The sequence below is a fragment of the Bos javanicus genome, chromosome 10 (assembly GCF_032452875.1).
Source record: "Bos javanicus breed banteng chromosome 10, ARS-OSU_banteng_1.0, whole genome shotgun sequence".
Taxonomy (NCBI): domain Eukaryota; kingdom Metazoa; phylum Chordata; class Mammalia; order Artiodactyla; family Bovidae; genus Bos; species Bos javanicus.
This window is the reverse complement of record NC_083877.1, coordinates 85679719-85750129: the sequence shown is the minus strand read 5'-3', so window position 1 is coordinate 85750129 and position 70411 is coordinate 85679719. Positions and strand designations below refer to the sequence as shown.

Genomic DNA, 70411 nt, shown 5'->3' with positions numbered 1-70411 from the left:
AAGAGCAGACCATGGCTCTTCCTGCTCGCTCGAGTTCAATCCAGGCCCTGCCCAGGAGTGAAAGGAGTTAGCCTTCAAGTAGATGGACCAGCTTAAACGAGGCCAGGCCTTTAATAAATTAAAGTGACAGGAACATTAGAAGATCTGCCCAAGATGCTATTAAGACACAGGAAAAGGAGAAACAACATAGTTCATCCAGAAGCAACGATGAGAGAAAGAAACTGGTTTGTTTGTATTCCTGCGGCTTGCTTAATAAGCAATTGATACATGTAAACAGAGAAATTAATGAGAAAACAGTCTTATTGCCAGAGTATGGGTCTGGCACATTAGAGATGGCCCTTCGTTTGAATCTGAGTAGACTTGGGTCTGCTTTGACCAATAGCATAAGGCAGAAAGGACTCTATAATGGTTCCAAGTCCTTTAAAGAGGACTGGCAGCTCCTGCCTTGGTCTCTTGGAACCCTGAGCTGCCATGTGAGAAGTCCAACTATGATGAGGTCACCATGTTGGAAGGAAGCCCAAGCCAGTAATATAGACGTGTAGGGAGGAGGCAGGGGGGGATCAATCAGCCTCCAATTGTTCCAACTCCCGGGCAGTACAGTCATCTCGAATGAAGCCTCAGACCCCCTAGAGAACAGACAGATTGGGACTTCCCTGGTGGTTCAGTGGCTGGGAGTCCGCCTTTCAATTCCGGGGAAGTGGCTTTGATTCCTGCTTGAGGAACTGGAATCCTACATGCCGCAGGGCAACTTAGTCCGTGAGCTGCAACTGCTGAGCTGGCACGCTCCAGAGTCCCTGCTCCACAGCAGGAGAAGCCTGTGCACTGCAACAAAGACCCAGCACATCCAAACAAATAAATAATGAAATTGTTTCCCACTAAAAAAATCAAAAATAGAGAGGAGAAGCTGTACCCGCTGTACCCTAATTGATTTCCTCATTGTTGAATTATGAAATAAAATAATAACAGAGTGTTTGGAGGCAGTTGTCATGCAGCAGTGGAGGCTTCATGGAAATACAGAAATGTCATGAGACAGTGTTTTGGGAAAGTATTCTAGACCAGGAGGTCACAGAAGGCCTCTCGTGGAGGTGACCTTTATGGTGAAGTTATGGTCATGTGACGATTACTCCAAAGCAGGACAAGAGTCCTTCAAACATAAAATACAGCTGATGCTAAAGCCTGGAAGGAATCCCAATGTGTCTGGAGCCTGAAGGGCAAGGGAGGAAGGGCCGTGAGATGTGATGTTAGAGGTAGGCAGATCGTGAAGGGCTTTGCAGGGTAAGGAGTTTGAATTTTGTTATAATGTGGATGGAAACCATTGCAGGGGTTCAAGCAAGGAAACAAAGTGATAATCCGCACATTTTTTTTAGAGCTCACTCTGCCTTCCGTGTAGAGAATGGACCCTACGGGCATGAGACCAGAGGTACAAATACCACTGAGAAGGCCAGAAGAGAGTTCGATCTTAATTATGCGTGTGAGGTGGTTACCCTGATCAATCATTCATTCCTGAACATTTTTTGAGTCTACTAGGACCAGGCATTTTGTAATGGATACATGTGTAAAGGGGCAAAATATATTAGCACATGAAAGTCTTTCCAGTTCAGTTCAGTCGCTCAGTCGTGTCCGACTCTTTGCGACCCCATGGACAGCAGAATGCCAGGCCTCCCTTTCCATCACCAGCTCCTGGAGTTTACTCAAACTCATGTCCATTGAGTCCATGATGCCATTCAACCATCTCATTCTCTGTTGTCCCCTTCTCCTCCTGCCTTCAATATTTCCCAGCATCAGGCTCTTTTCAAATGAGTCAGCTCAAGTGGCCAAAGTATTGGAGTTTCAGCTTCAGCATCAGTCCTTCCAATGAATATTCAGGACTGATTTCCTTTAGGATGGGCTTGTTGGATCTCCTTGCAGTCCAAGGAACTCTCAAGAGTCCTCTCCAACACCACAGTTCAAAAGCATCAATTCTTTGGTGCTCAGCTTTCTTTATAGTCCAACCCTCACATCCATACATGACTACTGGAAAAACCATAGCTTTGACTAGATGGACCTTTGCTGGCCAAGTAATGTCTCTGCTTTTTCATAAGCTGCCTAGGATGGACAGGGAGGCCTGGCGTGCTGCAGTCCATGGAGTTGCAAAGAGTCAGACATGACTGAGCAACTGAACTAACTGACTAACTGACTAGGTTGGTCATAGTTTTTCTTCCAAGGAGCAAGCGTCTTTTAATTTCATGGCTGCAGTCACCATCTGCAGTGATTTGGAGCCCAAGAAGATAAAGTCTCTCACTGTTTCCACTGTTCCCCATCTATTAGCCATGAAGTGATGGGACCAGATGCCATGATCTTAGTTTTCTGAATGTTGACTTTTAAGCTTTTTCACTCTCCTCTTTCACTTTCATCAAGAGGCTCTTTAGTTCCTCTTTGCTTTCTGCCATAAGGGTGGTGTCCTCTGCATATCTGAGGTGACTGATATTTCTCATGGCAATCTTGATTTCAGCATGTGCTTCATCCAGCACTTCTCATGATGTACTCTGCATATAGGTTAAATATGTAGGGTGACAATATACAGCCTTGAAGTACTCCTTTCCCAATTTGGAACCAGCCTGTTGTTCCACGTCCAGTTCTAACTGTTGCTTCTTGACCTGCGTACAGATTTCTCAGGTGGCAGGTCAGGTGGTCTGGTATTCCAGTCTCTTGAAGAAATTTCCACAGTTTGTTGTGATCCACACAGTCAAAGGCTTTGGCATAGTCAATAAAGAAGAAGTAGATGTTTTTCTGGTATTCTCTTGCTTTTTCGATGATCCAACAGATGTTGACAATTTGATCTCTGGTTCCTCTGGCTTTTCTAAATCCAGCTTAAACATCTGGAAGTTCACAGTTCACGTATTGTTGAAGCCTGACTTGGAGAATTCTGAGCAGTACTTTGCTAGTGTGTTAGATGAGTGCAATTGTGCGGTAGTTTGAGCATTTTTTGGCAATGTCTTTCTTTGGGATTGGAATGAAAACTGACCTTTTCCAGTCCTGTGGCCACTGCAGACTTTTCCAAATTTGCTAGCATATTGAGTGCAGCACTTTCACAGCATCATCTTTTAGGATTTGAAATAGCTCAACTGGAATTCCATCACCTCCACTAGCTTTGTTCACAGTGATGCTTCCTAAAGCCCACTTGACTTTGCATTCCAGGATGTCTGGCTCTAGGTCAGTGATGACACCATTGTGATTATCTGGGTTGTGAAGATCTTTTTTGTATAGTTCTTCTGTGTATTCTTGCCACCTCTTCTTAATATCTTCTGCTTCTGTTAGGTCCGTACCATTTCTGTCCTTTATTGAGCCCATTTTTGCATGAAAATTTCCCTTGATATCTCTAATTTTCTTGAAGAAATCACTACTCTTTCCCATTCTTTTGTTTTCCTCTATTTCTTTGCATTGATCACTGAGGAAGACTTTCTTATCTCTCCTTGCTATTCTTTGGAACTTGCATTCAGATGGGTATATCTTTCCTTTTCTCCTTTGCTTTTCGCTTCTCTTCTTTTCATAGCTATTTGTAAGGCCTCCTCAGACAGCCATTTTGCATTTCATTTTCTTGGGGATGGTCTTGATCCCTGTCTCCTATACAATGTCACGAACCTCTGTCCATAGTTACTCCAGGCGCTCTGTCTGTCAGATCTAATCCCTTGAATCTATTTCTCACTTCCATTGTATAGCCACAAGGGATTTGATTTAGGTCATACCTGAATGGTCTAGTGGTTTTCCCTACTTTCTTCAATTTAAGTCTGAATTTGGCAATAAGGAGTTCGTGATCTGAGCCACAGTCAGCTCCCAGTCTTGTTTTTGCTGACTGTATAGGGCTTCTCTACCTTTGGCTGCAAAGAATATAATCAATCTGATTTCAGTATTGACCATCTGGTGATGTCCATGTGTAGAGTCTTCTCTTGTGTTACTGGAAGAGGGTGTTTGCCACGACCAGTGCATTCTCTTGGTAAAACTCTATTAGTCTTTGCCCTGCTTCATTCTGTACTCCAAGGCCAAATTTGCCCATTACTCCAAGTATTTCTTGACTTCCTACTTTTGCATCCCAGTCCCCTATAATGAAAAGGACATCTTTTTGGGGTGTTAGTTCTAGAAAGTCTTGTAGGTCTTCATAGAACTGTTAAACTTCAGCTTCTTCAGCATTATTGGTCAGGGCATAGACTTGGATTACTGTGATATTGAATGGTTTGCCTTGGAAATGAAGAGAGATCATTCTGTTGTTTTTGAGATTGCATCCAAGTACTGCATTTTGGACTCTTTTGTTGACTCTTTTGGAGAAATGGCTACTCCATCTCTTCTAAGGGATTCTTGCCCACAGTAGTAGATATAATGGTCATCTGAGTTAAATTCACCCATTCCAGTCCATTTTAGTTCACTGATTCCTAAGATGTTGATGTTCACTCTTGCCGTCTCCTGTTTGACCACTTCCAATTTGCCTTGATTCGTGGACCTAACATTCCAGGTTCCCATGCAATACTGCTCTTTACAGCATCAGACTTTACTTCCATCACCAGTCACATCCGCAACTGGGTGTTTTTGCTTTGGCTCCATCTCTTCATTCTTTTGGGAGTTAGTTCTCCACTGATCTCCAGTAGCAATTTGGGCACCTACTGACCTGGGGAGTTCATCTTTCAGTGTCCTATCTTTTTGCCTTTTCATACCATTCATGGGGTTCTCAAGGCAAGAATACTGAAGTGGTTTGCCATTCCCTTCTCCAGTGGAGCACATTTTGTCAGAACTCTCCACCATGACCCGTCTGTCTTGGGTGGCCCTACATGGCATGGCTTATAGTTTCATTGAGTTAGACAAGGCTGTGGTCCATGTGATCAAATTGGTCAGTTTCCTGTGATTGTGGTTTTCAGTCTTTCTGTCCTCTGAAGGAGAAGGATAAGAGGCTTATGGAAGCTTCCTGATGGGAGAGACTGACGGAGGGGGAAACTGGGTCTTGTTCTGATGGGCGGGGCCATGGTCAGTAAATCTTTAATCCAATTTTCTGTCAAAGGGCTGGGCTGTGTTCCTTTCCTGTTATTTGAGGGAGGCCAAACTATGGTTTGATTAAAGAATTGATGCTTTTGAACTGTGGTGTTGGAGAAGACTCTTGAGAGTCCCTTGGACTTCAAGGAGATCCAACCAGTCCATTCTGAAGGCGATCAGCCCTGGGATTTCTTTGGAGGGAATGATGCTAAAGCTGAAACTCCAGTACTTTGGCCACCTCATGTGAAGAGTTGACTCATTGGAAAAGACTCTGATGTTGGGAGGGATTGAGGGCAGAAGGAGAAGGGGATGACAGAGAATGAGATGGCTGGATGGCATCACTGACTTGATGGATGTGAGTTTGAGTGAACTCCGGGAGTTGGTGATGGACAGGGAGGCCTGGCGTGCTGCGATTCATGCGGTTGCAAAGAGTTGGACACGACTGAGCGACTGAACTGAACTGAACTGAACTAATGAAGATAATGGCGACCTCCTTCAAAAGGTCCCATGCATGCACTGCTACACTCAGTGCCCCCAACCCTGCAGCAGGCCATCATCAGCCCATGCTTCTGCCAGAGCCTCCTGAACACTCACAGGCAAGTCTGGATTAGTCTCTTGTGGGGTCACGGTTCCTTTCCCCTGGGTCCTGGTGTGCACAAGGTTCTGCTTGTGTCCTCACAGAGTCTGTTTCCCAGTCCTGTGTAAGTGCTGGTGGTCTATGGTGGTTAATGGCGACCTCCTCCAAGAGGGCATATGCCATACCCAAGTCTATTGCACCCAGAGCCCCTGCCCCCGCAGCAGTCCACTGCTGCCCCGTACCTCCTCAGGAGACACTCAGACACAGTTCTGTCTCAGTCTCTGTGGGGTCTCTGGATCCTGGTGTGCGCAAGGTATGTTTGAGCCCTCTGAGCATCTGTGGCAGGTACGGGGTTTGATTCTAAATGTGATTTCACCCCTCCCACCGTCTTGCTGGGGCTTCTCCTTTGCCCTTGAACATGGGGTATCTCCTCAAAGTCACTCCAGCACCACACAGCTGTCACTCCAGCACCTACTATCTTGCTGGGGCTTCTCTGCCCTTGAACGTGGAATGTCTCCTTAAATTGTACTTTGATGGGGGGAAAGGGAAATAACCAACTTTAGAAACGCCTCTTCATTTCCGTCTCACCCAAGGTGAGGAAATTGGGAGAGACAGCTCTGCTCCATGGTGTCATTCAGGGGTTGAGGCTCACTCCTGTCATGCACTGGCCATCTTCCAGAGCCTCAGATTTTATATCTTCTTTCATGACGTGTTTATTCAAAATTTTTCTTCTTCTTCACTGTTGTTTTCCTCTTCCCATTGGCAAGAAGACATAATCTCTTGTTATATATGGCTATAAAATCAACATAACGAAGCCAGAAAAGATGGATACTGTATTATTTCCCAAGGTGAGCTGACTGTTCATCTTGCTGGGGCTTCTCCTTTGCCCTTGGATGTGGGGTATCTCCTCACAGCCTTTCCAGTTTCCCACTTACTCAAGAAAACCCCATTCTGGAAGAAAGAAGGATAAAGAGAGAGGTCTTAGTTAGAAAGGCTAAGTTGTCTACCTGAGAACCAAGAGAGAGAAGACACGATGGGAGAGGGAAATAAAAGACATCAGGGTCAGAGCTAGAGAAGGAGCTTGGTGTTCTGTTTGGAGCTTATGATAATAAGTATGGGGTATGAAGGAAGTGACTTGGGAAATGCTGCAACACTACTTTGCTAATGTTGAAGGCCCTAATTTTTTGTTTTGCTTTGGTTTCTTAGCTCTGTGGCTTGTGGCATCACAGTTCCCCCACCAGGAATTGAAACTGAGCCCCTGGCAGTGGAAGCACAGAGTCCTGACCACTGTCCTGCCAAGGAATTCCCAAAGATGCTAGTGTTCTTTTCCTTAAAATTTATTTATTTACTTATTTATGTTTGGCTGCACTGGGTCTTCATTGCTTCTTCTAGTTGTAGTGAGCGGGGGCTACTCCCTAGTTACAGTGAGCAGGGGCTACTCCCTAGTTGTAGTGAGCAGGGGCTACTCCCTAGTTACAGTGAGCAGGGGCTACTCCCTAGTTGTAGTGGGCAGGGGCTACTCCCTAGTTACAGTGAGCAGGGGCTACTCCCTAGTTGTAGTGGGCAGGGGCTACTCCCTAGTTACAGTGAGCAGGGGCTACTCCCTAGTTGTAGTGGGCAGGGGCTACTCCCTAGTTACAGTGAGCAGGGGCTACTCCCTAGTTGTAGTGGGCAGGGGCTACTCCCTAGTTACAGTGAGCAGGGGCTACTCCCTAGTTGTAGTGGGCAGGGGCTACTCCCTAGTTACAGTGAGCAGGGGCTACTCCCTAGTTGTAGTGGGCAGGGGCTACTCCCTAGTTACAGTGAGCAGGGGCTACTCCCTAGTTGTAGTGGGCAGGGGCTACTCCCTAGTTACAGTGAGCAGGGGCTACTCCCTAGTTGCAGTGAGCAGGGGCTACTCCCTAGTTGCAGTGAGCAGGGGCTACTCCCTAGTTGCAGTGGGCAGGGCTCTCACTGCAGTGGCTTCTATTGTTGCAGAACACAGGCTGTATGCATATGAGCTTCGGTAGTTGCAGCGCACAGGCTTGGTTGCCCTTCCACATGTGGAATCTTCCTGGACCAGGGACCTAACCTATGTCCCCTGCATTGGCAGGCAGATTCTTAAACACTGGACCACCAGGAATGTCCAGCCCTAATGTCTTAGGGCAAAGCAGAGCCCAGTGAAAAACCTGGATTAGCTGGGTTGTACAGAGATATATATAGGACTTCTTATATATACAGATATCTATATAGATACATAGGGCTACATATTTCTATATATATAGATATATATATATAGGGCCAGGGCTTCTATATATATATATATATATATATAATAGAAAAATATAGAAGCCCTGGCCCTATATATATATCTATATCTATATCTAGATATCTATAGATATAGATATCTAGGGCCAGGGCTTCCCAGGTGGCACTAGTGGTAAAGAACTCCCCACCAATGCAGGAGACGTAAGAGACGCAGGTTTGATCCCTGGATTGGGAAGGTCACTTGGAGGAAGGCGTGGCAACCCACTCCAGTATTCTTGCCTGGAAAATCCATGGACAGAGGAGCCTGGCAGGCTACAGTGCATTGATTTACAAAGAGTCGGACACAACTGAAGCGACTTAGCGCATGCATACACACACATACAGAGATAGCTAAGACATTTTCCCTGACCCTAAAAAGAGAGTCAAAGGAATTAGATATGCACAGATGATCACAATAGAAGGGGAAAAGTTCATGTAGATTCAGCAAATGCAGATGGATTGCTATTAAAGAAGTCTGAACCAATTTACACATGGGGAAAATCAGGGTCAGCTTCGCAAAGGCAGTGACATTGAGGAATAGGCCAGACTGAGTGTGAGGAGATGGCTGGGGAACCCATTAACAGGTTGGAGAAAACCCATTAACAAAGATCCAGGGTAGAAAAGCCAGGGGTTTTCAAGTGGTTCAGTGTAGCTGATGTGATGCCTAAGGTACCAGCAGATGGAAAAGGCAGGAAGGGAAAGGTGGGCTGGACCCCAGACTCCATCCTAGGGAATTAGGACTTTGCAAAGCAGTGGGAGGCACTGAAATGCTTTAAGCATGAGTGTGGCATGATCTTGACATTCAAAGTTGAAAGAAAACTTAGAAATAATCCATTTCTGTCTCCTTATCTTGCAAATGAAGAAGCTGAGACCCAAGGATCAAACTGGATGTCCTGCATTGCAAACAGATTCTTTACCCTCTGAGCCACCAGGGAAGCCCAAAAGCTGAGGACCAGGTGTGTCCAAAGCTATGGAAGTTAAGTGAGCCAGAATTTCATGACTGACCAGCGACTGTAATGGATTTGAATCCAGATCCGAATCCAGAACCTGTGCTCTCTACCCCTCACCATATCATCTCGTCTCAGGATGGAGAACAGAGGAGAGGAGGCGGGGAAGCAAACGGTGTCTGCTCCAAATCTGAGAAACAGGCCAGACATCTATGAGGTGGGCCCACAGAACAGGCCCCTCCGCACACTCTGATGGGAAACCAAGGCTCCAGACAGGGCGGTGACAGGACAGGGCCGTGGTGTGGAAAGATGATTCTGTCAGCACCGGAGCCCAGCAGCTGTTTTTTCTAGAGAAAGCTGAACCTCCCCTTTCCTGAGGGGAGCCTGGAGCTCCCCTCCCGGCCCCTCACCGCCCACCCAACATTTGCTGTGACTGAGGCAGATGAGAACCTGGTCCCTGCTAGCTGTCTGTGGGCCCCACCTCACAGGCCATGGTGCTCCAGGCAAACAAGATGGTGTGTTTCTAGTTCCTGAGGTAACTTTGTTACCATAGAAACCACCAGGCAGGGAGGAGGGTGAGGGCTTCCCCACAGAGCTGGGCGCCCCCGCCTCCACCACCTCCATTTCTCTCACTCGAGAGAGTGTCACCTGGATGACAGGCAGAAGGTCCAGCCCCCTGTTCTCACTGGGCTCAGAATAGGAGAGACCCCCCCCACCCCCACCCCACTCCCGACCCTCGAAGTCTCCCCCTTCTCTCCCCTCTAAGGCCCCTGTCCCACCCACCCAGCCGTCAGCCGGGGACCCCCGTGAGTCACCATGTGGGCCACTCGGAAACGCAGGCCAGCAGCGCTGGTTGTTTACAGACATGTGATCGTCTGACGCCCCCAGCGGGGCCTGAGGTTTAGACTGTAACGGTGATATCCTCCCCTCCTTGAGCTCTTGATCCCTCTCAAAGCTGTCTCTGCCACAGCCCTCTTTCTGAAGCCTGTGAAGTCTTCTCATTTGCCAGACAAGCTGGAAGGAAGTACTGAGAGGGTGAGAAATCTGCCCAGGGAATTCCAGCCCCAGAGTCTCTGGAGGGTCAGGGGGGCCCGACAGCTGGCTGCGGCTGCCATGCAGGGTAAGGCAGAGGCCGAGGCCTCGCAGGCTCTGATCTGCTTGCGGACTGGGGGGCCGGCCCTGTGGGGTCGTGGAGGGCATCACTCAGGAGGGAGGAGGGCCCAGTCAGAACCTGAGGGTGGGGGGTGCCCAGGGGCTATTCCCCACCACCCCCACCATCAACGTGAAATACACCCTCTCACCAGACTGGGGGAGGTAAGGAGCGGGTAGGACTCTTCCCTCACGACCATGTCCTGAGTCCAAATCCAGGAAACCCTGGGTGTCTCTGGGATCCTTCTTTAGAAACTAGTCCTGGCTAATCGGGATTAGCTCCAGCACAAAGGCCCCACCTGGGCTATTTCACTGAGACCATTCATCTTCATGTACGTGTAGATTGTCCTGCCATCTCAGTCCTTCTTCCCTAAGGAAATAACATTTCCCATCCTCTTAGGAAGAGATGAATTGCTGGGAATCCCTGGCAGTCCAGTGGTTAAGGCTCAATGCTCTCACTGCCAGGGACCTGGGTTTGATCCCTGGTCAGGGGACTAAGGTCTCACAAGCCACGGCAGCAAAGCCACACACACACATACACACAAACTGTTAGGTAGCAAGTGACTCAACACCGATGGCATTACTGACTCGATGGACCTGAGTTTGAGCAAGCTCTGGGAGTTGGTGATGGACAGGGAGGCCTGGTATGCTGCAGTCCATGGGGTCGCAAAGAGTCGGACACAGCTGAGCGACTGAACTGAACTGAACTCTTAACACCAGGGATAAACCTCACTTCTGTGAGCACTTGCTTCAGTAACCTGGAATCTCGTGCTGAACCAGTAATAACCCACCCTTCTGAGAACAACCAGGTATCAGCAGCCTACTCCGTTGACCGTGCTTCTAGAGGGTCAACCAGCCCTAAATTCTCTGAAAGCTGACCCAGTGCCGCACGCCTCCCTTCCCCAAAGTCTGTGTGAGATGACCCCTCTGCCTTGCTCAGAGACTGCCTTGCAAGAACAGCTCTCCGTTGCTGTCCACAGCAAGCAGTGGACTCAAAGACTTTTGTTTCAGGTAGTGAGTAGTCACAGTTTCCTTTAAAACTACCCCCCACCTCTAAATCTTTCTTATAACCTATCACATATTCCTCCAAAGTCTAGAGAATGAACAATACCTTTTTTTTTTTTTCCAGCTTTGGTATAAAGTTGGCCTAAGCTGGGGCCAGAAGGACCTTCCTTCTTACCCCTCTGCCCTCCCCACAACATCCCAGCTCCATTCTGAACCTACATGGAGCATCCACAAGACAAATAGATCTCTCGTTTGATAAAGTGGATCACTTCCCTTGGCATAATTTTTGCCATGGTGCATTATGTCAAAAGACCCCCTCCTCTCAACCCACCAAGCATGAAGATGGGGAGAAAGGTAGAGATGGAGGAGACGTCCCGATACCAAAATGAGATCATAATATACTCATTATGTTATAACTGGCTTCTTAAACTTAATATGCTATAGAACTTTATATGTTCCCCCACAACAATAGACATTCTTCTACAAAATGATTTTTTAAGCACTGAATTGCTTTAGAGGAAGATGTGACCACTCACTGTCGGAAACAAGAGTCTGAGTATACTGTTGTTTGCTTTGCATCACTTAGATACTCCATTATTCGGTTAATTGAACTTTTGTTGGATATTTAAGTTCTTTTTGTTGTTGTAATAAACCGTGCTATGGTGAACATTCTTGTGGACGTGTCTTTGGGTGTAAATCTTTCTCATCATAAAGATAATGACAGCCAGCCCAAGTTAACCTCAGCTTTCAATGGCTTGTTCACCCTCCAGGTGCCTCTCTATCCCAGCCTCATCCTTCAGATCCACATGTTTTGAGAGTTGTCGAGGTCAACCCACTCCAGTATTCTTGTCTGGACAGTCCCATGGATTGAGGAGCCTGGTTGGTCCACAGGGTCGCAAGACTCATTGGTCCATAGGGTCGCAAGACTCAGACGTGACTTAATAATCTCAACACCACTACATCTTCAGCCTCTTTCTTGGCGTTTCTACCCACTACCGAGACACAGCCCTGCAAAAATGACTCCAGGGATTTCGGTGGTGCCATCAGCATCCAGTTTTCACCTTACCCAACAGCACACACTATTCTGAGAATTAAATTCCCAGGCCTTTCCTCAGCCTACCAGCCTCCATGAGATTGGATGCCTGCCCACCTCTGCAGCCTTACTTCAAGCCATGTTCCCTCTTTCTCTAGAGCCCAACACACTTGTCTTTGTTCCGGGGGTGTGTGGTGACGGCCTCAGGGCTCTTGCTCATGCTGTTTCCTCTGCCAGGAAATCTACGCCCCGCTTCCCCTCCCCCTGCCCACACCCTACTCCCTTGCTGACTAACACACACACATCATCCACCGCTCAGCTCAAAGACACTTCCTCGGCAAAGTTTCCCAAACACCACTCCCCATCAAACCGGGTCAAGCCCACCATTAGAGGCTTATGGAGCACCGCCTACTAGCATTAACCACTATATTCTTCTTTTAGAAATATTTGATTATTTATTTGGCTGCATTGGGTCTTTGTTGCAGCACACAGGCTTCTCTCTAGCTGCAGTGCACAGGCTCAGTTGCCCTGTGGCATGTAGGATGTTAGTTCCCTGATCAGAAATTGAACCTACATCCCCATACATTGGAAGGCACCAAGGAAGTCCTGTGAATCACCATGTTCCAAAAAGTAATTCTTTAATTTCATGTATTGCGTTGGTAAGAGAAAATTTTTTGGCCCACCCAATATAACAGTTAATATCATTTTAAATACCTATATTTAAAATTAATTTATTATCACAAATAATATACCAGTTTACTTTGCCCTTTAAAAACATAGAACATTACAGTATTGTAGAGCTTTATTTGCCCACTGACCATCTCCTCTCCCAAGTCTCGGTCCCTGCCTCCCCCACTCCCTGGATAGCTCCACTGTTAGAAGCTTAATATGATCAGCATAAGGTTCCAGCTTGGTTCTGGAGCCAAACTGCTTAGATTTGATTCCCAGTGCTCCTCCTTCCTAAGTGGGTAAGATTAAGCAAGTTACTTAACCTCAGTTCTATCATCTGTAAAGTAAGGATTAATAATAGTAACTAATAGTGTAGGATTAGGATTCACATAAGGTGTTCCTTGTTAAATAATTGGGATAGTGCCAAGCTTGTAGTAAGTGCTGGATAGATGTTAGCTATTGCTGTCGATGATAGTTAATTTTATGTGTCAACTTGACTGGGTCATGGAGTACCCAGATATTTGGTTAAACACTATGTCTGGATCTGTCTGTGAGAGGGTTTCCGGATGAGATTCGCATTTGAATTGGTAGACTATGTAAAGCAGATGGCCTTTCCCAACATGGATGCATGTGTGCACGCTCAGTCGCTCATTTGTATCCAACTCTTTGCAACCCTGTGGACTGTAGGCCACCAGGCTCCTCTGTCCAGGGGATTCTCCAGGCAAGAATACTGGAGTGGGTTGCCATTGCCTCTTCCAAGGGATCTTCCTGATCCAGGGATTGAATTCATGTCTTCCGTCTCCTGCATCTCCAGCATTGGTATGTGGGTTCTTTACCCCTGAGCACCTGGGAAGCCCTCAAAGCGGATGAGCATCATTCAATCCACTGAGGGCCTGAATAGAACAATAAAGTGGAAGGGGGAGAATTTACTCTCTCTGCCTGACTGAGCTGGGACACTGATCTGAGACTTAGACCATCATTGCGCCTGGTTCTCAGGTCTTCAGACTCAGACTGGAACTGTGCCAGGCTTTTCTAGGTCTACAGCATGCAGACAGGGCAGCAGATCATGGGATAATTGCCTCCATAATTGCACGAGTCAATGTCTTACAGTAAGAGTATCTATCTACCTACCATCTATCCACCCTATTGATTCTGTTTCTCTGGAGAATCCTAACAGTCTGCAAAATATGGATAGCATTTAGTATTGTCTTGGTGTGTACTTTAAAAATATAAATATAAATGGCATCAAATTGTAGGTAGCTTTTAGGAACTAACTGTTTTTACTCAACAAGACATTTTTGAGATCTTGCATGTTTGTACATACAGATTTAGTCCTAGTTCATTCTTTTAAAATGCCGAATAATAACAAATCAGTATATAAATATACCTCATTTTATTAATTCTAGTCTACACTGATATTCCACAATACATGAAATTTGGAATTTTTCCCAATTTTTTTAATATTGCAGGCAATGCTGCAATGAATATCCACATATATCCTTATGAATCTGGGCTGGTGTTTTTTTTTCCTTAAATATCTGGAAGTAGAATTGATAGGTTATAGATAATTTAGGTTAATTGTATTTCCACTTAAATAGTTCTGATAAATCACCCTCCAAAATGCATTAATTTATATATCCCTCTCCACCAAGAATATTTAAAGGTATTTTCTACCTGAAGATTTTGCTGATATTCTTTAATTCTTATAAAATTGTGAGGTTGTTCTCTTTTTTTTAATTTAGAATTTTAAACATGAATTTATTTTTGTATACATTGTGAGGAAGGGATCGATTTTTTTTCCTTAAGTCAATTGTCCTGACACCTCTCATGAAGAGTTGTCCTTACCCCACTGGTTCAAAATGCCTTCTTTATCCTAAGTCAAATTCTCCTCAGATGCATGAAGTGCTTTTATCAATTTTTTTTTTCTGGACTCTAGTCTTTTCTTACAGAATTGGTTGACCAAAAACATTTTTTTCCATAAGCAGCCTCTTGTAGTACATACTTGTCTTTAATTTCATTCAAAACAATTTTGTTGGATTGTATTGTGACAGCTGTTATATGAGCATGTGTTTTTTAAAAAAAAACTTATCAAAATTGGTGAATTTTTGTGTAGCCATTTTAATAGTGAAGATGGAAAAAGAAGGAACATTTCAGCATATGCTTTATTATCACAAGAAAGGTAAAAATGCAATTAAAATGCAAAGGAAAAAAAGAAAAGTTTGTGCAGCATATGAAGAAGCTACGGTGACTGATAAGAGTCAAAAATGGTTTGCAAAGTTTTGTGCTGATTATGTCTCACTGAATGATGCTCAGCTGTCAGGTAGACCAGTTGAAGTTGATAGCAATCAAACCTAGACATTCATTGAGAATGATCAATGTTATACCATGCAAGCTAACTAACACACTCAAAATATCCAAATCAAGCCTTGTAAACCATCTGCACCAGCTTGGTTTGTTAATTGCATGGAAGTTTGGGTTCCACACAAGTTAAGCAGAAAAAACCTTCTTGACCATATTTCCACAAGCAATTCTCCACTTAAACGTAACAAAAACTTCCATTTTTAAAACAAACTGTGACTGGAGATGAAAAGTGGATACTGTAAAATAATTTAGAATAGAAAAGTCAAGTGAAATGAACCACCACCAACCACATCAAAGGCTGGTCTTCATCCAAAGGTGATGTTATGTTTATGGTGGAATTGGAAGGGAGTCCCCTATTATGAGTTCCTTCCGGAAAACCAAATAATTCATTCCAACAAGTATTTCTCCCAATTAGACCAACTGAAAGCAGCACTTGAACAAAAAGCATCCAGAATTAGTTAACAGAAAATACGTAATCTTCCATCAGGGGAACACAGGACCCTGTTTCTTTGATGACCAGGCAAAAACTGTCACAGCTTGTCTGGGGAGTTCTGATTCATCGACCGTATTCACCAGACATTGCACCTTCAGATTTCCATTATTTTTCAGTCTTTACAAAATTCTCTTAAGTGGAAAAAATTTCAATTCTCTGGAAAACTAAAAGTCACCTGGAATAGTTCTTTGCTCAAAAAGAATCGGTTTTGAGAAGATGAAATTGTGACATTGCCTGGAAAATGGCAGGAAGTAGTGGAACAAAACGGTGAATATATTGTTCAATAACATTCTCGGTGGAAATGAAAAATGTGTCTTTTTGTTTTTAAGCTTAAAAACCAAAGGAACTTTTTAGCCAACACAGTTTTTATGTGCACTGATGCCAACTGCTTTTTTCAAATTTATTTATTTGTTTTTGGCCACACGGTCTTTGTTGCTGGACCCTTCCTCTATTTGCAATGAGCAGGGGTGGAGGGCTACTCTTTGTTGCAGCACAGGCTTTTCACTGCGGTAGCTTCTCTTGTGGAGCACAGGCTCCGTCTAGGACTTGGGGTCTTCAGTGGTTGTGGCACACGGTCTCAGTAGCCACCTGTTTTTAAAACTGCAGCTTTATAGTAAGTCTTTAGATCTGGTAAAGTGGATCCAAACTCCCATCATTTGTCTTTTTTTTTTTTAGGGGGCTAATGTAACATTTATATCTACTGCATAAAATCATCATGAGATATTAGGTATCTATGTCTGTGTGTTTACTACTGTTTTTTCTGCATTAGAATAAGAGCTCCAGGAAGCCTTTTTTTGTTTTGTTTTGTTTTATTTACCACTGTATCCTCAGTACTTAGAACAAGGTTAGGCCCGAAGTAGGCCCTCCCTAAGTTTTTGTTAAGGAAATGAAGAAACATATGGATTTTAGAAGCATCCTATCAAGTTCTACAGAGAGTCTTTTTAGTATCTTGTTTGAGATTGCATTGAATTACTTTGAGGAGAATTGACATTTTAATGATGGTAGTTATCCCATTATTGAACACAACAGCTGTCCAGCATTAGTCACTCAGTCATGTCTGATTTTTTGCGACCCCATGGACTGTAGCCCACCAGGCTCCTCTGCCCATGGGATTTTCCAGGCAAGAATACTGGAATGGGTTTCCATTTCCTTCTTCAGGGAATCTTCCCAACACAACACATCTCTTCCCTTTTTGGTGACTTTCAATTTTATTATTTTCTCCAGGAAAGTGCAAGTGTATCCTCAAGTGTTATCATTCAGTCGACTCTGACTCTTTGTGACCTCATGGACTATAGTGGGTCAAGATGCTCTGTCTATGGGATTCTCCAGGCAAGAATAGTGGAGTGGGTTGCCATTTCCTCCTTCAGGGGAACTTCCAGACTCAGGGGTTGAACCTGGGTCTCCCGCATTGCAGAAGGTCTTATATAATTCTAATTAGCTTATTCCTAAGTATTTTCTAGTTTTTGTTACTCTGATGAATGAAATTTTAAAGTTACTATTACATTTTCAAATTACTATTTTTTAAACCTCTTTAAAATTTTTTATTTCTTTCTTTCTTTATTTTTGGATGCACTGGGTCTTCATTGCTATGCATGGGCTTTCTTTAGTTGTAGCAAGAGGGGGCTACTCTTCATGGCAATGAGGGTGTTGCTCATTGCAGTGGCTTCTCTTATTGCAGAGCAGGGACTCTAGGCATGAGGGTTCAGTAGTTGTGGTGCAGGAGCTTAGTTGCTCCTTGGCGTGTGGGATCTTCCCAGACCAGGGACTGAACCTGCATGCATTGGCAGTCAGATTCTTAAAACACTAGACCACCAGGGAAGTCCCATCAAATTGGTCTCTTGATTTTAAATATTGATCTGGTGAACACATCAGTTGTTGCTCTGGGTTTTCAAGGTGGGTAATCACATTACCACAAATAATGGCAGTATGGCTTCTTCCTTTCCAGTCTTAAACCTCTTCTTTGTCTTTACTTCCTTATTGTGTTGGTTGTAATTTCCAGTATACTATTGACGAGTAGAGGTATTCGTTCATTTCTGACTGCATTGGGGGTATCATTCCAAAAAGGTCAAGGTTTGCTGCAATAACAAACAGCTCCAAAATCTAGTGGCTCAACACAATCAAAATTTATTTCTCACTTGCACCTCATAGTCAACACAAGTCGTGGGTAAGGGAAGCATTCCTTACTGTTCTTTCTCAAAGCCTCAAGCTGATGGAGGCTCTTTTCCTCCATGGATGTGCGCTTCCACAGTTGCTATGACAGAAGGAATTGCACACTGGCTTTGGAAGCCTCTGCCCTGAAGTAACCCATATTCTGTCCACTAGCATTTCAAGGCAAGGCCCATGGCCAAGTCTAACTTCCAGAGAAGTAGGAAGGTGTGATCCTGCCATGTGTCAGAAAGACAGCTGAGCCACGGGAATGTGCCTCAAGCTCCATCGTCATATATGGTATTTGCTCTAAGTTTCTGGTAGATAGCCTTTTATCAAGTTTAGAAGCAAGTTCATGAGTTTGTTTAGAATTTGTTAAGCAAAGAATGTATCCTTATCGTGAATGAGTGTTAAATTTTATCAACTGGTTTTATGCCATCTGTTTTATGTATAAATATTGTTTTTCTGTCTTAATTTGTTAAGGCATTTATACATGATGATTCTCTGCCTAAAACATTCTCCTCCACAGTCCTCTTCAAACACTTTCCTTGTTAATTCTTTCTCATTCTTTAGACCTCATTCATTCATCCAATCAATACTGATTGAGCAATGCTATGTGCCAGATGTTATTCTAGGCACTTAGGACAGCAGTGAACAAAGCAGATGACAGCCTTGCCCATGTGGATCTACCTTACACTGGGGGCGGAAAGAAATAAACATACGAAACAAATAAGTAAATTAGATGCATACCAATAGTCTTTTTTACTTTTACTTACTTTCACTTTTCATTTTCATGCATTGGAGAAGGAAATGGCAACCCACTCCAGTGTTCCTGCCTGGAGAATCCCAGGGATGGGGGGAGCCTGGTGGGCTGCCGTCTATGGGGTCGCACAGAGTCACACACGACTGAAGCGACTTAGCAGCAGCAGCATTTGTTTATTTATGGTTTTAGAAAAGGCAGAGGAACCAGAGATCAAATTGCCAACATCTGCTGGATCATCAAAAAAGCAAGAGAGTTCCAGAAAAACATCTACTTCTGCTTTATTGACTATGCCAAAGCCTTTGACTGTGTGGATCACAGTAAACTGTGGAAAATTCTGAAAGAGATGGGAATACCAGACCACCTGACCTGCCTCTTGAGAAACCTGTCTGCAGGTCAGGAAACAACAGTTAGAACTGAACATGGAACAACAGACTGGTTCCAAATAGGAAAAGGAGTACGTCAAGGCTGTATATTGTCACTCTGCTTATTTAACTTATATGCAGAGTACATCATGAGAAATGCTGGGCTGGAAGAAGCACAAGCTGGAATCAAGACTGCTGGGAGAAATATCAATAACCTCAGATGTGCAGATGACACCACCCTTATGGCAGAAAGTGAAGAGGAACTAAAAAGCCTCTTGATGAAAGTGAAAGAGGAGACTGAAAAAGTTGGCCTAAAGCTCAACATTCAGAAAACTAAGATCATGGCATCTGGTCCCATCACTTCATGGGAAATAGATGGGGAAACAGTGGAAACAGTGTCAGACTTTATTTTTTTGGGCTCCAAAATCACTGCAGATAGTGATTGCAGCCATGAAATTAAAAGATGCTTACTCCTTGGAAGAAAAGTTACAACCAATCTAGATAGCCTATTGAAAAGCAGAGACATTACTTTGCCAACAAAGGTTCATCTAGTCAAGGCTATGGTTTTTCCAGTGGTCATATATGGATTTGAGAGTTGGACTGTGAAGAAAGCTGAGCACCGAAGAATTGATGCTTTTGAACTGTGGTGTTGGAGAAGGCTCTTGAGAGTCCCTTGGACTGCAAGGAGATCCAACCAGTCCATTCTGAAGGAGATCAGCCCTGGGATTTCTTTGGAAGGAATGATGCTAAAGCTGAAACTCCAGTACTTTGGCCACCTCATGCGAAGAGTTGACTCATTGGAAAAGACTGTGATGCTGGGAGGGATTGGGGGCAGGAGGAGAAGGGGACGACAGAGGATGAGATGGCTGGATGGCATCACTGACTCGATGGACGTGAGTCTGAGTGAACTCCGGGAGTTGTGATGGACAGGGAGGCCTGGCATGCTGCGATTCATGGGGTCGCAAAGAGTCGGACATGACTGAGCGACTGAACTGAACTGAACTGAACTGATGGCTGTGCTGGGTCTTCGTTGCTGCGCACGGGCTTTCTCCAGTTGTGGCAAGCTGGGGCTACTCCTGGTTGTGGTACAAGGGCTTCTCATTGCGGTGGCTTCTCTTGTTGCAGAGCACAGGCTCTAGGGCACATGGGCTTCAGTAGTTGCAGCATATGGGCTTAGTAGTTGTGGCTCTTGGGCTCTAGAGCTCAGGTTCAGTAATTATGGTGCAAGGGCTTAGTTCCTCTGTGGCATGTGGGATCTTCCCGGACCAAGGATTGAACCCATGTCCCCGTGCATTGGCAGGCAGATTCTTAACAAGTAGAGCACCAGGGAAGTCCCTGTCCATAGTTTTGGACACAGCAGAAGAGAAGCAGAGCAGGGCAAGGGAGAAATGGAGGTATAGGGAGGGTGCAGTCAGAGTAAGTCTCTCGAAGAGGTGACATCAGGGAAATGACTCAAAACAGGGGCAAAGTTTACTAGGTAGGTATCCAAAGGCAGACTGTTTCAGGCAGAGGGCAGCTGCGAGCTAAAGGCCCTAAGGTGGGAGTTGCCATGTGGGTTCTAGAATCAGTGAGGAAGCTCGGGAGCTGAAACTGAGTGAATGGCCCTGGCAAGCAATGAAGCTGGAGAAATAGTAGAGGAGGCTGACCGTGAGGGCCTTGGAGGAGGTCATAGCAAAAACTTAAGAGTTTTTCTTGGGCTGATGAGTTTTGAGCTCTGGAAGAGTTTGGAGCAGAAGAGGTACAGAGTCTACTGTGCTTCAAAAGGATCCCCCGATGCCGTGTTGAAAACTGCCTGTAGGCTGGTAAGGGCAGAAACAAAAAGCTAGGCAGAATCCCCTATGGTAAATCAGGTATGAGATGATGTCACAGCAGTGGAGATGCTGAGCAGTGGTCAGATTCTGGGTATATTTTGAAGGAAATTACCATAATGGTATTCTAATGGATTAGAGTAGAGTGTGAGAAAATAAGCCAACGTGGCCTCAAAACTTTGGCCTGAGTGATGGGAAGGATGGGGCTGGAAGAGCGTAAGAGGCTTTAGGTGGATAAGGTTTCAGGTGAGGGAAGATCAAGAATTCAGTTGTTTTTCTTTTTCATTATGATGATTTTTTTTATTGACTATAATTCACATATCATAAACTTCACCTCTTTAAAATGTGGCTTCGATGCTTCTCAGTATATTCATGAGTTGTGTATCCACCACACTATCTAATTCCAGAAAATCCATTGACTCCCTCCAAAGACCTATACCCACTATCCACTCCCCATTCCCCACTCCTTGACATCTACTTTCTGTCTTTATGAATTTCCCTATTTCTGAAAATTATATGTAGATAGAATCATAGAACATGTGGCCTTTTGTGTCTGGCTTCTTTCACTCAGCATTCTGTTTTCAAGGTTCCGGACTTGTTGAATTTGAGGTGTTTTATTAGACTTCTAAATATTTAAGTCTAGTAGAGAGGTGAGGAGAAAGCGATGGCACTCCACTCCAGTACTCTTGCCTGGAAAATCCCATGGACGGAGGAGCCTGGAAGGCTGCAGTCCATGGGGTCACTAAGCGTTGGACACAACTGAGCGACTTCACTTTCACTTTTCAGTTTCATGCTTTGGAGAAGGAAATGGCAACCCACTCCAGTGTTCTTGCCTGGAGAATCCCAGGGATGGCAGAGCCTGGTGGGCTGCCATCTATGGGGTCGCACAGAGTTGGACATGACTGAAGCGACTTAGTAGCAGCAGAAGTAGTAGAGAGGTGAGGGCTAAGGAATACAAAAGATATATGATATCTATAAATAGATGCACAGAATCATTAACATATAGAATAACACTATTTCAGATCATGAGATGAACTGCAATCCATCATCAAGAAAGCAAGCACAGAGAGAACAAAGATGTCAAGCATCTGGGACACCTGAGCCCTGGGACCCTCAAACATCTGGAAGAGACGAAGCCATCACAGGAGACTGAGAAGGGGCTGCAACAGCGAGTGGGGGTCCTGAAAGCCTAGGGAGAAACTGCATGGAGAGAAGGCTGTGATCCCTGGGTCTCAGAGGCTCCTAAGAGGTCAAGTAAGACGAGGACCAAGAAATGACCATTGGGTTTAGTAACCAGGAGGTCATGGTAACATGACAAAGAGCTATTTCAGACTAATGCCGGGGAAGAAAGCCTCATAGAAAGAGTTCAAGAAAGACCGGGAGAAAAGAAGCTGAGGACAGCAAGTAGTTTCTCTTCTCCAGTGGCAAGTTTCTCTTCTCCAATTTCTCTTCTCCCCTGGGGTGATAGAGAGGGGAGAAGTGAGGCCAAGACTGGTTTTTGTGTGGTTTTCAAGATGCAAGAATCAGCATGATGTTTGTTTCAGATGGGAAAGAAGGATGCAGTAGAAGCCAAAAATTAATGGTGGAGGAAAGAGAGGGGAGAATTGCTGGAGGAAGTTCCTTGAGTAGGTGATGGCACAAGATTGACCCCGAGGGGAAGGCTGGCCTTTGATGCGGCACAGACAGGTCATCTACAGAAAGAGATGGGGAGATGGTATGTGGATGCAGACTTGGCCAGCAGGCAGAGTAGGGGTCTGTGTTCCCATGTTTTTGAGGGATGGAAGAAGCATGCTTTTTGACTGAGAGTAAGGATTGGGGGAAGGCGCTGGGAATCAGAAGGGAATGGAATGATATCTAGCAGGGAGCAAGTGTACTAAGGAAGTATAGTATAAGTCCAGGCAGCTCTAGGGTGCAGGTGAAGTCTGTGTGTCCAGTTCAGAAATCACCCCCTCCCAAAGGACTTCTGACCCCCAAACTAGGTCACTCCCCTTGCTGTGAGTCTCACGGCTGCTATGGTGCTTCTCTCTTACAACTCTGATCACACCTGGAATGAAATATCAATGGTATTCTTTAGTTCTTTAATCCCTGTTACTTAGACTGTAACCCCCAGGAAGACATTAGCAGAGACTGTCTACTCAGTCGCTGTATCTTGCCATCTAGCTCCTCCCACACAGTATTCTCTAAATACATAATACTTAAATAGTTGAATCAGTTCAGTTCAGTCGCTTAGTCATGTCCAACTCCTTGCAACCCCATGGACTGCAGCACGCCAGGCCTCCCTGTCCATCACCAATTCCCAGAGTTTACTCAAACTCATGTCCATTGAGTCTGTGATGCCACCCAACTGTGATGCCATCCTCTGTCGTCCCCTTCTCCTCCCACCTTCAATCTTTCCCAGCATCAGGGTCTTTTCCATTGAGTCAGATCTTCGAATCAGGTGGCCAAAGAATTGGAGTTTCAGCTTCAGCATCAGTCCTTTCAATGCATATTCAGGACTGATTTCCCTTAGGATGGACTGGTTGGATCTCCTTGCAGTCCAAGGGACTCTCAAGAGTTTTCTCCAACAACATAGTTCAAAAGCATCAATTCTTGGGCGCTCAGCTTTCTTTATAGTCCAACTCTCACATCCATACACGACTACTGGAAAAACCATAGCCCTGACTAGACGGACCTTTGTTGGCAAAGTAATGTCTCTGCTTTTTAATATGCTGTCTAGGTTGGTCATACGGAGAAGGCAGTGGCACCCCACTCCAGTACTCTTGCCTGGAAAATCCCATAGACGGAGGAGCCTGGTAGGCTGCAGTCCATGGGGTCTTGAAGAGTTGGACACGACTGAGCGGCTTCACTTTCACTTTTCACTTTCATGCATTGGAGAAGGAAAAGGCAACCCACTCCAGTGTTCTTGCCTGGAGAATCCCAGGGACGGCGGAACCTGGTGGGCTGCCGTCTATGGGGTCGCACAGAATCCGACACGACTGAAGCGACTTAGCAGCAGCAGCAGCTGGTTGGTCATAACTTTTCTTCCAAGGAGTAAGCGTCTTTTAATTTCATGGCTGCAGTCACCATCTTCAATCATATTCAAGTAGTTGAATAAATGCATGAAATAACGAATGAGAAAAGTCCCCAAAGTGGCGCGTGTGTTTTATTCGGCCTAAACTTCCGAAGCAACTCCTTCCGCATACCTGAGAGAGTCTGGACCTCCACTCTCCGCAGCTCCTACCCACCCGCCCGTCCCCAGCTCCATCTCCACCCTCATCCCCATCCCCATCCCCATAGCATTCCCTGCCCATCCCCATCCCCTCCGCATGCCCTCTCGCATAGCTCCGCTTTCCCGGCGCTGCTGCTTTAAGAGCCAGCACAAGCCGAGCCGGGCGCTGATTGGTGGTTTATTCTAACGCTAGCGGATGAGCTCATCTGCAACCAATGACCAGGCTGCATCGGCCAGACCCCTGCACCTGGGAGGAGGGCGGAAAGCAGCCGCCCGCGGTGCTATGTCCGGGGGGCGAAGGGTAGGTGGCCGCAGGGCTGAGTCCGGCCGCGCGGACCGAGCTCCTGGCTCGGGCAGGTACGGTGTTAGCCTGGCTCCTCCTCCATCCCCGCTTCCCCAGGAGAGGATGCCCTCACCTCTCATTCCCCCAGTCCCCTTCCTTGGCGACCCTCACGGGGCGGTGCACCTTGCGTGCAGGGGACTCGCGGGCTGGATGCACGTCTTTCTGGGTCCAGACGCAGCTTTGTAGCTCTGCCTGGGAGGACCTGGCTCGGCGGGTGGACCCTGAAGCTAGGCCCTGACTCAGAGCAGCACACACTGCCGACCTGGGTGCCTCTGATCACAGGCCTCTGAGCTGCATGCCCTGGTGACTGGGCCGAATGGGAAGGGCGCGGCTTCCCTTCCTCCCCTCCTCCACCTCCTGGCCGCATCCTGGCCGGGGCTCAGCTGCCCGCTGCCTTGGAAATGTGGGTTTTCCTCCCCGCCCCATTCCCCATCCTGTTCTCTCTTCCCTGTCTCCATAGAAGTAGAAATGACCTGGGGTTTGGGCCCTGCCCTTTCGCAATGAGGCCTGAGAGAGCAAAGGTGCAGAGGCTGCAGTGAAGGATAGAGGCAGCTTTCTGGCCTCTCTCTGAGGTCTTTCCTTTCCTTCTGCCACTGCTCTAACCCTGGTGGCCACTTGTATCACTTGCTGCTCAGGGTGGAGCTGCTGTCCGGTCCTTGGAGGCCACGTGGCCTCCTGGACTTCTCAGAGCAGAGCCAGGGGGACAGAGCCATCCCCTCCCCAGGGCTGGTTGGGCTCTGACCTCATTCATCTAATTCCATCCAGAGTGGTACTGAATCTGCCAGTCATTTCATTTGCCTTCAGTCTTTAAGGCCAAGCCCTGTGCCCAGCTCTCCGCCTGGCTCCTTGGGGGTCCTCACTGATCTTGGGACCAAGGGAAATGAAATAAAGCCGGGGCAATCCCTCCTGTTCGGGGAGGTACCATGGAGCTGAACCCTGAAGGATAAGTGAGATTCCCATGGGAGGAGGAGGGAGGGGTAGACAGGGCACAGTATAAGGAATGGCCTGTGGGGCCCCGGCTTTTGCTTCAGCCTCAAAGTATGGTGACCTGCATATGTTTAATGTGCACAGAGGCCCTTTGAAGGCAGCTCTGAATCACGAATATCTTCAGCTCTCTCCGATACTCAGCACCTAGTAGGTGCTCCAGAAATACTTGTTGAACTGAATTTGAATGGAAAGAATGGTAAAAACAACTCAGAGCCCAAAGCATGTTTTTATTCTGTTATGACCACCACTTAGGAAAGATCTGGCTTAGTGAGGGATATTACCCCCATTAGCTCTGATCCCTCCAGCTCTTGGAGGTGAGTGTCAGTCTCCACAATACTGAGTGGAAGAAACCAGGGTACAGATGGGACGTTGTCCCCAACTGGGTTCTTCCTAATGCCTCTGCTCATTCCAGGTCCCTGACTGAGGGGAGCCATGAGCCTGGTGGCCTGTGAGTGCCCTCCTGGCCCTGGCCCGGAGCCCGAACCCTGCTCTCGAGCACGGTCCCAGGCTCGAGTGTACCTGGAGCAGATTCGCAACTGGGTGGCTCCGGGAGCACCTGACATGACTAAGCATGACTACCTGGTGGACGCAGCCTCTCAGATCCGGCTGGCCCTGGAGCGTGACGTCAGTGAGGACTACGAGGCCGCCTTCAACCACTACCAGAACGGCGTGGACGTTCTCCTCCGAGGCATGCACGGTGAGGCTGGGGCTGGGCAGGGGCCGAGGAAGGGCTCATCCCATCATCTGTCCATTTGTGCTGGGTGAGCAGGGCTCTGCGCTGACCCTGCAGGACCTATGAGAAGAACAGTAGTATTGATAATAATAGCCTTCACTTATAAAGCAGTTCCTTTACACTAGGCGCTGGTCTAAGGGCTTTACCTGTATCAATTCATTTCTGATTCACAGTAATACAAACCACTGTGTATGTTCTGGCATGTACTTCCAAATATACAAGAATGATTTTTATTCCCATTTTCCAGATGAGGAAATTGAGGCACAGGGCAGTTACATAGATTGCTTAAGACTCCACAGCTATCAAGTGACAAAGCTGAGATTTGAACAGTTTGGGCTCCAGAGGCTGTGAGCTTGGCCCACTAAGCCCTCCTGCCCCTAGAGCTGGGCTAGGGTCCTGCCCTCTGGGTACTTGCATTCTAATGGCAGAAGATTGATGAGTTGATGATGGACAATTAAAGTCCCAGGTGGCAAGGACAATGGGGAGGAAGTAAAGGGAGGGAAGAAGGAGACTGAGGCCAGGCAAGCCTGGCAAAGGGCATTTTCTAAAAGTCAAAACCCTAATCTGAGCACTGAAGAATGCTGTCCAGCTGAAGAGCCTGGAGAGGGAGAGAGAAGGGACAGGCAGAGAACACAGGCAAAGGCCAGAAGGTAAGAGGGGAGGCCTGTTCAGGGCAAAGGCAGGCATTTCCAAGTTGTAGGAGAGGCTGGCCCTGAGGCCAGTTGGAGACACCCGAGGGCCTTGATGGCCAGCCTGGAGGGTAAGAGTCAGGCCCCAGTTCACGCTTCCAGTCCCTGCACTGATGATGCCTCTCAACAGCTGGCTTCATGCCTGTCCCATGAACACCTTTACCCTCCAGGCCCAATGCTGTTCTGGCCTCTTTCATATTGGGCATCAAAGATAGCAGAAAGTGTGCTCTCTGGGGGACTTCTCTTTCTTCCTGAAAAAACAGACAGGAAATCTCCATTCCATCCCTTCCCAGGCTGTGACGGTGGCCAGGAGGTGGTGGGCGCCAACTGTAAGGTGCTGTAGTCCGAGGAGCCTCCCCGGCTCCCAGGCTCTCCTGCCACCATCCTTCGTCCTCCTCCCCTGCTGGTCTCCCACCCAGAAGAGGACCCAAGAACAGATGCGGGGCCAGAATCCACTGACCAGCCTCAGAAATAGGCCTTGCCCTCCTGTGGGGGGCAGAGCATGGGCAATGGGAGCCCAAACCCCCGCTCCTCCCATGGCTGGCGGGGTCCTCTTGACTCCTTCTCCCCACAGTTGACCCCAACAAGGAGAGGTGTGAGGCTGTCAAGCTGAAGATAACCAAGTACCTGCGGCGGGCGGAGGAGATCTTTAATTGCCACCTGCAGAGGACGCTGGGCAGCGGAGCCAGCCCTGATGAGGTGAGGAGCCCCCAGAGGCCTGAGGGCTCCGGGGGAAGAGAGCTAAGGCCCCCACCCGCCAGGCCAGGGAGCTGTCGCCTTGCCATCCCTGGCGGGGCAGACGGTGGAGAGCACAGGCAGGCTGGCGCGTGTCCTGGGGCTGCCGCCCTGCCCTCCTCCTCCTGGCTTCCTCCCTCTCTCTCCCATACTCTCCATAGCTCATTCACATTCTAACACTTGGTGAATCATCTCCAGTCCAGTCTCGCACCCTCATAGAGGAGACACACACACAGAGGCAGCTCCTCACCCTCCCACACAGCCCATACTCATGCTCACCTGTGTACACACTCAGGCTCCCAGAGTGCTTTTTGGCTGGGCTGCAGTGAGTGTTTGGAGCAGACATGAATACCCACGTGCATATACACACACGTGAATACGTGCATATACAAATATGCACAAAGCCTCTCCCCACATCCTGACCCAGCGGGCCCCTCAGAGAGGGTTGGGAATGCACGCCCACTCCTCAACCCCTAGGTGTGCGCATACACACTCCTTCTAGGTCTGGTGCACCTTGTAAGATGCTTCCCCCAGTGCAGGTACCTGGGCCTGCCTTGGTCTTTGAAGCCTGTTGCCCGGGTTATTTCCCCACCCCTGGGCGCATCTGCCTCCTGTGGATGCCGCTTTTGAGAGGGGGTTTCGGAAGATTCCTTGGGCCTGGGAGGAAGCCCGGGTTGGGGCTGAGCTGAGAGGGTGGCCTGGCCACCCTGGACTGAGGCTGGGTCTGTCTCTGTGAGGTGGGGGTCTGCCTGTACCCCTGTCCTGCCCTCTGTGGCCACTGGTCTCCTGGCAAGCCAAGCCCTGCCCTCCGCTGGGTGAGGAGGCCATGACCCTGAGGCCGCCGTGGGGCTCTCTCCTGCTACCGCAGGGTTTCAGCAGCCTGAGGCTCCGGCCCATCCGCACGCTGAGCTCTGCCCTGGAGCAGCTGAGGGGCTGCAAGGTGGTCGGAGTCATCGAGAAGGTGAGTGAGCGACGCCCAAGGTGTGGGAGGACACAGCATGTGTGACCAGGAGTGGCCAGTGCTAGAAAGGCGTCAGGGGGTTCAAACGGAGAAGGGCAGCCGGGTCCAGGGGTGCCCCACCCCTCCTGCAGCCCAGCACACACCAGCCCCGGAAAGGAAAAAGTGAGGAAGCCACAGAGGCAGACAGCGCCTCCCCACAGACCCTCCGGAAAGGAAAAAGTGAGGAAGCCACAGAGGCAGACAGCGCCTCCCCACAGACCCTCCGGCTCAGACACAGAGCCGCTCCCTCGGCAGTTCAGGACAGCAGCCACAGGGGCACCCCGCCAGCCTGCGCTCCCTTGCGTGCCCCCACTTCCCGCTTCCTCCAGGGGCTGCAGCCAAGAATCTCCCCTGCCAAGCCCAGCCCAGAAGTTCCTGGGGCAGGAATGTGCTCATCGCTAGAAACCTGCCTTGTCCAGGGCCTTGGCAGCTCTGCCCTGTCTCCTGGCTTCTCCCGCGGTGCCCCCATCCAGGATCGGCTCCCTTAATTCAGGGCAGACAGGAGTCGACAGTGCAAACTGGACCTGGACACTCAGCAGAAGGACAGACAGGTTGAGTCAAATGAGGTTTGAGCCAATAATCAATTGCTCTCCACCTGGACCCAGAGATAGCTGGAGTATTTGCTTAAGTGTTTTTATTTCTTTTTTTCAAACTGAACCGTTCATCAGAATCACCTGGGGGAGCTTCCTAACCACACAGATGCCTGGGCCCCATCCCAAACCCACCGAGTGAGAATTTCTAGGGTTGAACCCAGGCATCTGTCATTTAAGACACTCATGGGGGATTCGGGCGGGTGTGGGAGCCAGCAGAGAAAAGAGGACTGGTGTGTGCTCCTTCACACGCCGCCGAGGATGAAGTGCTGTCTGGACGGGCACTACATGGCCCCAGGCAAGCTCTTTGCCCTCTCTGGGCACCAGTTTCCTCCTCTGGAAGTGGGGAAGGGATCCTCCCACCCACCCGCACCCTCCCACCCAGGGGGATGTGGGAACTAAAGTGAAATAATTTTTGGGAAAGGCCTGGCACACGCTAAAGCATTTGATACAAGTTCGATGGCTGAAGGCTGATGACAAGAGTGGGTCAGCAGGAAGCAGGCTTACCATCCCTGGCCTTGCTCCAGCGGCTGCTCCCCAGTCCCTGGAGCAGGCTCCCGGTTTGTCAGCCAAGGCCCAGCCAGCTTCCATCTGCCCAGCCCTTCTCGCCCACTGCGTTCATCCACGTGGCTCAGCCGCCCCCACGGGCAGGCCAAGGAGGCGACAGCCACCACTGTTTGCCCATGTGGGATCCCACTGAATTGATGGTGTTATGGAGAGAGGGGTTCTGGGTCAAATAAGCTTTAGAAACAGTGATTTAAAGTTACATTACTTCATTGCTTTAATTCTAGGAAGTTTCAGGCTTTAAGGATGCAAATGTACACAGTGAATCTCCAAGAGGGAGGTCTATGACAGAATTCCCCGAATTTGAATTTGTTTAACCCCAGACACACATGTGCAAAGCATTTTTGGAATCCTGTGTTCCGAGGCCTGTACATATGGGAAAAACAGATTCAGGCCAAGCCCAACCATTCTGTCTTACAAGTGCCCTCTTTTTTCCTTTATTACCCTTTCTTGGACACTCAACGTAGCCACTCCACATCCCTCCTAAAATCCTGTGGCCTTTTCCTGTGTCATTCGCAAGCCAGGAAAATCAGTCGCCCAAATTAGAAGAGATGTTAGGGCCGCTGGGCCCAGGTCCCTGCAGCCACGCCTGGATGGATGTCACTGTCTTTCATCCATAGCTGTGCCCAGACAGCCCAGGGCGGGTTGTTGGCAGAGCAGTGCCAGTCTGCAGCAACCCCCAGCCTTAGGGCAGCAAAAGGCCCCACTCAGGAAGCCTTGAGAGCCCCCAGAGAAGTCCCACTGTGAGAGTTCATGGGGCTGAAGAGGGTTTCCTCGGGGCCAGAAGAGATACCTGCAGGGGTAGGGGGTGGCAGAGAACAGTGAGGTGGTGGGTCAGGGACTAGGTGGGCAGCTGGCCAGGATGCCCAGGGTCTGCTCTCAGGGAGCCTTGGAGGCTTAGAAGACAACACTGGCTATTTGCTGAGCTTTGTCCAGGAGCTAGGCCCTGAGGCAGGGATGGAGAAGAAAGAGAAGGACAGACAAATCCCTTCTGTGTTTTTGGCTCAAACATGAGGGTGTTTTTAAAATTGTTACTGTTTATCGGCATTTAAAAATTGGCAGGTTTCATAGAGAAAGTCCAAGTTTCCTACTTTTCCTGAGAAATGAGAGGATCTGGAAATGCAGGCTCACATTCCTGCTGGTCAACCCTCGGCAGATGAAGGGCTGCCCGCTTTAATGAGGTGCTCAGCCTACCCTTTCCTGTCCTGCCCACTGGCACACATGAACAGCCCCTGGGGACCTTCGTGCTTGAGAATCTATTTGAAACTTCTGGATTTGTTTGCTCCAGGAGGGAGTCCTCCCGGCCTTGACACTGTGGACATTTTAAAATAAAGGGTTAATGTGTTTTACCAAAGTTTTAATTGTCCATACATCCCGAGAGCTCAGTGCGTTTTATTTTTTTTTAAAGAGACTTCCTTTTTTAAAAAGATGGGAGCTGGCACTCAGAACTGCCTTACACTTTCTGGATAGCAATCTCACCTGGCATCTGTAAGGCCCATTGTAGTTGGCACAGCTGCTGCATTAAACCCACTCAGTCTCCCTGCGGGGGAAGAAGGAAATATAGCAGTCACCAGCCACAGTCCGACTGTTTGCGACTCCACGGACTGTAGCCCGCCAGGCTCCTCTGTCCATGGGATTCTCCAGGCAAGAGTACTGGAGTGGGTTGCCATGCCCTCCTCCAGGGGATCTTCCCAACCCAGGGATTGAACCCAAGTCTCTTACGCCTCCTGTATTGGCAGGCTGGTTCTTTACCACTAGTGCCACCTGGGAAGCCCATAATACTATTAAAAAAATTTTTTTTGGATAACACCACGTGACATGCAGAACTTCCCCGAGTGGGGATTGAATTCACACCTTCCACAGTACAAGCGCAGAGCTGTAACCACTGGACCACCAGGGAAGTCCAGTTTTAATAAAAATTAAATATTCTCTCAGTGGCACCCACTATATTTCAAAGGCTTGATAGCTACATGTGGTTCATGGCTTCTATATTGGACAAATAGACAATATTTCTGTCACAGCAGAAAGTCCTCCTGGGAAGTGCTGCATTTTAATCATTGTTTTACAGAGAATGTAACTGAGGCTCATAGAGGTCAAGTGACAAGCCAGTGCTCTGTCTCCCACAGCACAGAACAAAAGAGGAAGGGATTTTTTTTGTTTTGTTTGCTTGGTTTAATGGTGGGGGGAGATGCCCCCTTTGCTACCCTTTTGAAATATGGTGTAAAAGAAAAGAGTTTGAAACAGTAAGTGGGAATTTCCTGGTTGTCCAGCGGTTAGGACTGTGCAGTTCCACTGCAGAGGGGCACAGGTTTGATGCCTGGTTGGAGAACTAAGATCCCGCAAGCCATTCAGTGGGGCCAGAAACAACACTGACAACAAAGATTGTCCACCATACTACCTCGTTCCAAGATAATCAGCATTGATGGTTTGGCCTAATTATTTCTTGATTCTTGTGTGTGTGTGTGTATGTATTTTTTCTTTTCTTTTTTAACACACTGTTTCAGTGTACTGATTAAGTTTTGTTTCTGGCCTCCCTGACCCTCCCTGCTGGTTTTTATTTTTTCTGAATCTGTAAACGAGAAGCCTTGCCCAGGACAAGGTGGTGGGGAATCCCACTTGGCAAGAGGCAGTGGGGAATTATCCGGGGTGTCAGCACTTGTGGGAAACCGTGTTATCCTTAATGACCCCAAAGTTCTCTCTTTCAAACTCACTGGGCAGAGGAGCGGGGACCAGGCTGGACTCCATCTCCGGCTGTTGGAGGAGAGACCTCTAGTGGTCATAAGGGGTACCTCACGCCTGATGCCCCAGCCCTCAGAATCCACCACCTTCATCTCACTGATGACAGGGAAACTGAGGCCCAGAGGGGAAGGCATGTGCCAGGTCGCCTAGCTGTGCCCCTGTTTTCAGTTATGTCTTCAAGGCTCCCGGGTCAGCCCATCTGAATTCGCATCCCGGCTCTGTGGGACCGCAGGCAACATTACCTCTCTGAACCTTGATTTCTTCATCAATGAAATGAGTCACTAGTAATACTTGGGGCTGCCCAGGTGGCACAGTGGTAAAGAATTCGCCTGCCAATGCAGGAGACGTAAAAGATGTGAGTTTGGTCCCTGGGTCGGGAAGATCTCCTGGAGGAGGAAATGGCAACCCACTCCAGTCTTCTTGCCTGGAGAATCGCATGGACAGAGGAGCCTGGCGGGTCTGAGAGAGTCAGACACGACTGAGCACAGCACAGCAGCATAGAAATACTCACCTGGTAGGGCTTTAAGAATAAAATGAAGTAAACTAGTTAAGGCCCTTAGCACAGAGTAGTACTATACAGTATACAGTATAATACTCTACTATACTATAGTAATACTATACAGAGTAGTACTATACAGTAATACTATACACAGGTTTCCCTGTGCCGATATTAATAGTCATCAGCAAAGACTATAGAGAGCATGTTACACAGCAGGCTCGAGCTGCCACCATACTTGAGTTGTCTGACTCAACAGCATCCTCTTAATGGCCTTCTGAAGCAGGTACTCCTATGACCCAGGGTGCAGGTCTTGTCCTCACATGCCCCCCTGTCTGGGCTGAATCTTCCACCTTTCTGCCCTGACAGGTCCTCTCCTATGGCTGGGGTTCACCCTGCCCATAATGGAGATGAGTCTAGGGCCCAGCTCCAAACAAGGCTCTGACCCAGCAATTGGCAGACCACTGCCTCCAAACAAAACCAACAGGAGAAGGAATAGGTTGCTTGCCAGAGTCCAGAGAAAAAGACCATTTAAAAAAAGAAAAAGACCATCGCAGCACAGGGAGTGGGGGGCAGGGGGTGCGACCTGAAGGAGCAAGCCCATGTGGTTTGGGGCACCATTGGGGCCACATTCTCAGAGCCTGGGCTTCTTCACCTGTAAAATAAGAGTTGAGAGAAGGTGACTGGCCCTGAGGTCCCTTCCAGCCACGACACCCTCAGATCCTATGGAATGGACCATTCACCTCATGTGTGGAAAGCTCTGACTACTTCCCTGTGAGGTGCAGGGCTCTGGGAATACAGAGCTGGACGGCATGGTCCCTGCGCTCTTGGAGCTCACAGCCCAGTGGAACAGCAGGAAATCACACACAGTGTGCTGGGGGTGAGCCCAGAGAGCACTGCAGACAGATTAGGAGTCCTGGCCTGATCTGAGGTTGGGAAACCTCCCTGGAGGAGGTGGTACCTGATAAGACCTGCAGGTCTAACGAGAGTGGATGAATCGGATAGGTTCAATGTCATGTTGGTGGAGGAGGGGATATACTCTGTACCACCAAAGCCTGACGTCCCTGCCTAGCCTGGGTGGAGGAGCGTGGGGCCTGGGGGGGCGGGGGGTGGGGGCGTGGAGCCCCGGGAACTAACTTGTGCCTTGACTAGTGCCTCCGGGACCTCTGCAGGTACAGCTCGTCCAGGACCTAGCGACTGGAGGGACCTTCGTGGTGAAGGCAGGTGCCACCCCACCCCCTGCCATTCCTCCTTCCCCTTGGGACCTTCTTGGAGTTCTTGGAAACCCCTGCCCTCTGGGGAACCTCTACCCAGAACCCGTATGGGAAGCCCACATTCCCTCCAGATCCCACAGCTGCTAGTTCTGCACCCCGGGCATGTGCCCGACTTCCCAGAAACACACACACATATACTGCCTTACCCTTGGCCCAGACAGGGAGCGGATGGCCTGCCTTCCATGGTGGAAAGAGGGTTGAGGGTCAGGACAGAAACTGGGGGGAGGCAGCTGCTCCTCAGAGGGGCTCCCACACTTCATCTGGTTGCCCCTGAAGAGCAGAGTGGCCTCTGGCCAGTCCCCAGCTGATCTGCCCGGCCTGCCCCCTCCTCAGGGCCTGTCCAGGTGCCACGTGACGAGCCGGGAGCGGCTGACCATCATCCCGCACGGCGTCCCCTACATGACCCAGCTGCTGCGGTACTTTGTGACCGAGGACTCCATCTTCCTACACCTGGAGCACGTGAAAGGTGAGTGGGCCCTGGGGGCCCCGTCAGCTCCTCAGGCCTCGGGAGGTTGTCCTATCTCATCCCCTTAAAATTCAGAGCTCGTTCCCCAGCCACAGGCCCAGCCTTCCTCGAGGGGGAAGGCAGGACTAGCCTGCTGTGGGCTTCTCAGTGATGCCAGGGGGCAGGGGACGTCCAGGGAGGACGTTCACGTCTTGGGTGAATGAGGGCATGTATGCAGGTGTCCCCTTTGTCGCCATCTCCCCCAGTCTTGGCTCTTTTCACTTTTCTAGTCCGTGCCCACCCCTCCAAGTGGCCACATGCGATGATGGTGCCAAAGCTGTAAGGACAGGAACTGGGCCACAGCAGATATTTATTGATCAGCTAGGATTTTTTGTTTGTTTGTTTTCAATGAGGTACATCTCTCTGGATCATGACATATAGTCATCACAGATCCATGCCTAGCCTTCTTTTATTTTACTTAAATTCATGACACTATTCTCCCTTTGCGCTGTGCTTAGTCGCTCAGTCGTGTCCGACTCTTTGTGACCCCGTGGACTGCAGCCCTCCAGGCTCCTCTGTCCATGAGATTCTCCAGGCAAGAATACTGGAGTGGGTTGCCATGCCCTTTTCCAGGATTCTCCCTTTGACAAATATATATCAGACACTGGAGAACCCGCCACCTAGACCAAGGACATTAGAGAATAATTTATATCTCCTTAGGGGTTAAGCACATATTTTGTGAGGCTGGGGCCCCGTCATGGGTGGGTGGAGAGGAGAGAGGGCATCCTGGGCTTCGGGAGGGGAGGGAGCCGAGTGAGGACCTGAAGGCAGAGGGTCTGTGCCTATGACAGAGGGGGAGCAGGCGTGGGACAAAGACACATCCACACTCATTTCCTCTCCTGTCCCCATGCTTGCGGCTCCCTCTGCTTGGCCCAGGAGGTACGCTCTGGTCCCACCTGCTCTCCCAGCCGTGCCCCCAGCAGTCTGGGACCGGGTCCGGCTCCAGCCTGGAGAGGATGAAGCCTCCGCTAAACTCCCACCTCAGCCTTGGGACCAGCTCGGTGCCCCTGGGATACACCCGCCTGCAGGACGGAATCCCTCTGGAGCCTCCATGGACTTCTCAGAGCCTCACCCCAGCCAGAGGGGTGACGTCCGTTAAAGCCCAGAGAGGGGCTGGGGGTGAAGCCTCAGCCAGGACGAGCACTGCCCGCTTCTGGGACCTTCCAAAGGCCCCAGGTGGCTGCCTGCACTCCCACGCTGGGCGAGGGCCTAGCCAGAGCTCAGAGCCCGCGCCCCCGTGGGGGCTCCCTTGGGTTCGGGCCGGGGCTGGCCGGGTGCTGGGGGGCTGCAGCCGAGGCACAGGCCCAAGCCGCCCCTCGGCCTCTGGAGGGGCCAGCCCAGTGTCCGGCGGGGGCGCCTGGAGTCTGAAGGAGGAGCAGGTGAGGCAGTGGGCGGCCGAGACGCTGCTGGCCCTGGAGGCGCTGCACCAGCAAGGGGTGCTGTGCCGGGACCTCAATCCCCGGAATCTGCTCCTGGACCAGGCCGGTAGGAGCCCCAGGCGGGGGGGGTGGTGCTGGGGGCAGATGAGTGGGCCCTAACCCCACCCCCCCCTCAGGAGGGAGGCCCCCACAGCCTCAAGATTTCCCCAGAGCCCAGAGGAGGCGGACGGTATCTGACTGTTCCCCTGGGCCACCCGTGTCCCCTGCCTTTTCTGGAAGGCCTCGGCCAAGCTGGCCGGCTGTGGTTAAGCTTGGAAAGCAGACCCTTTCCCCACCCTGAGCTCTGGGGCAGCCGCTCCTTTGACGACCAGGTTGTCCCGGGGGCCTCAAGGGGCCGAGCCCCTAGGGAACCTCTGCCCAGCACGGCCCACTGGCTCCTGGGGTCCCCTGCCCTACGTCAAAGGTTCCAAGATGACTAACTGCAGTTCTCGTCCCCTCTGGCTCCTCCCTGAACACACACGGCATGACAAGGCCACATCCGGCTCACGTATTTTGGCCAGTGGTCAGAGGTGGAGCCCCAGTGTTGCAGGGAGGCTTCGCACAACCTCTACAGTGCCCCAGGCAAGAAGGGAGGGGCGGGGCAGCCCCTGAGTGTCTGTGTGTGGGGTGGGCCGGGGGACTGAGGATGAGAGAGGCAACAGGCCCATTCTGGGGGTGGGGGTGGTGGGGAAGGGGTTGAGGGGAGACCTGCCCTCTCAGCGAGACTGAGGACTGTTCTGGCTCCCGCAGAGGTCGGTGGGATTTCGGAGCTGACCGACGCCTGCGACTGGTGGAGCTTTGGGTCTCTCCTGTATGAACTGCTGACCGGGACGGTGAGCTCTGTGTGGGCAGGGTGTGGAGCCTGGCGGGTGTCACTGAGCATAGGATGGGCTGGGGTTAGTCCAACAGTCAGTGTTGGGGGCTGAGCCTACCTGATTGCTCAAGACCTGGCCATTGGGCCCAATGTCTTGTCGGCACAGGCCCCCTCTGCCCCAGCTCGGAGACCGTGAGAGGAGGAGGAAGCAATTCCCACCCAGACCTTGGCCACACTTTGCACCCCGACCCTCGTCAGGCAAGTGGTGATAGCTAGGGAGACTGTCAACTTAGATGAGGGAGAGTTGAGCTGAGGTGCTCAAGGAAGTTTCCTGGAAGAGGGCGCTTGGGCCTGGCTCTGGAGGGAGGCTGAGTGTGACACAGCCCTTTTCCTCAGATCATCCCCCACAGGCCTCCTCTCCCCACTGCTCACACCATGTCCCCCCATCCACACCCTTCAGAGCTGTGGCCCCCAGACTTTGGCTGGAGAGAGGGTTTCCATCATCCCAGGCCAGCAGCTTCCCTGTCCCGCCTGGGTCGACCCAGAGCTTGAAGTTCCCCTCGCAAGCACCTTGCTCAGGGTGGTGGGCTCAGCTCTCTGTCCTCCCCCATGAGCTCAGTGCTCCACCTGGGGCTGGTTAAGTCAGGCAGGAGGGAGAAGCCAAGCTCCATTTGAGCAGGAAGTGTCCTGAGTGGATGTGGTGTAACCGGAAGTTCAGAGCTGACTGGTCTCTCCTGGCTCCCTCCTGCTTTGGTCCCGAGGCCAGGGCCTCTGAGAGCCCTGGCTGCAAACAGCCGCCCAGAGTGGTTCTCTCCTATTAGCCAGGGCCCTCCCACCTCTCCAGCTCAGGGCTCCTGGCCTTCCTCCAGGTGGCTTCTTGCCTGTCTTCTTGACCTCCAGACACACTCCTCTGCTCCCCCACAGCTGCACCCTTCTGGAACACAGATAGGTCCTGCCTTCTCCCACCACAGCCCTGCCTTGACCCTGGCAGGAGCATGCCGTGGCAAAGGAGCCGCCCGTGGAGATTTGCTTTCTGTAAGGAGACAGGTTTCAGTGCTATTCCTGATAGAGTGCTTGCCCCGATGGCAACCCAAGACTGGTGCTTCTAGCAAGCTTGGAGCCACAGGGGCCTGGGTTCAAACCCTGAACTCAGCACAAATCCGTCGACCTGCTTCTTGCCCTTAAAATGGGGGTGCCAATTGCTTACTTTGAAGGTTGTTGCGGAAACTAGGGATCACAGGTGCAGGCACCTTCCTCAGCCCAGCAGGCAGCAGATCCAAAGCAGAAGGCGATGGAGTCATGGCCGTGCCCGTGAGGTGTGACACAGGGGGAAGACATAAAATCTCGGGCGCCATTGGAGTGTACAGACTCCTGGGGGCCGCCTCCCCGTGTCTTCCCAGGCGCTGTCCCAGAGCCACCCCTCAGGAATCCAGCCCCACACCCAGCTGCAGCTGCCCGAGTGGCTCAGTGGCCCGGCGGCCTCCCTGCTGACTGAGGTGAGGTGCAGGTGGCCTCCCGGTGGTGCCTTCTTGGCCTGAGGGTGGACAGAAGGGAGGGCAGAGCCGTGTGTGTGAACAAGCCACCCCATGTGCTAGGTGTCCGGCACGGGTGCAGGAGGGTCACAGGGCCAACAAATTTCTCTACTTCGGTGGTCAAACACCAATGTCCGCCCCCTGCCCCCCCACCAGGGTAACACGGGGTTCCGGGGGCCTGGCCAGCCTGTCCAGGGCTGACTGGGCTTTTCTCCGCAGCTCCTGCAGTTCGACCCTGCCCGGCGCCTGGGCGCTGGAGGAGGCGGCGTCCACGAGCTCAAGGCCCACCCCTTTTTCAGTTCCATCCAGTGGAGCAAACTGGGGGGATAGGAGGGCGTGGTATCGGCAAAGGCAGTGGCTGGACTGGTCTGGATCTCCTCATGTTTCTTTGCCTGCCACCTCCCAGCAGTGGCCCGTGGGCAAAGAATGCAAGGCAGCTTGCCTTTCCTGGTCAGGACCCCACCCTTGGGCCTCAGAAGTCTCATCACCACTGACCAGGAAGGGCCTTGTGGACTCCCCCAGCCACCTCTTGGAGAAATGCTTTCTAGTTGGTGCTGAGGGGCAGAGATCTCAGCCTGTTAGGCAGCTTGAACGTCTCCGCCTGTCCATCCTCCGCCCATCAGTCAAGTCACCTTCTGTGTCTACACCCTGTACCTTGAACTGGGACCTGCCCTGTTAAAAGGTGCCTTCCTTGGCATTAGCTCTGAGCTACTGACCACCACCTGCTGAGCCGAGAAATCTTGACTCGTGATCTGACATGTGCCCCACTCAGGATGGCTCTGGAGACTCATCTCAGGTTACTAGTCCCCTGGCTTCCTGGCTCCAAACCAGGGCTGTCCTAGCTGGTCATCTTAGCCACACAACCAGTGTGCCCCTTCTACCAAAGGCTACTTCCCCAGGGGATGGGGGAGGCGGGGAAGCAGGGAAGAAGTCTGTAGCAGATATGTGGTGGAGCGGGAGGGATGGGACAACCCACCCCCTCCTGACCATGCCGCTTATCTTGTAATTACAGACCTTTGAGAGCAAAAGGAAAGGAGGGGAGGAAAATAAGGATAAGGAGGGAGGGGGAGAAAGAGGGGAAGGCACAGCTCTGCCACTTACAGAAGTTTTGAAAACAGAATAAAGGGCTCCCTTCCCCAGCTAGCCCACCCACGTGGAGACAAAGCAAACCCTGGCCCGTGGGTCTGAGCTGGGGGACCATGATTCCGTCGCCAGCCTGAAGCCGCTTGAAGGAAAGTTGTCTCCACTAGGATTCCCTTCTTGGACTTCTGTCCTGTTTACCATTTTGCATTTCAGTGTTGAGGGTCCACTCAATCCACTGCCCACTGTGACTTCATTTCCTTTTGAAATGAAACCACGCAACACCCAGAATGATTGCCCAAGCTTCTAGCCAGAAGCAAGAAGTTTCTGGTCTCTGAAGAGCTAGCATAAGTAGTTACCCCCAAAGATAATTCCCTCCCCAGATTTGGGGGCCCTCTTCTTCCTCTCAGGACTGTCACTGGGGTGTGGCATCCAAGACAGAAATTTCCATAGACCTCTGCCCTCAACCCTTTCTCGCCTGTCTCCATCACCACCAGGGGGCATCTCTGACACCACCCTCCAGTCCTGGCTGTGAAGGGCTGGGGACCTGTGCTGTGGGAAGTCCTTGGGATGAGTCTGAGGCAAAGGACGCAAGGAGGTGCTGGCTCTCCCTGGGGCTTGCCCACCTCCTCCACCATCACTCCAATAAAGCCTGCTGTCACCTCTGGTGTCCTTGCCTCATCAACGCAATGAGAGGGGCCCTGCTAGAATGGGAATAAAGGAGGGTTCCCCCAGAGGAGCTCCATGATAACCAAGAGTGTGTTTGGAACCTGCTAGGAGGGAGGAAGCAGGGCTGGTAGTGAACAGCATGCCAGCCTATACCCCACAGAGCAGCTGTGAACCCACAGAAAAGTCCCAGCATGTAGGGGACACTGGGCTCTGAGGGACACAAAACAGGAAAGTCTTCAAAGAGGGTCATGGTGCTTGTGGGTGGGGGTCCATCCTCACAGAGATCCCTTAAACACATGGTGGCTCCTGAGAAGGCTGGAACTCAGGGAGGTAAATTAGAGGACCTGGCCAGAGCCTGGTGGAGTCCATTCCAAGTCTGTTCCTTCTACTACACTCCCTGTCAGGCCAGAACCTCCAATCACCCTACGAAGTGCCAGTTGCCTCTGGAACTTCTGGCCTCATTTGTGCAATAAGCACTGCACATCTGGCACTCTGCTAGGCCTTGGGTTTAGAACTGTGGTCCCAGCGGGGCTTACAGTCTGTCTCCATTTGATAAAAACGGGGCTAAATATTCCTCCTTTGTAGGTTTGCTAAAGACATGAAGGCTTGTAGCTCCATGCCCCAGACCTGAACATTCTAAAATTCTTTCACTGAACCCAAGTTTCTTCTCCCTACCAGCTCTAGTTCTGCCCTCTAGGAGCCACTCTGTTCCTGTGACAGACCTTCATATGAAGATGGTACCACTGTGAGCAAGGTCAGCAGGTGGGGACTGCGTGGGCAACAGCCAGGCTGCTTCAGCCTGGACACTACCAATGTATGTCCCACGTACGCCGCACAGATCAGCTCTCAGCCCCATCCGCTGGCCCTCACAGACCACTGCCCCGAAGAGTGATCTACCCTCATCTGTTCTGACCAACCTTCAGCGTCTGGGTACCCACGTGGCCATCAACTGCAAAACATGAAATTATGGGTCGCTCCACCTCTCCCCAGTCCACCCCAGAAATAACATGAGGCCCCACCAAAATGTAAATGCTGGCATTTGAAGGGGCCTCAAGCAGGGGGGAACAAGTTTTTCTTCATCAGTACAACCTCAAAAGAAGTATAGAAGCAGAAACACCGTTTGCGAACATTTGCCCTTTAATTTGCATTTAAAATCAGTTTTTAAATATTTTAGTTACGTTCTGAATAGTGAAGACGTAGTAGCTGCTGCAGGCACTCAGTACTGGCTCCCACCCCTCCCCCCCCAACCCCCAGGCCTTGCTTCTTCGCTCAAGATACAAATGGTCATTCCACACTAAGTCAATGGCTCCTGGTTGTCAAGGGTCAGCAGCCTCAGGCCTGGATACAGTTGGATACAATGTGATGAAGCCCAGTAACTCTGACAAGATGTGTGCATTTAACCATGCTCCAAAGAATTCCAATGTCGTGCCCAGACCCAAGGCAGTACCTCTGAGGTGACACTGGCCTTTTCCCCACTGTGTACGAGCATCTTGGGCTGGTTTCCACCACAATCCGTCCTGCACCAGACCTGTGTTCTATGGAAGAAGAGCCAAGGCGCCACTCCCGAAGGGCATTGACACAGAAAGGAACAGAACCGCCTCTGCAGCCCACAGGTTTATACCAACGGAATTTAAAAGCTCAAGACAATCTGAGCCAGTCCACAGGAAGTCACCTTCATGCCAGTCTCTACCAGGAGCCGTGTGAGCCCGAGGTTGGGACACGCTCTTGTCTCCCTACCAAGAGGTGCTAGCATCTAAGTGAGGACAAGATGGGATAAACTGCTCCTAGCAGCTGGGAAAGGTCAGCACCACCACAGCTGTGTGTGCCTGGGCCAAAATGGGTCTTCGTGGTGGAGTTATGACGGAGAGTGTGAGGGCAGGCCTGGGCTCTGCTCCAATCTCGTTAATAACACATGACCTCAGAATCTGCCCTCTCCCACCTCAACGCTGCCTACTCCCCAGCTCTGCCCCTCCAGATCCCCCAGCATGTGCTTCCTGGAAGAGGTAGAAGAGGCAGCTTTTAGACAATGACAGCTGAGAATGCAGGTGCCACTTAAGCAAAGCAGCACCCCGTGGCCTGTGGTACCTCCACACGGGTGGAATGGAGTGAGGACATGCACAGCCAGGACAGAGGCTGCTCCAAGCCTGGGAGGCAGAGCACCCTCCTAGGCGTCTCTGAAGAACAGACGTTCAAAAGATAGAAACTTAATCACATGGTCCCCGGCAGGTTCCCTATAGTGTACTGGACAGGAAGAAAGCAAAATCATCTCTGTGGAGGGCTAATGGGAGGAAAGGCAGGAATAATAAGGAGCATCCATTAAGGCTCTCTCTCTCCCTCAAGGCTAAGGAAATCAGATATTTGCGCGTAGGAGAGGGTGCAGAGAGGGAGAGAGCCTGGCAGAACACCAAGAGAGACCTGCGACTGCTGGTTACATAGTGCCCTGGTTTCCTTGCTTGAGGCCAACAGCATGTGCCTGTCACCAGGCTAACCTGGGGCCTGTGAGGGGACAGGGAGAAGACCGGTTTTCAGTTCCTGCATGGTTGATGTGTAGGGCACAAGGCTTCCTCCTAAAGGTCCAGTAGGAGGACTCTGGGATCCTCTACCGCTGCCTTAATTTTGCGGAGGAAAGTCACAGCCTCTCTGCCGTCGATCAGCCGGTGATCATACGTCAGGGCCACGTACATCATGGGCCGCACCTCCACCTACAGAGAAGAGAGGTCAACAGGTTTGTCTGCAGCGGTGCAGAGAAAGCCCTGATGAAGGGGGAGATGACTAAGCACAGCCCACAGCTAAGTCCCCAGGTCCAGAGACTTTCCTACTTTGCTTTGTTGGTTCTAGATACAATGTGTTCAAAGACCAAGCCAGACCCTGAGTGCAAAACTCACATACTCAAAAACAAAAAGCTTAACCCAAGAAAACAGGAGTCTCCTTACAACCGTCTTTAAATAAAAACCATGCTCTGCCCTCTCACTTGTCTGCCATCTACAAGGAAAAGTTCCTCTTCAATTTTGGCTACCTGCAGTTTTTTCTTTAAAGATATAATAATTTTTTTTTAACTTGGGGTCCACAAATTCTCTGAAACTCTATGCAAGGTTGGGTATATGAGGATTTTAAGCAGATATCTACAATTTTGGGGTTCAAGGAGTTAGGGACTTCAAAAGGTTCTAAACACAGGGGTCCCAGAAAACATTTTCCTACCAGCATAGCTCGCGGGGCCAGCTCAAGACCCTCTGGCCTCATTCCCTGATTCCCAGGAAAGCTCTGAGCCTCGTCACGACAAACAGGCAGGCTGGCAGTGGCTCTGCACTGCTGCCCTCCACTTCCCGAGGCAAGGACCACGCCTTCGATGGCACCCCCACACTCCCTAGAGAAGGAAGCCTGCTGACTAGTCCCAGATGAAGGAGCAAGCTTTCTCAGCTCCATGGTGCTCAAACCTTAACGTGCCTCAGAACCATCTGTACTCTCTGCTTTACTAGGTCTGGGAAGGGGCCAAGAGTTTGCATTTCCAACAAGTTCCCAGGTGCTGCTGTTCCACACACAATTTGAGAACCAATGCCTTAGCTATTAATTAGAAATGAAGAGATTCAACTTATGCCTGAAATTATAGCAAATCTTTAAGGAGCATTTAGTTAAGACTTCCCTCACCTCATCATGTAGCTGCTGGGACATTAATGGTGATGGTTCATACCTTGCCTCCTATGACCACTGGCCTATCAACGATGGCATGCATGCCCAGGATGGCAGACTGAGGGGGGTTGATGATGGGTGTTCCAAAGAGCGAGCCAAAAACACCTCCATTGCTGATGGTAAAAGTACCACCATCCATATCTTCAATGGCAAGTTCATTCTTCCGGGCCTAAAAACAGATTTTATAATTGAAAGGTAATGTCAACTCAGCTCCCTCCACCTAAAGGAAGTCCAGAAGGCTCACATCTGAGATCAACGGTCCAAGCTCTAGCTTTAACTGAGATAGATGCCTGTGACTAGTTCACAGGCCAGAGGAAAGGACTCCGGGACCTTTCCTTTTCCAAGCAGGTTTAACTGGATGAGATGAGATCTTCACTCACAAGAGCACCATAAGCTCCACCAGAGCCGTACTTCAGCTCTCGCACGTGACTGCCGTTCTCAGGGGCCACGTTCTCCTTTCACAACAAAGGGAGGCTCTAGCTCCCTGAGCACCGCTCACTGGCCCAGCCTTCCCAGGCTCTCTTCCATGACCTGCCCTGCAGCTCACATACACCCGTCCATTTTACCTTCTCTCCCAGTTCACTGATGGTTCGCTCAATATCGGCATAATTCATTGTTTCCACATTCCTGATGACGGGAACAACCAGACCCTGATGAGAGTAAAAAGTTCTTTTCAGGTGTAAATTAACAGTACCCATTATAGTTACAACTCTCTTGATTCAAGCCAAAGGTCTCCCCGCCCCAGAGTATCTTACTCAACGTGATTAACGTAGTCTAAAATATTTAGACTTGCAAAAGATAGAAGAATGTGGTATGGTCAAAAACAGATTTATTCTTCAAACAACTCCCTTCTAGAAAAACGAAAGTACGGAAAAAAGTCCTCAAGAGGTCTGCTTCTTCAAATGGGTAAGAGTCAAAGACCAGAGCTCCCCACTTCTTGCTCCAACATACCCGAGGGGTGGCCACCGCAACGCTGATGTCAATATAATCCCTATACACCACCTCTTTGGTTGCATCGTCAATCACTATGAGAGAGAAGACACACGTTACATACAACTCCCCAGGCCGAGGCTAGCGAGGCAACATTTGCATTAATAGAGTAAAAGTCCCAGAGGCTTCGTAAGGCGTGGACTGACCAGCCAGCACAAAACCCGCCGCATTACAAGTGGCAGCCAGCACCCCTCTTACTCCCGCGCCAACCAAGCCTAACTTCTCCCAAGTGTCCTGACTAAGCACAGGAGCATCCGTCTCCTCGGCAGCCCTGAGAAGGATCGGTACACGGGCTAACACAGGGTAAGTATGTGCCCAAGTTCTCGTTCACCAGCTCTACTCCAGCCCTCCCTCAGCTAATGGCAGGTTTAAAAGTGCCCCCCAGAAAGGGCAAGTTAGTAAAGGAAGTGGAAGTGGGGGGATGTCACCCATTCTGCTGCTCAGTCGCAACAAGGAGCGAGGGAAGCCTCTTTCCAGAAGACTCAGTAGGAAGTGGTGTAGTCTGTCTTTAATATGCTAGCCTGAGAGAGCAAATCAATAGCTAAGAATTTAGGTCTGATGCTCATGAGAAAATACAGGCTTGAGAATCTTTTCCATAGGAATTCTATGTTGTTTTGTAGATAAGACATCCCGGAAAAGCAAATAAAGTGAGAAAGAGGCCAAGGGAACTCTAAGAAACGCCTACATGTATGGGCAGGCAGAAGAGATGGAGAGAGTCATCAGGAAGCCTAAGAATGGAAGAAGTGCAGAGGTTTCACATTTGGATGAAACGAAGCCCTTCCCCTACCTGAGGGTGCACCACTTGGCGGAAGGGATTAGGACTTCTATTTCTAGACCTTTCGGGACCCTGCACGCTGACGGTTGCAAAAGTACCCATGTCCTCTAATCTTCCAAGGACACAGAGAATTGTCTCAGTGGAGAAGGGAACTGCTTGTTAAGTCAACATTTCAACGATGTAGGTGAGGAAAAAGTAAGGAAAATGAGCATCAAGCCCACAAAAGAGGGGCCAAGCCCAAGGCCTTCCAATGAAGTCCACTGACCAGAAATCAAAGGTCACCCTGGAGCTATGCCAAATATAGAAGTCAGGTCCCATTATGGGAGGGTGGGCACCAGCCACAACATGAAGTTTCCACACTGACATGAGAAACTTGGAGAAATGGACTGGCTCAGAACTGCCTGTCGCCAGAGCAGCTGCCAAGCTCTGCACTGGGAAGGGAACCTGTTCTGTCCAGCTGGTGGGGAGGAAGCACTCTTGATGCCCATTCAGGAAGGTCAGTCCAGAAATCCCTAAGAAAGGTACTCAAGTTCTCACACATCTGAAATAAGAAGCCTCAGTTGGAGGACCATCGTCTTTGTGTCTTGAGCGTGGGGGAGAATTTCTGTATTTATACACATACCTCCAGGACCTCTGCTGATTCTGGCCACCACAAACTCACCTGCATTTACCACAGGCTGCTCCTGCAAGGCAAAGGCTGAGGCCTTCACAAATGCTGACATGAAGCCTAGTTTGAGGTTATGTTTCTTCAGAAAAGCATCTTTGTGCCGAGCCCGCATCTCCTGGATATTACTGCAAGAACACATTACAAAACAAACTGACCACAAAAGACACCTCAATTCTGACTTTCACACTGGTTTCTAACTCCAGGCATACAACTGGGTAAAGTTTTCCCTTATTCTGGACCATCTAAGTTCAAGTTTTGAAATAGTCCACTAGAGGTTAACACAATTACTTCATTCCTTTAAAAACCTAGATCCAAGGGAATCAGATCCACTCTATGTAAGGACATTTTAATGCTCCAGAAGTCAGAGATTATGTGACAGACAAAATGAATGAGTTCATACAGCACATCAACAGCTTCACCCTGGACAAGAAAGTGACTTCTAGCTACACTGAATTCATGAGCTATCTACTCTGAAAATAGTTTTGGTGTTTTTTTCCTTAAAAGCATAAAGTCCACAAAATAAGCACCATTCTTTTTATTAAACAGGCTTCCCTGGTGGTTCAGATGGTAAAGAATCCGCCTGCAATTCAGGATACCCAAGTTCAATCCTTTGGTTGAGAAGATCCCCTGGATAAGGGCATGGCAACCCACTTCAGTATTCTTGCCTGGAGAAGTCCATGGACTGAGGAGATTGGCAAGCTACAGTCCTTGGGGTCACAAAGAGTTGGACATGACTGAGCGACGAACTTTTTCATTAAATATTTCTTGTTTATTTTCAAAATACCACCAAACCTAATTATGACTTCCTTGTGACATTCCTAACAAATGAAAACAAATAAAACCCCAAACCACACAGGTGCACAGGTTTCATGTGAGCAAAAGCAGTCTTGACTACCTATGGATGGATACAATCCAGTGTTGTGTTAGGCTCATGAGAAAGTCAGTATATTCATGGATCTCCCCAGAGTGAGGAGTTCCATCTGCTTGGTTCCTTCAAATGGGCACTAATACCCACCACACATGGTGGTCAATGCAAGACACCAAGACATAGCTAATACACAGTTCTTGCCCTTAAAATTAATTTAATGGACATAGTTTCCTTGGTAATTAGAAACATGTGTGGAGCTAAGCTTTTTAAAGTATAAGCAGCAAGGCTACTGGGAAACCTTTGCGGTGTGACCAGTCTTTGTTCTTTTGGGGCTGGTTTTTCACGAACATACAACACATGTACTGGAGTTAGCGGGAAATGGCTTTCCCATCATTTTGCTGCAGAAATCTCCGTATTTATGGGAAGACAGTTGCATGATGGAAATTGAATTTAACTTTATCTCAGGCCCAAATGCTCAGTTTTCTCTTTCTCCCTATAATGGCTTAATCTGACATTAGCACGAAAGATAAGATGGTATAACTTTAACTCCCCTCTTTAGACCTCTTGTTTTTTAAAACGGAAGTTTTCCTAGGGGGACTGATTGGGTTTAAAATGTTTGTTTTCCTGAGTCTAACTACATTTAGTGCTAGGATTACCACCCTAAAGACATTACTGGTTCCCAAGACACAAGAGCTGCAGAAGACGGAAAGAGAAGCGATAAACATCTCTGCTCTCAAAACTGCCCAAATGCTATTGTCTGGTCATTAAGTAGTTTCTATTTCAGAGTTCTGTCCTTGGAGGCAGAGGCTGGGACAACAGGGGAGAGGAGGAGGTCTCAGAAAGGCCCCTTATGGGTTAGCTGATCAGCACAAGACCCAAAGGGCACTCAATCTAAACCAGATTACTGACTGCAGAGGGACCCCAAGCCATCAGTAAGTGACACCTCGATTAGCTGCTGAAAGGAGATCCAACTACTGTACTTACTTTCCAATCAAAGCTGTTGGGCCAACTGCATCTTTCAAGGCCACAAATATTTACATGTTTTGTCTTAAGGAATTGGGTAGAATTTCAAAATCCAATTCAATTTGTGTACAATTTGGCCCTAATGCACTGAAACATAAGCTGCAGCCTTTGTGACTCATTAGTCAAGGTCCTTCCCTGCATCCTATGGATACAAGAGAAATCTTTGGCTTGGATGACATCTAGTCTTTTGGGGAAGCTTCACAATAGAATGGATGACATCCAGTGAAATGGACCACAGAACCCTGCTCTGTGAACAATGAATGCTACAGCATGCTGTCACTAAACCATCTCCCTCTCTACATTTTTCAGACCCTTTCCAAAGGAAACCATTTACCCTAGTGAAATGCAGATTAGCAGACTAAGCACTTGGGATAAAAAGAAGCAAAGAGATGACCTAAAGACTTGATGACTTTACTTCCTGTATTAGATATGAACTCTTAACCTGGCCCTTAAAACATTCTGAAATATGGATGCAACTTTCTTTACCATTCTTTCCTACACATCTTCCTCACAGTGATTGTTTCTCAGATGTGTCCTGTACTTTCCTATCTGTGCCAGGTCCATACTGTTAACATCTTCTGGAATGACCTTCCTCCATTACATCAAAATGTGAATCGTTAAGGCCCCTTAAAGATCTTTTTCTCCAGGAACCCTTTTCTGACTCCTACCTCCACCTCAAAAACAAACAATCTCATTCTCTCCTCCACCTCACACTTTTTGTATTTTTCTGATACTTGTTTTTCTAGATTTTACTTTGCATTTATCCAACAAGATGGTAGCTCCAGGCTAAGCGTTCTTTATCACTCATCTTTGCATCCCACCAAAATATAGTGTAATATATTGTGCACAGTAAGCACTCAAAAACCATCTGTTGACTTTAACTACAATCTCTTCCCTATACCTATAAACAAAGTCTTGCAGAAGAAAAGTGAGTCAACAATTATCTTACTATAGAAATGGGCTTACTGAATCAGCACCTTTGGTTAATATTCTGAGGTTTCTGTCTTTAAAAGCAAAACTTGCTTCCCATTTCATTATCGAAGTTGGAAAAGGTGAAAGATATGAAAAGCCTGTGCCTTTCTACCCACTCAATCCTGAGTCGCTTAGGAACACACATAAGGAGCAGTCACAGTGAGAAGGAAGCAGGATATGGCCCCCTGACTCTGGGCATGCTGTCAAATGATTCTCCATCCTGAATGGGAGCCTTGTTGGCCTGACTCCCCTCTCTCTACTTGTTAACAGTGATCATTAGAGTTTAAGACTATTACCAGCCTCGTTTATCAGAAATCACAAGATTCAGGTATAAATCTACAAGGCTAAGTTTTTTAAGTCACAGAGGAGGCAGGCATAGTATTAGGAAAGTCAATCAGAGAATGAAACCAGTGGGTCACTCTGTGTAAGTCAAGAAACAGTGCAAAGAAGTACTTCTTTCCTGTTAAGTTAGTTTTGGGCAAGTTCAAGTATTTTACAAGAAAAAGAGCACAGGGAGGAGGAGGACTAGAGCTCTCACCTCATGTCAATCTCATTGAAAGTGGTGAGCATTGCGCAGGTGTTCTGAGCCTCCTTCAGACGCTGGGCGATGCGTTGCCGCATCCTGTTCATCTTCTCCTGAAAGGGAGAGTGCGACAAGTATTGCCAACCTGGTGTCTTTGGGCCTAGCCCTCCCACTTAGTCTGCAGGAGCACTGGGCTTGCTGGGAGGGGATAATTAAGGACTGTAGTATCTAAATACAGAAAGAGATCCAGGCTTCCTCTTTCCTGTGGTGGCTTGCTCCTCTGAGCAAAAACAAGGAAATACAGATTAAAAACTACTCACTCTGATGTGCCCTGAAGTCTGATGAAGAATAGAGGCCCAGGAAATGGTTTGGTTTATAAACCAAAACCAATTTATGGAAAGGAAGAGTGTGTGGTGTAGGGCTAGCCAGCCCAAGAGTCATTATAGACAAGGCAATTTCTGGTGATAAAGACTTGCATGAGAATAGCTACTTGTGGAATGGAAACTCAGAAGCAACACATTTTTCAGGCTATCGTATTTTTATGAGGTATTCTCAGGCAGAGGAACCCACACTCTTGACCATACTTCCTTGAGGTTTTATGTCTGCCCCTGACTGCCACTGGGCAGCCCTCAGCTAAGCATCCCGGAAGAACAGGAATAGAGCTCGCTAAACCACCTCTCTGAAGTGTGGGAGGGAGGAGACGCGTTACTAGGCTACCATCCCCTGTATGCACCTTTCTCACCCACAGCACTTCAGTGGTAGCATGAGAGAGGGAAAAAACCAGTGGACAAGTGTTCAGAAGACCTCCAGTTCCAGTCTTTTCATTTGACGGTCACGTGAATGAACAAGTCACTTCCTAAAATGAATTTCCTTGCCACGCCAAGGGAATCAGCTGCCGGCCACTCAAAGGCAGGCAGAGCATACCCATATTTTATTAATCTCAACACTGCTCCTCGGCTTCTTTCTTGGAAGTGGTCCTTAGAGGCTTACCCGATGTTCTGAACGCAGACCTACACCAGCTCCTGCCTCAGCTCTTGGAGGGGCAGCGGTGGGTTTTACAGCAGACACTGTAAATGAGAGCAGGTACACTGCATCAGACAATGAGAAACATTTACTCGAGTATATGCCCGTGCTTTCACACTGCACTTGTCACTTAAGTGTCAAGGTATGCTGAGATACATCAGTATCACTCCTACTTCACAAATAAACAATCTGGTCAGAGAAGTTAAATAACTAGTCTAAGGTCACACAGCTATACACAGAAAGCTGAGATGCAAACTCAGGTCTTCTGATACAAAGTCTAAAGTTTCTTTTACAATGCAGCCAATGAAACCTGTCCAGAGCCATAATTAGTCTTAGACTTTGCCCTCTGAGGGAATGTGGCATTAGATGAGATGGTCTCCCGTAGAAAGACACATGGGAGGCAGAGGCTTACCTGGTTTGCTAGTGAGCGGCTGTGAGGGCGAGGGCACAGGTGGCATCTGGGTGGGTATAGGTGCTGCAGGGGGAGGAGGAACAGCAGACACTGTGGGTTCTGCTTTTGGGGCTGCGGCAGCAGGGGCTGCAGCTGGCTTGGCCTTAGCAGGAGCAGCTGGAAAACAAGAAAAATAGATGCCATTGGCACTATGTGGAATGGAAAGCAACCAAACTGCAGATACTAAGTAGAATTTAGCAGCAAAAGCTCTCTTTCTCATCAGTTAACAAATGCTTCCTGAGTACCTTCTATACGTGTAAGGCTATGAGATACACAGAGTGACTTAAGGCACTGTTCTTTCCCCAGGACTCCTAAACATCCTACATAAGATAACTGGCTGAATTCAGCTGCCTTCCTGATTGCATAAATGTCTATTAGTCATCAAATTCAGCCAGTACTTTCAAAGCACCTAAGTCAATGGTAATAGACTTCAAAGCAAAAAAACCCCAGCAATTTAAGATGTTGAAACACACACATAAAAGTAACAACTTTCCAGGTACAGTAATACTGATTGTCTCCTATGTCTCCTATTTTAACATCACATGTGGAAAAACTCTTAACTATTAAAAAATAAACACTTAAATAATCAAGGACACATTTAGACTTAAGAGTTCAAAGCATTTTATCTAGAATAACTCTCAGAAACCAATGAGGTGGTCAAGCAATGAAATTCACAACTTTAAATATTTTTTTATTTTACCCATTTGAATATCACCATCTGGGTTTATATTTAAATCAGAAGAACACCCTCTTAAGGAATGGTCAGAAAATGAAATTCTCCAACTAGAAGAATCAATATTATTCCCTAGTCTTCTACTTGTGTAGAAGTGTACACAAGTGTATGTTCTTTCCATTCTGGGCTTCTGATCTTAACCTGATCAAACATAATGAGGCCATCTACAATCTTTCTGCTTAACTATCTTAACCATGAAATAGACTTTAGTAGTTACAGCATTTAACTAAGAATCAAAAGTTTTCTTCCCTAATCTCTAATACACTGACTATAAGATCCAATATAAATTCATTTCCTTATTTCTTCCCAAGAAAAATTCAACCCTCCCTAAAAAATGTTGTGACAGAACAGATGTGAAAAAACTACTCCAAAATTCTCCCTAATAGACATGATGAAACACTGCTTCTTCTCACTTTAGAACAGTGGCTGCCAGCCCTGGCTATGTATCAGAATCACTTGGAGAGTGTTAAAGACAATAACAAAAACTATGATAGATAACCAGGATCTGAAAACCCCAGATTTAATATATTAGAATCCCTTGGCCTCAGAATCTGGACATTCGTGTTATTTTTAAAGCCCCCATGTGACTCTGCTGCCAGGGTCAGGGAAGGGGACAGGAAAAAAAACACTCTCTCTAGAATCTTCTTCCTTCCTATTTAAGAAAAGGTCCAGCACCAAAAAGAACACTACTGTGAGGTTTCTTTTCTTAATACCCTTTTCTTCTAAAACTTGACATTTAAAGTTCACACTATACATATATCTCTCTCCTCTTACTGCCTCACTAAAGGCAGAGGGAATGCAAAATGGTATTTGATGTATCAAGAATTAGTATATTATGCTCAGCCCCAATTCCAAGGGGGAACACTGGAGACCTTGACAACCAGGAGAACTTCTTTACCGCCAGTTTTCCTGAGTGTGAAAAGAGGAGTGCCTCCTTCTACTTTTCCCCCATCAGGTACCAAAAGAGCTTCAATCACGCCATTTGCTGGTGACGGAACCTGCACAGAGGTCTTCAAAAGGAAGACAGATGGAGAAAGAGTCCAAATGTTTACTCAGCATTAGAAAATTAATTGTACAGAATCGCAAATGAGTCACAAGAGTTGCAACACAGATATACAAGACCCTGCATAAACATCAAGGCCACACTTTCAGAGTAAGAGTAATCAATGCTACTGTGAAGATGCACCTTGTCTGTCCTTTCTCAGAAACATTAAAGCAAGATTCAGTTAGTGTGTTGCCAAGTGATACATAAAAAACAACTGGAAACAGTTCATGTATACACACACAAAAGCTACAAAACTAAAGCTACTAAAGTACATAGTACATACACCTAGAACAATCTAAAATTAAACGTTAAATGCTTTTTTTTTTCTTTTTACTGAGCTATTCCAACAATTTTACTGAGGCAGCTAACAATTATCTTCAAACAACAACTAAGTCCCTGTTCCTTTCATTAGGTTAAAACACCAAGGGGAGACCATGAAAAGATGGCACCAATAGGGCAAGCCTACCTTGTCAGTTTCAATCTCACAAACCACTTCATCTTCTGCAACTGTGTCTCCAACAGCTGAAAAGACAGTCAAAGGCTACCTGTTAGGGGTGAGCAGTGAGTAACAAGAAAACTAGCCACAAAATCCCCTTTGGCAGGTGTTACAGGACCCCTTTCCTACAAGCCAGGGGAAAGTACACTGCATGTAAAGAAGAGTGGAGCCATAGGTTCCACTGATTATCATGGAGGTAAGGGGAGTAAAGGGGACTTTTCAAAAGTATTTAAACTTAACAAGTGAGAAGGCAGTAAATCTTACCTTTCTCCCACCTGACATCCCCCTCTGTGACAGATTCTGCAAATGCTGGGGTTTTGACTGTAATCACATCATCCTCTAGGAAAAAAGGGGAGGAGGGGAAATCACGCAGTCCATATTTCTCCTTTTTTTTTCTGCCATTAAATTCAGTCAATTGCTATTCTTCTCATTAAAATTCCATTCCCAAGAATGCAGGGTGCTGAAGGTACTTACTGCACACAGCTGTAGTTCTAAAGAAGCGAACGCTGAAGATATTACTGCTGTTAATGCTACAAAACAAACATAAAAGTAAACTCCTTTAACAGGTGAATCACTCACATTTTAGTCTAGATAAGGCATGAGAATCACCTTCCCTTTATTTTTAATTAATTTTTATTAGAGTACAGTTGATTTACAATGTTGTGTTAGTTTCTGCTGTACAGCAAAGTGAGTTAGTTATACAAATATCCACTCTTTTTTAGATTCTTTCACCTTCCCTTTAAACCAGTGATTCTTGACTAGGAGTGGCCATCACTGTTACCTGGGGAACTTTTTCAAAGCATACGTGTCTAGGCCCCATTCCCAGAGACCCTGACTCAGCAGGTCTAGAGTAAAGCCTGGATTACTTGGGTGCCTCAAGCAGTGAGGCCCTTGGGTGAGTGAAATGTGCTGCAGTGAAATGCCAGCTCTTCCAGAACAGACTTACATTTGCATCTTTGAAGAAAAAGACAGCGTCTTGGTCCTTTGCATAATCACAAAAGGACTCAGCTTCCTGATTAGGTTTTTTCTTAACTAAATCCATGTAAGATAAAACTGTGTGCCCTCAGGGTACTTGCCACTTGCCACTTTAAAACAGAATTTCTGTTTATGTGATTATAGATTTAGATAAGACAGCAAGATGAAAGTAAAACAAGGTGTTATATGCAAAATAAACAAAACAAAACAAACAAACCCCACTGAAAACCTCATAATCTCCTGTTCTCCTGACAGAAAGCAGCACATCAGTCCACTCTGGACTCATTCAAGAGGAACCGCAAAAGAGCAAGGTATTCTCTGATATGGCACTAACTTGAAATAATGTAACCTGGAGAATGATATGACTTTGTATGCATAAAGCCATGAACAGTGGTTACCACTGGAGATGGGAAAACGTTGATATATATGCTATCTGTGGTTATCTGTCACATACACACATTTTGGAAGAGTGATTTGGACTTCAGGACTGTCTGAATATTCTACAACTAGCACCTTTACAATAAAAAGTGAAACAGATTTAAGTTGCCTTTGGTATTTTTAAGTTCTGTGTAAAATCAAGGAAAAATGTGTTATTAAAAAAAATACAGAACACAAAGTGTTCTGCATAAAAGTTTCCAACCATGTATGGATACACGTTCATGGGCAAGAACTAACGGGTAATGTGTCAATGCAGAGACTGCTCTCTGAGGACACCCAGAACCTGGCACATCAGCTATATCTGGGAATAGGAATGTAGTAGCACAGAAGAACAGGATAAAATCTTCTCATGCACACTCTTTTTGCTTTTCAACCATGTAAATGTGTAACCTATTAAATAAAAACATAAAACCAAACATAGTTTTACAATAAAAGATTTTTAGTAAAACAGGTACCTTATTCACAGAAAAAAGACAAAATACAATACAAAAACAGTTACCAGATTAGAGTAATACCCTAATCTGTGATCCTCATCATTCAAAGTTTAGGGGTTTTTAAAATAATTTACTTTCAAATAGTTATTTGTTTTATTTATTGCATAGGATTTGTGGTCGCTCTAATTTTCATTTAAACTATAGATGAGAAACACAGTTTGACACTCCCTAAATAATTTTTAATTTTCAAAAGTATTAGATGTTAACAATAGTAAACTTAGAAAGAACAAAAAGAACATTTACAATGGGACTATACCATACAATACAAAAGGAATAATTTTATAACCTGCTTTTTCCCACTTATAGAATGAACATATAACATAGCATAGCCTAACCAACCCATTGCTGTTTGACCATTCTGAGAAACACAGGTACACCAGGAGTTCAGTACAGATTCCTAGAAATGGGATTGCTAGATCAAAAGGTACACACAGTTCAAAGACTTATGAATGCCAAATTGACACTGTAATGCACAGTGAAGAAGGAGCAATCTGCTGACCCTTCATTTTGAAGATTCCACCTATAGAGAAAAATAGCTTGACGGCTGCTCAACAGGAAACTAAAGAGCGTCCTCTTACAACCACCCTGAAAATATTTGGAAGCAAAGAAGCATTAAGCAACATTCATAAGCAGAAGTTAATCTGAAACACACATGGGTGGCCTCTCTCCAAATTTTGCATTATGTAACAGTAGCATTCATTCCCTCTACACTAGTCAAAGTCCCAGGACTTAAATGACTAGTCTCTTGCTTTTACTGTTTCTAAAATGCGTAACTATGCAACCAAAAGGATGCTCTTAACCTCCACAATAAACATAACCTCCAGTCCTTCAGCTTCACTTGTATCCAACCAGAATATTTAGGAGCACCCTTCTATCAATTTCCATAAAAAGAGGATTCCAGCTCCACTTTCACTATAATCTGAACACCTGGTCCTGACACACTCCTGGTCCAATACTTCACATGGGGCCGAAGCTCAGGCTCATATCATAAATTAACATCAAGGTCAGGTCGAGGGACTCAATATAACCAGCTTGATTACTAGGCTTGAAAGACAGGAAAGAAAGCAGATGGTCAAACTGGTGTCAATACCCCGGGTCCACATATCTGTGCTCCCCAGTGATACTTACACAGTCTTCCTGCTGTCAGGGTAACCTGGTCCCTGACATAAGGAGATCCCTGCAAGAAACAAAACAACTCTTAACCAACAACTCTTTATCTCATACAGGATACCTGCTGGGAATGGAGAAGAAGTTGTTCACCCCCTAACTCAGAGAGAGCAGGATCAACAGCAGGCAATAATATAATCTGTATCACACAGAGTCCTGTCTCTTAAACTTTTCCACCATAGTAATCGTAATGGCAGAGAATAACGGGTATGTGAGACTGCAGGGAATGGGTTTGAAGAAGAAAGGGGAGAATTCTATAATCTTATTTATCTCAAAATTCATAAACTTTCATTATCCCTGTATGTTTTCATGATAGAATGCCTCTACTTCCCAAGTTTTCAAATACAATTGAAGCCTGAAGGAGACACATGATAGCTTATCCTGTGACTACACACAGCCTGGTGAAGCAGTGGAACGTTTGGCCAGAGTTTGTTTTCCTGGTTACTTAAAATGCACTGAGCTGGAAGTCTTGTTGCCTGAATCCCAACAGCAAAGACTAGGCTACTTCAGGCCCTAGGTCTTCAGCTTGCTCAAGCAAACTATTACACCTCCTTTCCGTTTATTGCCTTCCCACTCTTGCTGAGACCTTCCATTCTGGTCACACTTAACAAGGTGAGAGCCTCTTTCTGCTCCACCAATTGTCCTTATTACAAATAACCGCACTGCCGCAACAGACAACTAATTACTCTATCTGCTTCACCTGATTATATTCTTTCATGTGTCTTGTTTTTTCAGATCAAAAACAACTCTTGCTGAACCATGGGCACAGGAAATACCAACTGGAAGACAATTCTCTCTTGTCCCAGCTTCCCACAAACATCCTCAAGGTTTCAGTCACGTAAGTCACCTCTTTATGTCCAAAAGCCAACGACTATAGTACAAATCCCAAACACAGCATGTATATGAGCTTGCAGCAAGCAAGCAGCCCATACTGATTTTTGGAACTCTAATTCCACTTTAGAGTTTATCCTACAGCAAGTTTCATTTATACAGTGCTTTAGAATTTATAAAAAGCTTTCACATAATGACCTCATTTTGATTTTCATCTAACACACCCTGAAGTGGAATGACCATTGCCATTATTCTCATTTCATATATAAGGAGGGCTTTTGGAGGTTAAGTGACTAGCCCAAGGAGAAGCCCTGAACCATAGCACAAAAAGCAAGAACAAGGCTCTTCTCATTGTCCTGCCAGTCTATAAAATGGAGAAAATGTTTACTAACATTTTTCAAAATTCCAAGGTAAAGAGTTTATTACTGAGAGTCCCCTATGAGCTAACACTGTGCTAGGTTCTTATGATCTCATGACTGTAAGGATAAAGTCCAAAAACTTTACACATTTCTGTCCAGCCCTTCCAGACAAGCTTCTTTTCCATTTCTATGACTGGTCATGTCTCTTCCTGTCTGAAAACTTTGCATAAGCCATTCCCTTTGCCTAGAATATCGTTCTCTTGGCCAACTCCTATATATTCTCCAAGACTTGGCATAAATGTCACTTCTCTGGGGAAGCCTTTACTGATGGTGCCACCTCACTCTCCACCCTCCCAAGCCTGGCTATATCATCCCACCCCCTACTTCTCTTTCACAGTAATCACAATATAATTATGTACTTATGTAATTAAGGGTACTTATGTACCCTCCTGGAGGGTAGAGACCACCTCTATCCCTGCCACCTAGCATACTGTCTGGCTATGTAGTAAGAATTCAACAAATAATCTATTCATTATGAGTAAATGATTGGAGAAGGCAATGGCACCCTACTCCAGAACTCTTGCCTGGAAAATCCCATGGATGCAGGAGCCTGGTAGGCTGCAGTCCATGGGGTCACTAAGAGTTGGACACGACTGAAGCGAGTTGGCAGCAGCAGCAGCATGAGTAAATGATAATATGATGGGGTAGGAGTTCAGGCTGAGGAGCAGACCTGGCTTGACCAATAGTTGGCAGAGTGACCTTGGTCAAGGCACTTAACCTCTCTTAGCCTTGAGTCATACATTTGTAAAATAGAGAAAATATTTATTTTACTGTTTCTTGATGAGTAACTGAAAAAATGCACAGAAAGCACTCAAAACAATACTTGGCGCATAGAATGCCCATAAGAAAATCAACTCATTCAACGAGTATTTATGCCAGGCATATAAAAAATTATTGGGATAAAAACCTGAATTCTTTCCATTCATCTCTCTACCATCTTCTATCTCATACCACTCTCTCCCTCAACCAAAATGCTCTGGCCAAATCACCTCTTATGCTAGTTCCAAAATACTGATGAGCGCTTTCCTTCCTCAAGGACTTTATACATGTCATTCCCTTTCCTTCTCCTGCTCTTCGTCTGGATGGCCCCTGTCCTGTCACATCCTCTGGGTCACAGCTTCAGTGTCCAGCTTCATTTGTTTCCTTTTCAGCATTCATGATAGTCCATCTGTTGAGCAATTTACATACTGTCTTTCCCTAACTAGGTTGTAAGCTCCCGGAGGGTGAGAAACCCACCCCCACCCGGCCCCCTTCACTGCTGTATCCCTTGTGAGTGCCTAGCAGCACAGGTGCCTGACACTGAGTAGATACTGAGTAACTATGTGCTAAATGAACAAACGACAGCTGTTACTAAATAGCATTTGGGGTGGCTTCCAGTGGCTAGGACTCGGCACTTCCAACCAATGCGGGGCGTGGAGGGTGGGTGGCGGGTGGCGAGGATGGGGGGGCGGCGATCCCCGTTCCATCCCTGGTCGGGGAACTAGATTCCCAAGTGCCTCAACTAAGACCTGGTGCAGCCAAATACACCAATAATTTAAAAAAAAAAAAAAAGCGTCTTTTGTTTCGCTCCTCTCTCTCTCTCTCTGAACACGAGGCGGAGAAACACAGGCACCCGATTTCCTCACACGCGGCTCTGCCCAGGAGGAGGAGAGAGCATTTTTAGGGGACGGCAAAAGGGCAGAACTTACCAGGCAGGGAACGTCTCACTAGAGGGCAGTTCCCCTGTTGAGAAAGAAGACGTCGGTCACCCGAGACGAAAAGTGAGGGAGGAAACAGCTTTTCCAAGTACAGACTTAAAGCTGCCCCCGGGACTGGTGACAGGTAACCTCGGGCCTCCTTCCAAAGGCAAAGGCTACAGCAACAACGCGGGCGGGACGCCGGGCCTGCCAGACTATCTCAACCTTCCCCCACGGGAGTGATAACCCACTGGCTTTTTAACAGATTAGAAAAGAGGCCCCCGGATCCAGTCGGGGGCTTCCGCGGCGCCCCCCGCCCCCGAGCTCTAATAGAGTCTGGTGTCCGGGCGGGCGCGGTTCTGGGCGGCTCCTCGGCCGGCGCGGACTGAGGGTGGGGTCGGGCAGGGGCGCGGCGCCTGCGGCCGCGGGAAAGGCGCCCGGCCGCTAGGCTCCGCAAGACGCCCCGGAGGCGACAGCGGCTCCGGGCCGCCCAGCTCCGCGGCGGCGGCCTCCGCGTCCCGGTGCCCTTGGTGCCCGGCCTGGCCGGCGCGCCACGCCCCTTGTCGTCCCCACCCCACCCCTGTCTGCCCGCCGGCGACTTTCTCACCCGCCGGGGGTCCCGGCCCGGTCGGACCGTACCTTCTGGAAGGCGGACAGCGAGCGGCTGAACGCCCGGGACGCGCAGCGGGACCGGGACAGCATCACGGCGGCGGAGCCGAGGGCGGGCGGACACCGGATATCGGGCCCGGCAGCAACCGGAAGCGGGGCGGGCCGCGGCACCCGCTGCTCGGGGAGGGGGGCGGATGGCTGTCCGGACCGAACCACTAGCGAGCGGAACGGGGGGGCCTGCTGCGGCTCAGGCCGGGCCTCCCGAAGGCTCCTGAGACCGTCCGGCGACAGATCGCCCCCGCCCCGGGGTCCCATCCTCCCCGTATCTCTCCGCGGAGAGTTCGGATAAACTGGGCGCCCATCTCTCTTGGGACACCCCCCACCCAGGGCACCGCGCCATTCCTCCCCTGCATTCCCGGGGGTCAAAAAGCGGAAGGTAGCGTGGGCTTCTTCGGACTCGGACCTTGGCTGACGTGTCTGTGCGATCTTACACTTTGTGTGGACTTGGGCAGGTGACGTTGCTTCCCTAAGCCTCAGGTTCCTCCTCAAAGATAGAGCAGGGGGGGGAAAAAATCACTTCGCTCGCTCCCTAACCCCGGAACAAAGAAACGGAGCACCGAGGAACCGCTAAAGGGCTCCCATTGCCCGTTAACTGACCTGAAGATGTTCACCAAGCCTTCTTCTGCATCCTTGTCTCCTCATCGTCCCTTCTCAAACTCTCTCCAGCTAAGCTGGTTGTTCCTCATACCTCTTGCGCGTTTTGGAGGCTGTTCATTTGTCATTCTACCCCTAGAATATAAACTCCATGAGATTAGGAACCTGGGCTATCTTGTTCACTTCTTTTATCTCCGGCCATTTATTAAAATTACAGTTTTTGTTGAAATATTATTGACTTGTAGCACTGTATACGGAGAAGGCAATGGCAACCCACTCCAGTACGCTTGCCTGGAAAATCCCATGGACGGAGGAGCCTGGTAGGCTGCAGTCCACGGGGTCGCTAAGAGTCGGACACGACTGAGCGACTTCACTTTCACTTTTCATTGTCATGCATTGGAGAAGGAAATGGCAAGCCACTCCAGTGTTCTTGCGTGGAGAATCCCAGGGACGGCAGAACCTGGTGGGCTGCCGTCTATGGGGTTGCACAGAGTCGGACACGACTGAAGCGACACAGCAGCAGCACTGTATAAATTTAAGATAGCGTAACTTGATTTATGCATCTCATGAAGTGATTATCACAAAAAGTTTAGCGAGCATCATCTCAGCATTCAAAAAACTAAGATCTTGGCAATCCATTCCTATCACGTTATGGCAAATAGATGAGGAAAAAATGGAAACCGTGACAGGCTTAATAAAGTCTCCAAAGTCACTGCAGACGGTGATTGCAGCCATGAAATTAAGAGACACTTGCTCCTTGGAAGAAAAGCAATGACAAACCTAGACAGCATATTGAAAAGCAGAGACATGCTTTGCGGATAAAGGTCTATCTAGTTAATGCTATGGTTTTTCCAGGAGTCATGTACACCTGTGGGAATTGAACCATAAAGAGGGCTGAGGCTCTCCAATTGTGGTGCTGGAGAAGACTGTTGAGAGTCCCTGGACTGCAAGGAGATCAAACCAGTCAATCCTAAAGGAAATCAACCCCAAATATTCATTGGAATGACTGATGCTGAAGCTCTAATACTTTAGACACCTGGTGCAAGAGCCAACTCTTTGGGAAAGACCCTGATGCTGGACAGATTGAGGGCAGGAGGAGAAGAGCACAGCAGTGGATGAGATGGTTAGATAGCATCACTCACTGACTCAATGGACATGAGTTTGAGCAAACTCTGGGAAATAGTGAAGGGCAGGGAAGTCTGGAGTGCTGCAGTCCATGGTGTCTCAAGGAGTCGGACATGACTTAGCAACTAAACAACAAATCGTCTCATATAGATACAAAATTAAAGAAAATTTAAAAAAAATGTTTTTCTTGTGATGAGAACTCTTAGCAGTTGCACTCTTTAAAACATTCATATATATTAATAACATGCAACATAATTTATCATATTGTACATTGCATCCCTAGTACTTATAACTGGAAGTCCAATCCCCCTTCCTCTGGTAACCACAAGTCAGATTTCTCCATATGTTTGTTTGTTTTTGAAGTATAATGTATCCCCAGCACCTAGAACAGAGATTGTGATAGTTTAGATGTGCAGTAAAATTTTCTGGGCTGAATTGGACTGCCCTGCTTCAAAGTGAAAGCACATGGCACTCCCTCTATTCTTTAGCTTCCCCTCCTCTTGAAGCCCCAGGCTCCTGAGTATTCACTTTCATAGTTCACTTTTCTAATAGAAAAGGTGTTCTATAGGCTTCTGGTTGAATTAAGAATGAATGAATGTAAAAAAAAAAAAAGAATGAATGAATGAGCCGCTTGATGCCTACTCATGTTGGTTTCTTTAGTTGAGTCCACTTGCCTGGTCCTTAGGAACTTTCTGGTGCCTTCAATGATGCAAACCCTGAAAGCACTTCCACTGGAATTCTGGAAGGGTGAGCAGAAGCCCTAACTTGAAATAGAGAAAACATCCTTGCCCTGCCGCTGCCCCGATCAAGTCCTCAGCATCCTTCACCTGCTGCTGCTGCTGCTAAGTCGCTTCAGTCGTGTCCGACTCTGTGCAACCCCATAGACGGCAGCCCACCAGGCTCCCCCGTCCCTGGGATTCTCCAGGCAAGAACACTGGAGTGGGTTGCCATTTCCTTCTCCAATGCATGAAAGTGAGAAGTGAAAGTGAAGTCCCTCAGTCGTGTCCGACTCTTAGCGACCCTATGGACTGCAGCCTACCAGGCTCCTCCGTCCATGGGGTTTTCCAGGCAAGAGTACTGGAGTGGGGTGCCATTGCCTTCTCCGATCCTTCACCTGCATTGTTTTAAAAGGCTTCCCCAAAGGACCCAGGAGGCCACTCCCAAATTCTCTTAACTTATTCTCCACACCTGTGTCAAAGATGTCTTTGAAATGCAAATCTAATCCTGTCATTTCCCTGCTTAAAGTCCATAGGTGCATCTCCCTATCAGTGGGATAAAGTCCAAACTCTTCAGTCTGATATGGCTTCTGGCTATATTGTAATCCTCTCTCAGTTCAGTTCAGTTCAGTCTCTCAGTCGTGTCCGACTCTTTGCGATCCCATGAATCGCAGCACGCCAGGACTCCCTGTCCATCACCAACTCCCGGAGTTCACTCAGACTCACGTCCATCAAGTCAGTGATGCCATCCAGCCATCCATCCTCTGTCCTCCCCTTCTCCTCCTGCCCCCAATTCCTCCCAGCATCACAGTCTTTTCCAATGAGTCAACTCTTTGCATGAGGTGGCCAAAGTACTGGAGTTTCAGCTTTAGCATCATTCCCTCCAAAGAAATCCCAGGGCTGATCTCCTTCAGAATGGACTGGTTGGATCTCCTTGCAGTCCAAGGGACTCTCAAGAGTTTTCTCCAACACCACAGTTCAAAAGCATCAATTCTTCGGCGCTCAGCCTTCTTCACAGTCCAACTCTCACAGCCATACATGACCACAGGAAAAACCATAGCCTTGACTAGACGGACTTTTGTTGGCAAAGTAATGTCTCTGCTTTTCAGTATGCTATCTAGGTTGGTCATAACTCTCCTTCCAAGGAGTAAGCGTCTTTTAATTTCATGGCTGCAGTCACCATCTGCAGTGATTTTGGAGCCCACAAAAATAAAATCTGACACTGTTTCCACTGTTTCCCCATCTATTTCCCATGAAGTGATGGGACCGGATGCCATGATTTTCGTTTTCTGAATGTTGAGCTTTAAGCCAACTTTTTCACTCTCCTCTTTCACTTTCATCAAGAGGCCTTTTAGTTCCTCTTCACTTTCTGCCATAACGGTGGTGTCATCTGCATATCTGAGGTTACTGATATTTCTCCTGGCAATCTTGATTCCAGCTTGTGTTTCTTCCAGCCCAGCGTTTCTCATGATGTACTCTGCATATAAGTTAAATAAGCAGAGTGACAATATACAGCCTTGACGTACTCCTTTTCCTATTTGGAACCAGTCTGTTGTTCCATGTCCAGTCCTAACTGTTGCTTCCTGACCTGCATACAGGTTTCTCAAGAGGCAGGTCAGGTGGTCTGGTATTCCCATCTCTTTCAGAATTTTCCACAGTTTACTGTGATCCACACAGTCAAAGGTTTTGGCATAGTCAATAAAGCAGACATAGATGTTTTTGTGGAGCTCTCTTGCTTTTTCCATGATCCAGCGAATGTTGGCAATTTGATCTCTGGTTCCTCTGCCTTTTCTAAAACCAGCTTGAGCATCAGGAAGTTCATGGTTCACGTATTGCTGAAGCCTGGCTTGGAGAATTTTGAGCATTACTTTACTAGCATGTGAGATGAGTGCAATTGTGTGGTAGTTTGAGCATTCTTTGGCATTGCCTTTCTTTGGGACTGGAATGAAAACTGACCTTTTCCAGTCCTGTGGCCACTGCTGAGTTTTCCAAATTTGCTGGCATATTGAGTGCAGCACTTTCACAGCATCATCTTTCAGCATTTGAAATAGCTCAACTGGAATTCCATCACCACCACTAGCTTTGTTCGTAGTGATGCTTTCTAAGGCCCACTTAACTTCACATTCCAGGATGTCTGGCTCTAGGTCAGTGATCACACCATCGTGATTATCTGGGTTGTGAAGATCTTTTTTGTATAGTTCTTCTGTGTATTCTTGCCACCTCTTCTTAATATCTTCTGCTTCTGTTAGGTCCATACCATTTCTGTCCTTTATTGAGCCCATCTTTGCATGAAATGTTCCCTTGATATCTCTAATTTTCTTGAAGAGATCTCTAGTCTTTCCCATTCTGTTGTTTTCCTCTATTTCTTTGCATTGATCGCTGAGGAAGGCTTTCTTATCTCTTCTTGTTATTCTTTGGAACTCTGCATGCAGATGATTTTATCTTTCCTTTTCTCCTTTGCTTTTCGCTTCTCTTCTTTTCACAGCTATTTGTAAGGCCTCCCCAGACAGCCATTTTTCTTTTTTGGATTTCTTTTCCATGGGGATAGTCTTGATCCCTGTCTCCTGTACGCAATGTCACAAACCTCAGTCCATAGTTCATCAGGCACTCTATCTATCAGATCTGGTCCCTTAAATCTATTTCTCACTTCCATTGTATAATCATAAGGAATTTGATTTAGGTCATACCTGAATGGTCTAGTGGTTTCCCCTACTTTCTTCAATTTAAGTCTGAATTTGGCAATAAGGAGTTCATGATCTGAGCCACAGTCAGCTCTCGGTCTTGTTTTTGATGACTGTATAGAGCTTCTCCATCTCTGGCTGCAAAGAATATAATCAATCTGATTTCGGTATTGACCATCTGGTAATGTCCATGTGTAGAGTCTTCTCTTGTGTTGTTGGAAGAGGGTGTTTGCTATGACCAGTGGGTTCTCTTAGTAAAACTCTATTAGCCTTTGCCCTGCTTCATTCCATACTCCAAGGCCAAATTTGCCTGTTACTCCAGGTGTTTCTTGACTTCCTACTTTTGCATTCCAGTCCCCTATAATGAAAAGGACATTTTTTTGAGTGTTAGTTCTAAAAGGTCTTGTAGGTCTTCATAGAACTGTTCAATTTCAGCTTCTTTAGCGTTACTGGTTGGGGCATAGACTTGGATTACTGTGATATTGAATGGTTTGCCTTGGAAACGAACAGAGATCATTCTGTCATTTTTGAGACTGCATCCAAGTACTGCATTTCGGACTCTTTTGTTGACCATGATGGCTACTCCATTTCTTCTAAGGGATTCCTGCCCGTAGTAGTAGATATGATGGTCATCTGAGTTAAATTCACCCATTCCAGTCCATTTTAGTTTGCTGATTCCTAGAATGTCTTGCCATCTCCTGTTCAGATTAGAGTAGAGAGGATTTCCAGCAAATTTGGAAAACTCAGCAGTGGCCACAGGACTGGAAAAGGTCAGTTTTCATTCCAGTCCCAAAGAAAGGCAATGCCAAAGAATGCTCAAACTACCACACAATTGCACTCATCTCACATGCTAGTAAAGTAATGCTCAAAATTCTCCAAGCCAGGCTTCAGCAATACGTGAACCATGAACTTCCTGATGCTCAAGCTGGTTTTAGAAAAGGCAGAGGAACCAGAGATCAAATTGCCAACATCTGCTGGATCATGGAAAAGGCAAGAGAGCTCCACAAAAACATCTATGTCTGCTTTATTGACTATGCCAAAACCTTTGACTATGTGGATCACAGTAAACTGTGGAAAATTCTGAAAGAGATGGGAATACCAGACCACCTGACCTGCCTCTTGAGAAACCTGTATGCAGGTCAGGAAGCAACAGTTAGGACTGGACATGGAACAACAGACTGGTTCCAAATAGGAAAAGGAGTACGTCAAGGCTGTATATTGTCACTCTGCTTATTTAACTTATATGCAGAGTACATCATGAGAAACGCTGGGCTGGAAGAAACACAAGCTGGAATCAAGATTGCCAGGAGAAATATCAGTAACCTCAGATATGCAGATGACACCACCGTTATGGCAGAAAGTGAAGAGGAACTAAAAGGCCTCTTGATGAAAGTGAAAGAGGAGAGTGAAAAAGTTGGCTTAAAGCTCAACATTCAGAAAACGAAAATCATGGCATCCGGTCCCATCACTTCATGGGAAATAGATGGGGAAACAGTGGAAACAGTGTCAGATTTTATTTTTGTGGGCTCCAAAATCACTGCAGATGGTGACTGCAGCCATGAAATTAAAAGACGCTTACTCCTTGGAAGGAGAGTTATGATCAACCTAGATAGCATACTGAAAAGCAGAGACATTACTTTGCCAACAAAGGTCCGTCTAGTCAAGGCTATGGTTTTTCCTGTGGTCATGTATGGCTGTGAGAGTTGGACTGTGAAGAAGGCTGAGCGCCGAAGAATTGATGCTTTTGAACTGTGGTGTTGGAGAAAACTCTTGAGAGTCCCTTGGACTGCAAGGAGATCCAACCAGTCCATTCTGAAGGAGATCAGCCCTGGGATTTCTTTGGAGGGAATGATGCTGAAGCTGAAACTCCAGTACTTTGGCCACCTCATGCAAAGAGTTGACTCGTTGGAAAAGACTGTGATGCTGGGAGGGATTGGGGGCAGGAGGAGAAGGGGAGGACAGAGGATGGATGGCTGGATGGCATCACTGACTCGATGGACGTGAGTCTGAGTGAACTCCGGGAGTTGGTGATGGACAGGGAGGCCTGGCGTGCTGTGATTCAGGGGGTCGCAAGGAGTCAGACACGACTGAGCGACTGAACTGAACTGACTGGCTATACTGTAATGCTCTCCCTGCTTGCACACCCCCATTCTCACGGCTTCTGAGCTTTAATAGCTTTATTGCACTCCTTCACACCTTTGCCTGGGCTGTTCCCAACTCCTGTTCCCCTGCTGCTGCTGCTGCTGCGTCGCTTCAGTCGTGTCCAACTCTGTGCAACCCCATAGACGGCAGCCCACCAGGCTCCCTCGTCCCTGGGATTGTCCAGGCAAGAACACTGGAGTGGGTTGCCATTTCCTTCTCCAATGCATGAAAGTGAAAAGGGAAAGCAAAGTCACTCAGTCGTGGCCAACTCTTAGCGACCCCATGGACTGCAGCCTACCAAGCTCCTCCGTCCATGGGATTTTCCAGGCAAGAGTACTGGAGTGGGGTGCCATTGCCTTTTCCTAGGCACTCCTAATCATCCTCTAAATACCTTTTGAATCCCTTCTGAATCCCATGTAGCAGAATTAACATCTTTTCTGTTTTTCCAAAGCATGTGCCTGTGTCTCTACATTGCAATGTAATAACATTTTTACCTGTCTGTCTCCTCAACTGGGAAGAGTAGCAGGAGGAAAGAGTTGACTGTGTTTTCCTGAATGCTCTGCACAGGATGCAGTCTCTGGTATTCCATAGGTACTCAATAAATACAAATGGAATGAATACATACTGCCATGCTGACAACACTGATGGATGCAGCTAAAGAATCCAAAAACAGTAATCAGGAGTCGTGGCAATCTTTGCAGGGGTAGCTGTTAATATTTCTTAATAGCTACTTAATTTTTGCAGTTTTCAATAATTAGTTTTTGAGATTCTCATTGACAGATTAGAAGCTCAGGCCTGGACAATGTGGCAAAGCATTTCTCCTGGAGTTTCAGTCATCACCCAAGTTAATTAGATGTTACAGTATCAGATACTGCACACATGTGGGAGTGTACATGTGTGTGTACACACGTATGTGGTAACATGTAAAGTTTATCTCACAGGATAAAGGTAGAAACTAATTTTCTTGAAATTCTCATATAAGCTCCCATGGAGCCCAAGGTCCACCCCAATCAGCTTACACCTTCTGTATTTAAAGCCTCCCAGGACACAGCATCATCTATTGGGACAGGAGTTGATGACTACAAGTTCATAAACTTGTGTTTATGGCAGGGGTCCTAAGAAAATTTTTAAATTTTTATGGTAAAATATATATTCAAAATGGCATATAAAATACATGTGTGTGATTTAAAGGAAAGGAATAAAAAAGAATACCCATGCTCACCATGCAACTTAAGAAATGACAAAGCCCTGTGTGACCCTCCTTGCTGGTCATCCCAGAGTTAACCCCTGCTATACTGGACTATATATTAACCATCTCGTTTTCATCGCAGTTTCAGTACATGTTTTTGGCTCTTTAAACTGAGGAAAACATGTATCTACTTTCAAATTGTACAAGAAAAAAGTATGTATTTCTAGGAAGAATAAATGGCTCAGTTAATTAAAAAAAGAAAAAAAACACCGCAGAGAGGACATGTGCATGCATGCTCAGTTGTGTTGGGTCTTTGCAATTGAACCTATGTCTTCCTGCATCAATAGGCAGATTCTTTACCACTGTGCCACTTGGGAAGCCCCACAAAGAGGGCAGCTCAGCCTAAATAATACACACAGTCTAATTTTTCTTTAACTGAAATCCTCCAGTATTCATAAGTGTGGCCTGAACTTCACACTCGCATCCTTTCTTACATTTTTCCTGATATTTACCTGATGGTAGATGGGGCTAGAGCCTGGGGTCCATAGAGACTGTATCTATATTCTCTTTGTATTCTCATGATACCCAGATTCCATCCATCTATCTCTTCATTCATTTGTAATTAAAAATAATGGATAGATAAGTACTCAGCAATAATCTAGACATTTTGGTCTATTTTTAAATGCAATATAAATGGAATCACAGTACCTGTATCATTCTGTGACTTAAGTCTTTCACTCAACATTATGTTTTGAGGACTTATCCATGGTGAATTGAGCTTTAAGCTCATCGATTTTCATTGCTGTGTTTCACAACATTCACTTTACTTCCCAAACTGAAGGAGAAGTTGCTAAAATTCAAGTGATGTTTGGGGGAAGTGATTTGGTCAGTGAGTTCTCCCCAGCTCTGCCAGAGAAGGGGGCTTTGGGCCCAGCAAATGACCTCCCCTACGGTTTCCAGACCTCTGCTGGAGGGAGAAGTCACATAGCTTTCCTGCAGAGCTGAGATGCCATGTTTTTGGTGCTGAGCTGGTTTCCATATCCTCAAGAAACTTGAGGGACAGGGAGAAAAATGATCCCTTTTGTGCTGACTCCCTGGAGAACCTGGAAGCAGAGGTCGGGAGCGCTATGTAATGGGAGAAGCTGGATAATTCAGTCTCAAAATTTCAAGAGGCTCTGTGGATCCTTAGGCAACAGCAGAAGAGATGGCATTTCAAGAAGGTCCTCTCTGAGCTGGCTCTTCTGCGCATCTGAGTTAGGGTGGGAATGGGAGATGGCAGGGGGCAGCCAACCAGCTCCGGCCTCTATCTGCATATTCATCAGCCCCTCCCACCCCCCCACACTGGTTGGCTGTGCTAGTCAGCCCCCACTGTCCCCAGTGCCTGCGGCTGCTTCGGCTGCTTTGGCTTCGGAGCTGGGTCTGTCAGATAGTGCCTTGCCCTGAGAAGAGGTGGGAGGCTTCCCTCACCCAGCCACAGGCACCTGGCCTGCCTGGGGAGGAAGCAGGGAAACCAAAATCACTTCCTGACCATGGCTCTGTGCCCAAGGCTGGTAAAGGGTGGGCTGCTGCAGCTCCTTGGATGGTGAACCCCACCTGGCTGAAGAGCCTAGGACTGGACCTCCCCGAGGGCATCTTCTCCGTGAGTAACACCCTCTCTTCTGTTTACCTTGCTCAAGTACTTTTTTGGATGACTATGGAATGCTTGCTATGAAAAATTTCAAGTATTCAGAAAAGTGTAGAGATAAGGGTTACTATACCCATCTCTACACCCTTCACCTAGATTAATCATTGTTCACATGTTGCCGTATTTGCTTCATCTCCTTTTGTTGGCTGAAACACTTTTAAGCAAATCACAGACCCTGAAACTTTTCACTCCTAATACCTCATTCTCTAATACCCTGGAATGCATCTCCAAGCGGGTTTGTTTTTTCATTTTTTTAAGATTTGTTGATGTGGAAGTCTAGAGTTTGTTAAGACATTTCTTCTTTATGGTTTGGTTTTTTGGCCCCGAGGCATGTGGGATCTCAGCTTCCCAACCATGGATCGAACCCACACACCCTGCATTAGAAA

The 70411-nt window shown here is 47.7% G+C and overlaps 2 protein-coding genes across 10 annotated transcripts; one reads left to right on the top strand and one right to left on the bottom strand.

Moving 5' to 3' along the window:
* The first annotated feature begins 24021 nt into the window (after window positions 1-24021).
* Window positions 24022-46944, top strand: RPS6KL1 (ribosomal protein S6 kinase like 1). 8 transcript variants are annotated; one of them, XR_009738818.1, is made up of 12 exons: window positions 24023-24161; window positions 25547-25831; window positions 27131-27255; window positions 28160-28252; window positions 33853-33900; window positions 34288-34420; window positions 35336-35944; window positions 36370-36459; window positions 36628-36710; window positions 38092-38187; window positions 40651-45608; window positions 46638-46944. XR_009738818.1 is itself a non-coding variant. In XM_061429470.1 (11 exons), the coding sequence occupies exons 2-11, from the start codon at window positions 25567-25569 to the stop codon at window positions 38551-38553; spliced, it is 1653 nt and encodes a 550-aa protein (XP_061285454.1). In that variant the 5' UTR covers window positions 24023-24105; window positions 25547-25566; the 3' UTR covers window positions 38554-39971. The 8 variants fall into 8 exon arrangements, 6 of the variants coding, with proteins under 6 accessions (XP_061285456.1, XP_061285454.1, XP_061285455.1 ...); XR_009738819.1 differs by lacking the exons at window positions 38092-38187; window positions 40651-45608; window positions 46638-46944 and adding exons at window positions 36858-36949; window positions 37906-37994; XM_061429470.1 differs by lacking the exons at window positions 40651-45608; window positions 46638-46944 and adding an exon at window positions 38443-39971 and having other exon boundaries at window positions 24023-24105.
* On the bottom strand, window positions 41092-60753 carry DLST (dihydrolipoamide S-succinyltransferase). Of its 2 annotated transcripts, none has more exons than XM_061429476.1 (15): window positions 60492-60753; window positions 59238-59271; window positions 56261-56309; window positions 53700-53755; window positions 53490-53564; window positions 53196-53251; window positions 52583-52694; window positions 50913-51068; window positions 50468-50544; window positions 49493-49590; window positions 46086-46216; window positions 44611-44684; window positions 44226-44309; window positions 43661-43828; window positions 41092-42674 (listed from the first exon to the last, which is right to left on the bottom strand). In XM_061429476.1, the coding sequence occupies exons 1-15, from the start codon at window positions 60534-60536 to the stop codon at window positions 42540-42542; spliced, it is 1350 nt and encodes a 449-aa protein (XP_061285460.1). In that variant the 5' UTR covers window positions 60537-60753; the 3' UTR covers window positions 41092-42539. The 2 variants fall into 2 exon arrangements, with proteins under 2 accessions (XP_061285460.1, XP_061285459.1); XM_061429475.1 differs by lacking the exon at window positions 60492-60753 and adding an exon at window positions 59865-59995.
* Window positions 60754-70411: the final 9658 nt, after the last annotated feature.

Coding starts and splice junctions, on each gene's coding strand:
- RPS6KL1 (XM_061429470.1), top strand. CDS start 25,567: ATGAGCCTGGTGGCCTGTGAGTGCCCTCCTGGCCCTGGCCCGGAGCCC. Junction 33,901..34,287: donor GAGGGACCTTCGTGGTGAAG/GCAGGTGCCACC, acceptor CCCCCTCCTCAG/GGCCTGTCCAGGTGCCACGT. Junction 36,711..38,091: donor ATGAACTGCTGACCGGGACG/GTGAGCTCTGTG, acceptor GTGTCTTCCCAG/GCGCTGTCCCAGAGCCACCC.
- DLST (XM_061429475.1), bottom strand. CDS start 59,927: ATGCTGTCCCGGTCCCGCTGCGCGTCCCGGGCGTTCAGCCGCTCGCTG. Junction 53,756..56,260: donor CCTGACAGCAGGAAGACTGT/GTAAGTATCACT, acceptor TTTGTTTTGTAG/CATTAACAGCAGTAATATCT. Junction 42,675..43,660: donor CAGTGGTCATAGGAGGCAAG/GTATGAACCATC, acceptor TCTTCTCTGTAG/GTGGAGGTGCGGCCCATGAT.